Source organism: Lutjanus erythropterus, chromosome 5 (genome assembly GCF_056507025.1).
Source record: "Lutjanus erythropterus isolate fLutEry1 chromosome 5, fLutEry1.hap2, whole genome shotgun sequence".
Classification (NCBI taxonomy): domain Eukaryota; kingdom Metazoa; phylum Chordata; class Actinopteri; order Lutjaniformes; family Lutjanidae; genus Lutjanus; species Lutjanus erythropterus.
The window spans coordinates 42,812,420-42,884,508 of NC_139321.1; the positions used below are offsets into that span (position 1 = coordinate 42,812,420).

At 41.0% G+C, this 72,089-nt stretch overlaps 2 protein-coding genes and 1 pseudogene across 3 annotated transcripts; 2 read left to right on the plus strand and 1 right to left on the minus strand.

Moving 5' to 3' along the window:
• Window positions 1–5,729: 5,729 nt before the first annotated feature.
• On the minus strand, window positions 5,730–9,219 carry LOC146327311 (uncharacterized). Its single transcript, XM_084718308.1, has 5 exons — window positions 9,103–9,219; window positions 8,175–8,982; window positions 7,843–8,052; window positions 6,982–7,745; window positions 5,730–6,860 (listed from the first exon to the last, which is right to left on the minus strand). The coding sequence occupies exons 1-5, from the start codon at window positions 9,202–9,204 to the stop codon at window positions 5,730–5,732; spliced, it is 3,015 nt and encodes a 1,004-aa protein (XP_084574434.1). The 5' UTR covers window positions 9,205–9,219.
• Window positions 9,220–25,911: 16,692 nt separating this feature from the next.
• LOC146327312 (uncharacterized) lies at window positions 25,912–34,321 on the plus strand. 2 transcript variants are annotated; one of them, XM_084719832.1, is made up of 11 exons: window positions 25,912–26,170; window positions 26,740–26,786; window positions 27,531–27,633; window positions 27,743–27,880; window positions 28,220–28,377; window positions 28,616–28,752; window positions 29,091–29,184; window positions 29,912–30,244; window positions 30,333–30,519; window positions 30,978–31,102; window positions 31,199–34,321. In XM_084719832.1, the coding sequence occupies exons 3-11, from the start codon at window positions 27,552–27,554 to the stop codon at window positions 31,520–31,522; spliced, it is 1,578 nt and encodes a 525-aa protein (XP_084575958.1). In that variant the 5' UTR covers window positions 25,912–26,170; window positions 26,740–26,786; window positions 27,531–27,551; the 3' UTR covers window positions 31,523–34,321. The 2 variants fall into 2 exon arrangements, with proteins under 2 accessions (XP_084575958.1, XP_084575959.1); XM_084719833.1 differs by lacking the exon at window positions 25,912–26,170 and having other exon boundaries at window positions 26,188–26,786.
• Window positions 34,322–35,828: 1,507 nt separating this feature from the next.
• LOC146327313 (uncharacterized) lies at window positions 35,829–60,170 on the plus strand (annotated as a pseudogene).
• Window positions 60,171–72,089: the final 11,919 nt, after the last annotated feature.

Below are 72,089 nucleotides of genomic sequence, written 5' to 3' on the forward strand. Positions count from 1 at the left end.
TACTTCCCTGCAATGTAAATGTACATTTTCATTTCTACTTCAGGTTACACAAATGTGTATTATCCTTACAGAGGACAGCTGTACCTCACAGTTTGGAATGAAAAGATGAATATAAAAAAGAACACTGCTTTGTGTTGTGAATAGAAGTAGAAATGTTGGTGTACAATCATAACTTGCAGCTGTTAGTGAACAAACACAAACATTTTGACAACTTATTCTGTCCTCATCAGAGCTGACTTGGATAAAGACAGAATAAGCTGCAGAAATTTGAACACTAAAGGCTGCAAGTTTATGATTGTCATACAGCATTTCTTCTTGTATTGTCAAGAATGACAGGGATGACCAAGACTGTTTTGTGTAAATAATTTATATTGCTGATGTCATATTTGTCCGTGGTGTTTTTTTTATTCATCTTTGTACAAAATTGTAAGGTACAGCTGACCCCTGTAAATGATAATATACATTATTGAAAACTGAAGTGGTCATGAAAATATACCAAAACTGCAGGAAAGAACTTCATATAGAAGTACATATTTATATGTACATAATTGCAATAAATACAGCAGGTATATCTAATTATCATCTTTTATTAATTGCACTTACAGTTCAATGTAACATTGGATAATGAATAATGGACTGAATAAATAAACTATATATGTAATATTGGCAGAAAAATATAAAAATATGGAACATACTTTGCAATACAGAAATAGTCTATATAATGTAGAACAAATACAACACACAACACTAACGTCGCTACATGAAGAGCACAGAGCTGTAAATATAACTTTGTGTTGGGATTGGATTGTTAATATCTCTCAGACCAGGAATATAACAAAGTCATTTTCTAAATACATACCTTCATTACTTCTTTCTGGCTCCTTTGGAAAGTTTCAAATTGCTCCTCTTCATCTTCCAGCGAAGCTTCCACTCTAGTAGCCCCCTTGCACCTCTCCCTCACCTGGCCCTGACTGCACCGTAACCTCGGCCTCTCTGCTCCCTCTTTCTCTCCCTCCTACTCGTCCTCTAACCCCAGACTTGTAACCGAGACGTTGACTGTAAACGGGGAATAAACGTGTCCAGCCACAACTATTGTACTATCACACTAAACAACTACAATTACTTTGCCTATGTTGGCGTGTATCAAGTGCAAAGTGGTTTGGCAAAATATGACCACATTGTAAAGCAGATAACAGTTATATTCACTATTTTACATAAAAGTTGTGACCTATAGAGACTAACAATTTTCTAAAAGTATCCCTACACAAACCTCATCACTTGAAAGACTAGTCGATGCAAGTGTTATGCCATTTTGTCAGGTGATGTCCTCCTTATGCTTGACAAGGGAGCAGCTGTGTGGGGGGAAATCTGAAAATGAAAATTAGACACTTCTCATTTAAGCTAGTTACTGTTATATTGATGCTTCTACAGTAAGATAAACGTGTTAATTCTGCTAATGAAGAGTTCACATGGCAGTAGAAGTAAGTTAGTGGGCTAAAAATATTTCATAAGTCATCAGCCATGTCATCATTTAGTTAACGACAGAGCTGTGTGTGTTAGTCCTCATTTCTCTCTCATTGCTCTGTTTCCCTCCATACAAAACACAACGGGATTTTCCAATTGAATTCTGGAATAGTGCAGAAAATAAATACTGTGTCAAATAAAGGTTTATGATACTGGCATGTTTTGTTCAACAAGAATATCATCACAAATGAAAACCATGCACTTTTATGATAATTGGAATGTAAATGCAATCGGCAGAAGTAAAAAGCTAACGTTAATGTTAACAGCTATAAACGATCTACAGCACAGTCACATGAGTCATGTCACTATGGCTAGCATTCAGCATGATGACACTTTGCATTCCTGATAACCTCTGTAGACACATTTAGCCACTTGTTAACAATCACATTAAAGCTTCAAAATCTACGAATGAATGGAAAATCTCTTAATCTTGTGTTAACCACAGACCTTAATTCAGGCATCAACCCAAACACTCATTCAAAAAACCCACTGACTTTGAGAGAAGGCAACTGGAAGTGTTAATATGCTAACTCAGCATAATAGCATATAGCATAATATATAACATAAGTGCATTGAAATATCTAAGAATGACTCAACCTATGTTGAGTACTGTCATTATCCCTAATGTTTCCATTTTACAGCAGTGTTCAAATACAGACAGTTCCAAAATTTTAGTTAAGGTAATGGTGCATTTCATTTGGTCTGAGACACCTCAGATATGTTTTCATCAGCAATTGTGGTTGTTTAACAATGAAAACAACAACTCCCATGATCCAAACGTACCCTTAGCAGCAGAAATTGCATGCTGTGTGTCTAAAGAAAAATGCACTTGCAAGGCCAAAAAACAGAACAATTTAGTTTAAAAATATTTAGGAGTATAAGCACTAGATGAAAATGGTGTTAGTGTCCATTGTTTTGTGTGTACACGTTTATGACATAAAACATTTATGAAGTTTTGATGAGTCTGCATTTCAGTAACTTTTCACAGTGTCTCACAGGTCCAGCCAGGACAGTTCCAGGTTTTACTCACAGAATATGCAAAATCTTTGTCCGACAAAAACCATCCATAACCAAAACATTACAACAACAGTTTAACATGGTATGTTCCCATCAGTCTGCTCAGTTTCAGCCTGTTTGTGCTGTTTGCCAGACACATAACTAGTCGGTGTAGAACACATAAAAGAATAGGAAATTCAGCTACAGGTGTGGGGATATACTCAGGTATGCTGCAGAGCAAGAACGCTGCATCAGCATTTTACTTAAATGCTCAATATCAATGCAGCAAAATAAAGTCAATTAACCTAAGTCTTTTTTCTTTATTATAAGGATTTTATAACATTTCATTATTTTATCAAGTAATCATTCATTTATATCATACAGCTTTATTATATCAAGCATTATATCAAGGAATGTGTTTTTAGCTTTTGCTTTAAATATCAAACAGACAAGATGGTAACAAACACAAGTCCAGCAACAAAGTAGAAAAAAAGAAATGAAAAATTTAAAAAGCAGCAAACTGTGCAAGCAAGGGCCACAATCATTTGAGTTTTATCAGAAACTGAATATTCATTCATTCATTGTCCGTAACTGGTTATCCTTGATGGGTCGTGGGTGGCTGGAGCCTATCCCTGCTGACACTGGGCAAGAGGCGGGGTACACCCTGGACAAGTTGTCTGACAACTGAATATCTACATTAAATAACACTTTATTTCTACTGAATATATAATGTTACATTTTAAATGTTTTACTTTTACTGCTTACTCCCTCTTGTTTAATGTATAACTCAAATTCCTCTTGATACTATGTATTCACATTCAAACAGACCTAATATACAAGATTACACTAATAATCTTTGTTTCATTCAAATCACAGAGTCATATTTATCAGTAACATAATTTCAGTAGAGTTTGGCAGTGTATACAGCAAGACATGGCTCATTTCCAAGGATCATACACATTTACATTTTGTGGTTTTGCTGATGCTAATATAATGCACAAATTACAGTGACTGTGACTGTAAAATCAGCTTTACAGCCGAAATGGGAAAACAATGATGTAGAGTTCATATTGTTGTCTGAGGTCACAGCGCCTTGGCAGACTGTCAAAAAAATTCCAGTTTCCCTACAGTGAGAAAAACCTGTAGCTGAGCAGAAGTAAATTGTTGAGTCAATATTGCAGCACTGCTTCCCATGGACTCTGATTAGATCACTAGCTCCCCTATCAGGCTCAGCAGTGTTTGGGTTTTGGTTGAAATCCTTTATGTTGGCTGCTGACACTGTAAACAGTTTTGTTGTTTAGTGACAGAGTGTAAGTCTGCGTCACTGTTGACATGTAACCAGATTATAACAGACTCAGGAACAGCAGCCATGTGTGTCTTCACATCGACAGTACAGGTAGTTAGATTGATAGGAAATATTATTTTTATTAATTTATTTTTATTTTTTTTCCTTTATTATGAAAGGGCAGCTAAAGAGCAGACAGGAAATGGGGTGAGGAGAGGGGGAATGACACATAGCAAAGGGCCGCAGGCGGGAGTTGAACCAGCAGCTGCTGCAGAAGACCAACAGCCTCAATACATGGGGCAGACGCTCTACCACCTGAGCCAAAGCTGGGGAACAATAGTCTGTAAGCAGGGGGGAAGAAAAGGGAAAAAGGGGAAGAAGGGGGGGGAAAGAAAAATGAGGAGAAAAAGAGGAAAAAAGAGAAAAGGAGAGAAAAAATGAGAGAGAGCCCAAAATACCAAAATTGTTAAAACGTTACATAGTTGCCAATGATGGCTACATAGCGTAATTTTAATTTAATTGCTGAAATGTTACAGTTTTGGTTGGATGAGGGAAGACTGACATAGTTCTGAAGATCCCTGGTTCGAGTCCCACCTAGCAAAAAGGAGCTGAAGTTTAGTGGTTGAGCTTAGCGAGATTACACCTTACAAATAAACACCGTCCGTTACTGTGTTGCTGTATTTAATAATGTTGTTGTTGTTTATTTAGAAATGATTAACATGGTTCTGCAACAAATTCTAAATAAATATGAGATTGTCCATTTCTTATTGAAATTAGTACTACAGATAAGTATAAATTAAGTAATACTACTATACTTGGTCAATATTAAAAAGTTGTTTGGGCTATGAACTTGCTCAAACAACTGGTGTGTGAACAAGTTTTATTTAGGTCAGATTTGCAGAATTTTCAGACAGGTAAAACCAAGTATGTTCTTAGATTGTTCTCTTTTCTATACAGGTAAGTATGAGGGTCATTAACAGGGAAGTATAAAGCAAAAGATAAGGGCATTAGGGTTTTATATCTAGACTTAATTACATTTTATGAAAATTACTGTTTTATGTAATGAATTTCAAGACCTAATGTTTGTCAAAATCTACCTATTTGCCTTTATTCATGGTATCTATGGAAAAGAAATTGTATGGTTTACACGGGTGTTGTCAATACTATTAATGGTGCCATTCCATTTAGTGCAGCAGAGCCATTCCAGTGAGACAACATGCACAACAGCAGCACCCTGACTCTGTTCATTCTGAATAGAACAGAACCTTAATTAGTATCAGTAGCAAAACCTGTGTTTACACTGCTATTATCAAAAATGACTGCTGTGAAAAAAGTGAAATTAACTACTTTATCAACCCACAGACAGCTTTTTTTTTTTTTTACTAGTGAAGGATTAGTTTATATAAAGTGTATGCTGGGACAAACACTTGTGTCATCTTGATTAATCTCAACAAAACCATAAGTCATGTTCAAGTAATGTTTCTGACTCAGAGAAAGGACTGACTGCAAGTTTCAGAGCACAACTATATCAACATTTATTGCTTCACATCAGTTATGAAGGCGATAATAATAACAATAAACACAACAATAATAATAATAATAATGTAACAACAAGAACAGCTGCAGCAACAATAATAATAAAAATGATGAATAATCAACATCAGTTTGGAAGGAAATATAATGCTAATAATAATAATAATTTAACAACTAGAACAGCTGCAACAACAACAATAATAATAAAAATGATGAATAATCCCTCTCAATCATCGCTTATGACCCACTTTAAGTGTGATGTTATCCTCCTACCTGAAAATTCTGAATAAATTAACAATAAAGAATAAAAAAAAAACACCACACATAACACAGTCTGTATACACTATATGAACATTACAACCTATTTACATTTTCCATTTACATTACATATTTACAGTTTTGATTGTTTTATCTGTGCCAACCACAGCTCTTTAGGGACTGTTTCTGTATTGGGGCAGTAGATAATGCCACGATACTGGCTGAGTCCAGTCTCTGCAGTCCTGAACTGTCCACACTTCCTGCAAGTGTTGGACACAACTTTCCTCTTATTAAACCTTGCCTTAGAGGTAGGTCGACCACTAGCAGGTGGTGGGGGAGGTGCAGATGGAGCAAGAGGAGCAGCAGAATTTTGGGGGGCACTGCATGCAGGTGTGGGAACAGCAACTAGTGTGAAAGTGGCTGGGGTTGGAGAAGTGACAGAGGGTGCTTGAGGGAGAAAAAAGAGAGGACCAGAAGCAGGAGGCCGCGGAAAAAGCTGCTTCTGTGCTGCCAGCTTTGGCTGGATAGCTCGTGGGGCAGCAGTGATAGGAGCTTCAGCCCGCCAATTTGACTTTGCCTGTCCTACGGTGCTTGAGGGCAAGGTGTATACATGCTCAGGGCCCGGAATTTGAGGAGGAGCAGCAGGGCGGATATTAGCAGGTGGAAGAGCACCAGAAGACACAGGAAGCCGACCAGGTAAGTTTATTCCTTGCAGGAGCAGTGAGGAATCCTGCCGCTTCACCCGTTTATTATGCCACTGGATGAGGGTCGTTTGATTGACCTCAACCAGCTGCAGTGTAGTGCTCTGCATGATGGCTCCATTACCCAGAATTAGCTGCCGGATGTTGCGGTAATCTTCCAAGATAAGAGTCCATCTTGACATGGTCCCCTTTCCATGCTTTTTGGGGCTCTTGTGTAAATGACAGAGTCGGACAAAAATGGCTTCCACTAGGCGGCAGCAGTCTGGCCACTGGGCAACAGAGGCAGTTGATCCCAGTGCACACCGCTTCACGCTCTCCACACCACTAGTGAACTCTGCCTTTTTTTTGGGAGACCTGAACCTTCCTACAATGAGCCTGTCCTGATGCCTGGCAGCAAACACTACCCGTTGCTGGTCATATGGCAGCAGGCTCTGCCAGAGGCCTACAATGGTGCTGACCTGTTGGTTGTTCAAGGTCATACCAGTTTGGTTTCGCAAACTCACCAGGTACTCTGCTAGGCTGTCCACATGATTCATGCCTGGTATATTGTGCTCATCCACAGCCTGAAAAAGGACAACAGACCAACAGTTACAGTAATATAGTCACTTATATTATGTAAACAATACTATGGGGTCATTATTCTTTCAGTATTTTCTTTTTCAGTTGTTGTTCAAGCCCTCTTACCAGCTGTCCTTCAGCCATCTCAGGAGAAGCACCAGCAGGTTCAATAGAAAGGGCAGCAGGCTGAGTGGAGGCAACACTGGCAGGAGGCTGAGTGGAGGCAACGACGGCGGCAGGCTGAGTGGAGGCAGCGACGGCAGCAGGCTGAGTGGAGGCAGCGACGGCGGCAGGCTGAGTGGAGGCAGCGACGGCAGCAGGCTGAGTGGAGGCAGCGACGGCAGCAGGCTGAGTGGAAGCAGCGACGGCAGGAGGCTGCGTGGAAGCAGCGACGGCAGCAGGCTGAGTGGAGGCAGCGACGGCAGCAGGCTGAGTGGAAGCAGCGACGGCAGGAGGCTGCGTGGAAGCAGCGACGGCAGCAGGCTGAGTGGAGGCAGCGATGGCAGGAGGCTGCGTGGAAGCAGCAGGAGCCACAGGCTGAGAGGTGGCCGCAATAGCAGCAGGCTGAGCAGAGGCAGCAGGGGCTGCAGGTTGAGAGGTAGCAATGATGGCATTGGGCTGAGTGGAGGCAGCAAGGGCCACAGGCTCAGAGGTCACAGACGTGGCTGCAGGCTGGATGGATGAAGCAGCAGTCCGGCCTTGAACAGATTCTGCAGTCATAAGGTTCCCAACTGTTGGATCAAGAGCCCCCTCTTCAAAGCCTTCATCTTCCTGCTCCTCTTCAATGTTGACCTCTTCTAACAGCTTGTCTGTCTCCTCAGCATCTGGATTCATGTCCTGCATGGGCTGCCCTGTCTGCTTAAATAAGTACTCAATGCCAATAAGCTCTCCTGCAAGGGGAAAGAGGAAACAGAGAAGAAATAGCCATATAAATGCTAAGTTTATGAATATGGTAAGCAACACTTTATCACTTGTTGCTGAACTTACCAGTGTACTTGGGTGGGGGATGGAAAGCTGGAACATACTTCCGACCAAACACTTTCCAGCTATTGATGTTGACACTCTGGACAAGGTCTCCAGAGTAGCTGAAGAGAGTAGGTCGCTTGGTCGCTAGAGACTGCACAGCCCGGTCTTGGTTCCACCTATTCAGGCCCTCCAACAGAAACAGCTGGAAATTCAGGCTGTTGGCCTTAGTGCCTGAAATTAAAGTTGTACTGTGTTAAGGGGATATTTGTGCAGTAATTACTATAAACCATATTTATAAGACTATTATAACATTGTAGTCTATTATAATTAATAATTTATATTATAAAATTCACCTGGAATAAACCTGTTCAGGTGTAAGTGAAACGACTCCAGTGATGTTGAGCCTCTGGCACACCTGTAGTTTTTAAGGACCAGGCCCTCCTTGGTGGTGATTGTGCCAGTCTCTGTGTACAGAGCCACACCTGGGACATCCTGGATGCACTTAACATGCCTCTTTTGCACACGCCAGATGTGCTCCATTCGAACTCTGTCCAGGAGTGGAACACCCATCAGGTCCTTCCCCTTTTCCCCCATCAGCTCTTGCAGCAGGTGGTCAATGAGCTTTATGGTGGTCTCCTGACCCCTGGTCTTCCGTCTGCAATGGAGAGCAAGCTCCGCTTTGGTGATGTTTTTGTCCACCATTGCATCGGTAATTCCGGGCACACCCTCCTGCTGCAGGTGCACTCTCTTGGCCCGCCGTAGATGGGCAAGATCCTCTGGATCCCACTCAAAAATACACACTGAGAGACGTGCCATAAAAATGGCGTACAGAGGATGGGCGTCAGTAGTACAGCCAACTGCCAGTCGCCGCATGAAGTGGTAGATGTCCAGCCGGATGTTGAGGTCTGGCCATCCACCAAACCTTTTCTGCAGTTTGGTCTCTCCACCTGTCTCCACACAACAGCCAGTGTCCACATAAAGCAGCTTTGGCGGTGGAATACCTGCCTGGCTGTACCTCTTGATGAGGTCTGCCACCATGATATCCAGGCCAGGTCCTTCCTGTGCAGTAAGAACACTGATAAGAATCTGACCCAGTTCATTTCCAACTGAAGTCATCCACAGTGCCGTCCCCTTTGCTGCCCCTGACAACTTCTTGGTGATCTGTGAATACACAAAACAAAAAAGTGGTTAATTAATATCTTAAAAAACTGCACTTGTAACTACAATAATCTTGCATTATTATTATTGCATTAATGTTATGTAATTTGAAAAATTATTTACCTTCTTGGTTGAGTCCATTTTTAAAACAGACCCAAAAACAGAAGTGATTCTGGCCTTTATGTGGTCTATCCTTGCCATAATGTCCTTGGCATATACTGCCATCAGCCACCTGTTGGTTGGTACAGGCTCTGGGGGTTCCTGGAAGACTACAGGGAGGAGGCTTGGGCGATGCGCGAAGTCTGAACACTCGCCAAAGTATCTTGCCAGGCGCTGAAGCCACTCCTCACTGTGGTTCTCTTTCAGTTGTTTGGCCAGACGGGTAGAGCTGTTCCCCAATGTTCTCTCCCTCATCAGTCGAATGACACGAATGTCACACGCATACCTACATATGCAGAAACCATATAAAAATAAAGGACAACCAAATGAAAAACAGTGGACTGTGACAAAATAACAGCAACAAGGAAAACAAACATATACCCAGTGTGTTCATTCTTAGCAACACACATGCAGTTATTATGCAGTTACATGCAGTTATCAATAATTTAAACTTGTGTAGTGTAGAGTTTGAATAAAATTTCATTGATAGATCAAATGTGCAGACAGCAACTCACTTGTGTGTCAGGATGATGCGGAACTCTGATCGGTGAGGAAGGTCTAGCTGATCCAAAATGGCGTTGCTTGACGACAAACAGGATGCCTTGCATTCTGTGTTGCTGCACCGGAGGGTCTCTGTTATCATTAAGTAGTTCCGGTCGATATCCAGCACCTGACGTGCTCTCTTATGAATACCCCCTCCTGTGAAATGCCCCCCACATTTGGGGCAGAACACCCTGATCTTCCACAGGTGGTAAGGCATCCACACCAGAAGGCGGTGGCAGAAGAATCGCTCTGGAGTGGGGACCTGGTGGAAGATCAGTGATGGGGCAGGAGGATCGTACCACATTTTAAGATCATCCCGTAGTCTCTGGTTTCTCCACAAGGTAGAGGCAATCCAGTGATGATCTTGCACAGGGAGGGTCTTTTTCAGCTTCTCAGGCAGCCACAGCTGACCACATCCAGGTGATGGAACCACAGGCAGAGGAAGAGGCAGAGGCACAAGTGGGGCAGGTGAACTAGATCCATCCTAATTTAAAGTGGAGCAGACATATAAACATACTCACAGCTAGAGATAGAGAGAGGGAAAATACTGTTTCAATATTCAAGTAAATGAACTATTGCAAATGTGAAATGTAGAATTAAAGAAACTTACAGAGCCAGCTGTATCCAAGGGGATTTCAGTGGCAGGACGCTTGCTGGTCCTGACAGAGGGCGTAGAGGAAGGGGGCAGAGAAAAAGGAGAGACAGTCCTTATGAATGATTTAGGACTGGATACACAATGGGCAACAGGGGAACTGGCAGATGCTGCAGAGAGGCTTAATGGAGGTGCAGAGACGCTGGGACTTGATAAATTTGAACTGTCCGAGGAGGTGGTGACAGTGCTGGAAGGGGGCTAGGAGAAAGGAGAGATTACACATACAGCGTCATACAAAATGATACATTCTATGAGAAGCATAACCACACAAATTATTCAAACACATTTTAAAATGTTCAACACAAAGTAATTTATCACATTAGATAAACTTTCAAATATCACAATGGATAAGCAAATAACATCAGAAAAGAAAAATCCTCTTCAAGGTATAATTAAGTGAAGTGAAATAAAACCACTATACGATATAAGACTATAAGATTCACAGAAACTGGAAGAGATATAAACAATAGCAGATCCTAGTTTTTTCTTAAAGTAACGTAAACAACATTAAAAAACTATAACCACATTCATAAGCCAATATATTGTACCTGAGGTTTCCTGGCAAGACTCAGGTTTGGTTTTAGCGCAGCGCTCTGTGACCCACCAAACCTTGGCTTAACAAACTGGGGAATGATAAAATATCACAAATTAAACAACTACTGAGGTGTATAGGTAAAAGCTGTATACATGTTCTTAAAAAGTGGAACTTAATATTTGATTTTTCAGAGAACAGAAGTGCTAACCATTTGAGGGCTTAGTTTGGGTCGAACGTGTGTGTGACTAGTGGAGGAAGAGGGTGCAACATCAGATGGTGCAACTGTAGCAGAGCCCACAGCTGCTGAAGGAGCTGGACCAGCAGCAGCAGGTGTGTGTTCCTGAGGTGTCTGAAAAAAATAACAAACAAACCCACATCCATGAATACAAGGCAATCTTAATAATGTATATTATGCTCAGCTTCTTAAATATGAATATTTCCTGGTTTCTTTTACTCCTCTCTGACAGTAAACTTAACTTAGTTGTGGACAAAATGAGACATTTGAGTACATCATCTTGGACTTTTACAAACACTCATCAACATTTTTCACCCTTTTTTTCACTTAAACAGCTATTCATTGATTAATCAGAAAAATAATCAACCAATTAATCACCTTTAAAAATAATTGCCAGTTGCAGCCTTAATCTTTTGTCTATGTCTATTTAACTAACTCAATTCATTTTACCTTCTTAGTGTGAAATCCACACATGCAGACGTGTGCTCCACCAAACAGAGACCTCTGTCCCCGATGTTGGAGTGGACACTTTTCGATCTGTAATGAACCAAAATTAAAATTCAGCAGAATAGACAGCAGTATTTGTTAATATTGGTATATAGAAAAAACAATACCTTATGATAGAGGTCATGCCATTTCTTTTGCCTGGGGGCTGGTCTGTTCCCAGCATCTGAAGGCCAAACCCCTGTGGTGGCAAACCTCCTCAGCCGGGACAGCCATTCGTCATCCCCCATGGCACGGTGGCGTTTGGGCTGGGATGCCATCTGAAGCAGTATGAGGTGCTCCTCTCCCAAGACACAAAAATTAAATAATAAAATAAAACAAAATGACCATAAAATCTTTTTTCATTTCATTTCTATAATCTAAACCTAATCTAAAATTTGCTTATCAGGAAACACCTTATTACTGAATGCATTATAATGAAGTACAGTAGGGCTGCAGAGATGCCCTGGCCTAAAAGTCCTTGCACAGGCCAAGAAATTGTCAATTTTTTCGACATAATATTGCATTGTAGGGTAAAAGTTTAAATGCTAGCCTATAAATAATATAGATAGGCTTGATAGTTATCTCACTCCTTCAAATAAAAAAAATTAAATCAGCTTTATTGGCCTGACAGATCAGAAACTTATATTACCAAAGCAGTCTAGGAAACTATCAACATCAACAGATGACCAGCTATAAACATATGATAGTATGAAAATATCAAATTCCATATAACACAGGCATTACATGTTACAATTTACATATGTCTCTGGCCCCTTCCTTCTCTCACCTAACTAAGGAAAGTGACTCACGCCATGATCTTGGCAAATAAATAATAAATTAAATGAACGTTTCATAAGTTTAATACCCGAGAGGTTGGGGTAATAAGTTACATTAGAAATGTGAAATATTGTGGGAAGAGGGCCTTTCTAGTTATATCAATTTACAAGTACTGTAGCTAGCTACTAACAGCGTTATTGTAACGGTATAGTTACTGTACTGACAGTTAACAGTAACTCAAGTTGCATTTTCATGTTCTTATCCAGCAAAGTGAACCGCAAAGTAAGATTGCGGGCAAACAGACAAATTAGTTATATCGACATTTGACAAGTTAAATACCGCCGCCGATTTGCCGCCGACAAAAGACCGTTTCTACTGTATACAGTAGCTGTACACAAAGAGCTGACAATGAATCCTCATGTTCATACCTAGCTAGGAAAGTGAAGCATGCCACGATCTTGGGCAGATAAATAATAATCAGAAATGTAGAGCTAAATGACTGGATTTATTTTCCAAATGCCGGGAGAGAGGTGTATCTTAATGAATGAGACGTTCGGGTAATAAGTTACCTCAGAAATGAGAATAAATTGGTAATAAGTTACCTCAGAAATGACAATAAATTACCGTGAAAATGCGGGGAAGAAGGTAATTTGTTATATCTAATTACAGCTAGCTACTGACAGCGTTACTGTAACAGAACTGTTAGCTACTGTACATACATTAGGTTGACAGTAACTGAAGCCTAGCTAGCGAAAGCAAGATTGCGGACAAATAGACGAATGAGTTCAATTAACATTTTACAAATTAAACGCATGATTTGCTTGTGATAAACTACAGCAGAAATGTAAGAAACTTTGAATTTACCTACCACGGCAGTTACAGCGAAGCGGTATTTTGCCTCTGCCAGCTCCGACTTAGCAACAGAGCGCCGAAAAGGGACTCCGATTGGTCGAAGCAGCGGGGGGGGAGAGCGAAGCGTTTGGATTGGTAAGAAATGGAGAGGAGGTGTCTTTTGATTGGCCAAAAATGGACGGGGGTTTTTTTTTGATTGGAAAGAAATGGAGAGGGGGGATTTTTGGATTGGTAAGAAATGGAGAAAATGAAGCGGTCGAACAGGCTTTAGGTGGCCACAGAGCCACCCTGGGAAATATGTTCTTAAGAGGGCAGTAGAGTTGGAACTAAGGGTGTCGTGATATTTAAAAAATTAAATATTTTGTTAATAATACACATGATATTGCAATATAAATCATGTGTCAAACTCAAGGCTTGTGGGTCAATGCGGCTTGGCTTATTTTACGTCGCCTGCTGAAGAACTGAAGAATATATTTGGGTGTTGCAACGGTTCACTTACTTAATGGAAGGGTGGGTACATAATCATATGCCTCTCAAGGTGATAATAACCTCAAAGAAGTTAAATACTTGAAACTCCCAACTAGTCAGTCAAAACTGAAGAAGCCTCTTGGATGAGAGATGAAACATCTTCAATAACTCTACCAAGTCTAGTTGCCTACGACAACATTTTCTATAAATACCATGACCTGGATGACTGAGAATCTTCACAGACATGTTTGTAATTTTTTATTACACAGGTATTATGCTTAGCATTTTGAATCATCTTTGTATACAAAAACTCATGTGTTTACTAGTTCTCTTCATAATTTTGTGACGGGGTGCATTTTTCATTTTGGAAGAAGCAGTAAAATGCCATGTATGAGTATGTGCTTATGTGTATCTGCTGGTGTGTGCTGAGGTTCTTGCAGTATATCTAGTTCCATCTGTGTGGGGTCACATACCTATATATAGGCCTGTCGGTGTGTGTGTATGTCTGGATGACAGCCAGCAGAAGCATGTGGTGCAGCCTCATTCCAAAAAGTCTTAACATAACTTTAAACACTTTGAGATCCATCTCAGGGATTACAGTCATAGTCTAACAGGAGTTTACAGCTCCATCACCATTGCAGCCAATAAACAAATTCCTCTCTGGAAAGTAAGATGCTTCAGAATGAGAGGAGAGGGAGGGGAAGTTAGAAATGAATCCTTGTGACTACTCTTAGCTAACATGTAAGCTGGGCTTTTTTTCTTAAATAAAGAATGGAAAAAACAACATTTTTAACCTGTGTTGTTTTGCTGAGTAGCACTTTGTCTGGGAAAATGACTGTATGGTGCTGAATCTAAGTGTAAGCTGACAGAATATGCTGACATGCTGTCTGTTCCCTGGAATCAGTCTGATAACATTCTTTAAAAGAGTGCAATGAGTTTAAAGTTTGCTTCAAAGTGCACTAGGCACTGAAAGTTAACCTGTCTCATCAAGATAGGACATTACAGGAAGGTTTGCCATCTGTGAATTCAAATTATTCTGCCTATAATGAAATTCTGATGCCTGTTTGTTCACTTTTCTACCTCCAGTGAGTGATGAACACATGAAAACAGGGAGCAGCTCTCCATCTGTGCACAGTTGGATTGATCTAAGTAAATTTTTTTCTTGTCCTTTTTCTCTTGAGTAAAATAAAAAAACAAAACAAAACATATTTTTCAAGTTTCTATACCTACGACCACCTGTTTCAAATCTTATAGAGTATTTTCTTCTCTCTACTCTTCCTGTAAGATGTTTATATTTTTGATGACTCACCCTGCATGTAAACCCATTGATGCAATTTATAATTCAATCAGCTTAAACTCTTCCATTGGACAATGACTGTGTAAGATTTATGAAGATTTATTGGCAGAATAGGGTAGACATTTAATATAACATACATAAGGAGGTTTCAAGAGTTTATAATAACCTGGAAATAAAAATCATTGTATTTTTGTTAGAATGAGCCAGCATATTACACAAGTCAGCTCCGGGCCCCAATGCACAATTATCAAATTGGGCCCTGCCCATTACAATCAAACGCAACATAAAGTAATGTCAGTAGGTAATGAAAGAAGAGGAAGCATGTTGCGTTAACACAACCAGCAACAAGGAAATGCACTGCACAGATGACATTGAAATTAAATCATAACAAGGAAACAATGATTGACAACTCACCATAACAGATGAAAACATGTAGGTGACGGTGGACCATAACACAAATGAAAATATATACCAGGTGACAGTGCACCTGCACACAGTTGAAAATACAGTATAACAAGTGACAGTGCACCATAATACAGATGAAAACATTTTAACAGGTGATGACTGCAGATGAAATGATCTCAATGGTTTCACACAATGACAGGTTATATGCTGGTATTTTGAAATAGTAATAGCAAGTCACATAAAGATCAGGGCCTGTATATGTTAAGTACATTATTGGAAGGTTGTGCATATGGGCCCTGATTAGTCCAAAGTCCTAGTACAGGTGCATTACCTGCAAATATGCTGCTGCTGGAATGAGGTGTTTACAGAGGGAGCAGGTCCTTTTCCAAGGAGGTTGCCTTGTTGCACCACCATCTTTCTACAGAAGTCCAGAACTGACAAACCAAGCACTGGCTCTAGATAGGGACTCCCACTTTTTTCAGGTTTTACAACCACCATTTTTTCTCATACATGCTTGGAAGGGGAGAGTCAGGTGAGCCATATTCAACTGGTTGCAATTTACTATCTCACCATGGTATCAAAAAAAAAAAAAAAAAAGCACAGGACGTGTTGGTGGCTCAGTTGGTGGTGTCTGCCCCCTATATGTTGAGGCTGTGAGTCCTCAGCAGCAGCCGTGGGCTCAACTGTCACCTGTGGCCTTGTCCTGTAACACGTTCTGAATTGCCATGTGATGAATTATGGGCTAAGATTTTGTTGGCAATGTCCAAAACGTGATGTTTCACAGTGTACCATGTGTGTTGCATACAGGTTACAACAATTGTAGCAGGAAATGTGGAAGAAAAAGCCAATATAAATAACAAGGATGTACAGCATTGGATTAATAAAGATACAGTTTAATATAAAAGATACAGTTTAATATCATTACCGATTAACAAAGCACTGACCCTTTTCAATATAAAGGTCTGGTAACAGTTTAATGGTAAGCAAAATGTTATTGACTAGATGTTTAATTTTTGATATTCCATGATGGCTTGCAGGCCACATGAGCCTTTCAGTAGGCTGCATTTTGCCCAAATATTGGTGTATAGTCGATTAATCAATTAGTCAATAGAAAGAGAATTAGTTGCCAAAGAATCAATGTTTTTCCTTGTCTTTTATGACAGCAATTTAAGAGTTTTTGGGTTTTCAACTGTTGTGGTTGGACAAAAAAACAATTTGAAGATATCACTTTGGCCTCTGATAAATGATGAGGATTTTTTTACAGTTTCTGGGCATTTTACAGACAAGCAATTTCACGATTAATCATGACGTTAATCAAAATATTTATTTATTTATTTTTTTATTACAGTTAAACAGGGTGTACATACATGTATTGACATAGAATATCAAAAGGGGTGTACGAAAGCCCCTTTGTGCACGGACCTGCCCAGCGCACTTACTGTCCTGTTACTGTTATCTACCGTTGAGTATATGGAGACTCAATACAGGGACAACACAGTGCTCTCACACAAGGTTCCTACCTGGATATATCATCTAACACTACTTCCCCCTTTCTAAGTAAAGGTTCTCCCCTGGGGAAATGTATGAACAGGCAACAGAGAGTATTTACAAACTGCAACTGCAGGCTCTTCTCTTCATATATGTACCATATATGACCGTGTTCCAACTTCAGTACAGTCAACAACAATGTCAATAACAATAACTAATTGTAGCTTATCAACGCTTGTAAACGCTTATGGTTTTCCCTAACTGTTGCCATTTGCTTAACTGTCAAATAATTTCTTTTGTAAACAGTTTAGCTCTATTAAACATAAATGCTTGAGTAAACAAGGAATCATTTTTCAGTGTATGCTTCTGAAAACACAGTAACATTTCAAAACAACAACAACACAGTCCTTTCCAAAACAACAACAACACAGTCCTTTCCAAAACAGCATTTTCAGCAGTTTACTGTTCTCCTCCTCCTCTCTGTGAGGGATGGGGTGGACTACCCAAATCTCCATCTGAGTGTGGAGATTATTCTGCCCCATTGCTCACTCAGCTCCTAACTCTACGTGCAAACAAAGTCTTTCAGATACGCAGGGGCCGCCCTGACTCTGGTGGGAAAATGTCTCTCACACATTGGAGCCTGCTGACCGCTGTCTCACTGGACCTCAGGTGTGACAGGTGCACTCACTACATCAGGGGTAGTGTTTTCAGGAATAGCCTCAGTTAAGTTAGAAGGTGTTTCCGAGTGCCCCTGGGTGTCTCAACAATGTAGGACCTTGGTGTGCCTGCTGTAGACACTACCGTGCTTCTTTCGAGCAGATCTTCGACCCACACCTGATCTCCTGGTTGCAGATGCAGCATGTCATGTGCTCTGTGTCTGTGATCATAATTTTGTCATTGCTTTTGTCTGTATTTTTGTTACGTTGTTTTCAGATTTTCCATGTCAGCACGTCTTGGGTTGAGCTGGGATGGGATAACAGGAACAGTTGAGATGAGAGCAAGATAAGGTTCACTGGATTTTTTTTTAGAAGGCTCTTGATTGTCCTTACAGCTCTCTCAGCCTCCCTGTTGCTCTGTGGGAAATGGGGACTGGATGTCACATGTCTGAAGCTCCAATCCTGTGCAAAACATCTGAAGGGCTCGGATGCAAACTGTGGTCCATTGTCCAAGTGCACCTCCTCTGGTATCCCATGACGTGCAAAGATAGACTTGAAGTGCTTTATCACTGCTTCTGACGTTGTGGATGTTAGGTTGGCCACTTCAAAACACCTTGAGAAGCAGTCCACAATGACTAGGTAATGTTTGTTTCCTGTCTGAAATAGATCTGCTCCCACAATGGACCACGGCCTTGATGGGAACTCTGCTTTGAATTGTTTTTGTCAGTTCTCTGCTGAGGCCTGGCCACCACACCAACTGCTTAGCCCTTTCCCTTCATTTCGTTATTCCCAGATGTCCCTTGTGCAGCTTGGACAACATGTCTGCTCTGAGTGATGTTGGAATCACTATTCTGCTGCCATAAAGAAGCAGACCATTCTGAATTGTGAGCTCATCTGAGAATGGCAGGTAAGGCTGAAACACTCTGACAATTGAGAATTTATCAGGCCATCCCTCCACACATAACTTTTTCAGCTGCTGGAGAATGGTGTCGTTGTCCTGGATTTCCCTGAGCCTCTTTTCTGTAGCTGGCAGGCTTGTGATGACAGAATCCACATACAGGTTGATTTTCCCTTCTTGCAGTCCCTCTGATCTGCTGCTGACCAGAGCTCTGGATAGCACATCTGCCATTGCGATCTCTTTGCCAGCCACATGTGAGATGGTATAAGAGAACCTCATTAGTCTCATATGCAGGTGTTGAATGCGCGGTGGCAGTTCATCCAAGCTCTTTGAGCCCAGCAGGGGAACAAGAGGCTTGTGGTCAGTCTCAATGTGGAAGCTTTTCCCGATGAGAAACTTAGCAAACCTCTCACAGGCCCATGTTGAGGTGAGTGCCTCCTTCTCGATCTGTGCATAACACTGTTCGGTATTGCCGAGGGCTCTCGAAGCATATGCCACCGGTTTCCATCCTGCCTCTGCATGTCGTTGGAGAAGTACGGCACCCATCCCGTACGAGGACGAATCTGCAGAGACATGTGTGTCAGCATTTGCGTCATACAGAGCCGGCCCTGGGGGTGTCGTCAGGTCTGCTTTGATACTATCGAAGGCCTGTTGCTGTTGCGGCCCCCAGACCCACATATTTGACTTTCGCAATAGGTCTCTGAGGGGGCGTGTTTTTTCTGCCAAGTGAGGCAGGAACCTTCCGAGATGGTTCGTCATCCCCAGAAAGCATCTCACCTCACTGATGTTGCTCGGCTCCTTCATGGCTTTGACAGCACTCACTTTATCAGGGTTTGCACTGACGCCTGATGCCTCAATGACCTGTCCCAGGAACTTGATCTTGGTCTTTGAGAACTCACACTTGTCGTTGAGCATGACTCTCGCCTCCTGCAGATGTGACAAGGCCTTCCTTAGTGAGCACATCGTCCATCTGACACAGAACACCTTCCAGTCCCTCCAGGATGCATGACATGCATTTCTGGAAGTGTTCTGGGGCTGATGAGATTTCAAAACACAGACGGTTGTAACAGTACCGTCCAAACAGGGTGATGAAGGTAGTTAGCAAAAAGACTCCTTGGACAGGGGAATCTGCCAAAATCCAGCATTGGCATCCAACTTTGAAAACACTTTGGCTCCAGCAAGCTGTCCCAAGGTGTGTTTGACTGAGGGGAGTGGATGTTTCTCTCTCATCACTGATTTATTCAGCTCGGTGAGATTGGTGCATATTCTCACTCTGCCCGTGCCTGTGCGCTTGGGCACCACCACCATGGGTGCACACCACTCCGTCGGCTCTTCTACCTTGGAGATGACTCTCTGCTGCTCCATGCGACCCAGCTCCTCTTTCACCTTTGGGAAGAGAGGGATGGAGATGCACCTGGGTGTTGAGATGGAGAAAGGCTGCACCCCAGGATCCAATACAGTGTTGTACTCGCCCTCCATTTTCCCCAGTCCACGGAAAAGTGCAGGGACAGGCTGACGTTCTCCACCCTGGCAACCAGCTGCAGTGCCATGGCAGCCATTCCACCCAGCAGTGGCGTGCTCAGCCCTGTCACAACATAAATGTCCTCTTTGGTACTCCTATTATTCTTACTGAGGGTAGCTGTGAACATGCCTTTTGCCTTCAGACGTGTCCCTCCTGGTCCCAGCAGAACCTTTGTAGGCTTCACCAGACTGCTGAACTGGCCCTGGATGTACAATGTTTCTGGGACTGTGGTGACGTCTGCTCCGGTGTCAGTTTTAAACACTGTGTTATGGTTGTCCATATTGACATCTGTCATCCATGGACTGGCCTTTTCGTCTGCTGACAATGAGCCCAGGAATACGACTTCGTCGTCAGAATCCTCTGTCACAGTAGCGATGTTCACTTCATACAGTTTTTTTGTTCTCCACACTCTCACATAATGCCCCTTTTTTCTGCAATGCCTACACACTGCTTCTCTCGCTGGACATTGCTGCAGGCTATGCCCTTTTGTGTCTCTGCATCTTTTGTATTGTGTTGATTTCTTGCTGCTGCACATTAAACTTTGCTCTCTCGAAGATGATGTTTCTGCAGACCACGAAGTGAGCATCCAACTTTCTTTTAACTGTGTCGTACTCACTCACTTCCTCTGGGCTTAGGTGCAAAGAAACCAATATATCCTCTGCTTCCTCTCCCATTGTGTAGATAAGTGCATTCACTTGATTTTCGTCCGCTTGTGTCTCCAAACCAGACGCGACACGATATCTGTCGAAACGCTTTATCCACTTCGGCCAGTCGTCTGCCTTGAACGTGAACTTCTCTGGTGGGGAGACTTGAAACCTGTTCATGTTGCCGGGCTTGTTAGCTCTTGCTAGCAACGTAGCTACTACTCAGCAGAAAAACCAAATAAACTCACACATAAACTTTGCGCTGTCTGGGCACATACACACTAACTTTCAGCTGTTAGTATTTGTGCTGACACCATGTCTTGTGACTCTTATCTACCATAGAGTATATGGAGACTCAATACAGGGACAATGACAGCTGCTTCCAGGTGGATAGGTGCCTTCTTTATTAGTTGAACCAAGTCAGTGGGTAAGTTGAGCCCTCTGGGGGTAAACTGACCATCTGAGTTTTAAAATGTAAACCTGAGCATATTGTGCAGTACAGTTTTAACAGTTTTGAACATGTAAGAACAAACCACCAGTTAGTTTCAAAACCATTTAACCATTTAATCAAAACAACTATTCAATATCCCAACTGACAAGGTTTCGGGGGAATATGAACTGTTGCTCCCTCCTTGCAGTTCCTACAGCCTTTTGAGGTTGAGGTAGCTTTTCCAGCACATCACTCCATGGGAAAGATGCCTCATCCTTTTCCTTGAATGTCAAGGTGGGTTTCTTACTACCAGTGATCCCTCGGATTCTTCTGAAAAATCTGGCACTCACTTTGTTGCCCGCAAAGCTGTCAACCAAGCCAATGTAATGGTGGCTCCTGCATTTGGATGCAAATTGGTGACAAAGTCACCAACTACCAGATCTGAGACATCTTGTTCACTTCTTTCATCGCTGCAGCTCTCGTGCTCAGAAGTGTCATCAAATGGGATGGCAACATCACTTTCCTCAGAGCTGCTTTCCACTGCTTTCCTTGCTCTTTGATGGTTCTTTCTGTTTTGCTTTTCTGTTTATTTTTTTATTTTTAACTGCTGCTCCAGGTTGGGCCTGTCTGACACCATGGATGGCTCAAACTCTGCATCAGAGCTGGCTGTTTTGCCTGGGTTGGGTCTCATCCAACCATCAAGAGCTCTGTTGTGATAGGTCTTAAATGGACCATACACACTCTTATCCAGAGGCTGCAGGCGATGGGATGTGTGGGGTGGAATTGTGAGCACAACAATACCATTTGTTTTTGCTATGTCCAAAGCCTTCAGTGAAATGTGGGCTTCATGGTTATCCAAGATTAGCAGCAGTGGCAGGTCAGGGGAGCACTTGGTCTGCTGAACCAGATGTTCAAGGCACTCAATGAAGGAGTATTCATTGATCCAGCCTGTTCTGGTGGAGGTACCAGTTGATCCTGGAGGTGCTCCTGTAATGAAGTGGCCTTTGTATCTAACCCTTGGGAAGCTAAACATGGGAGGTGTTACGTTTGGACAAAGGCCTGGACCCCGGATGCAGAGACGGAGACAGAAAAAGTTTTTAAAGTGTTTATTTTCACACACGGGGCAAAAAGGTAACAAAAGGCGAGGGCAGGTGCAGGCATTGGTCGGCTGGCTGGCGTTGCAGGTGGAGCTGGAAAAGCTGAGCAGGAGGCAGCTCTGGAGCACAAGAGGTTGCATTAACGGCAGGAAGGCACACTGGTTGCTGCACGAAAAACACAGATGATTTAGAGTCTCAAAAACCACAAAATAATCCACTGGTGCACGAGAGAAGCACTGTCGCTACGTTACCAACTGAAATGGGATAATCTAGCACAGGAGTGGTGTCTAGACCAGGCTTATATAGTAGGATGAATGAATAGAGGAGAACCAGGTGTGTCTCATTGTGAGAGCCAGCCAATCACCGCCGCCGCTGCACACACACACACTGCCCTGGAGAGAAAAAGGAGGGGGAAGGGGAGACATTGACTGCACAGACCACAGTCACAAGTTCGCCTCTTTCAGCAGATGTGATGGCGCCCACTTGCTTCCTTTCTTTTTCTGCCACTACCTGCTTTGGTGTCTGTACTGTTGTTACACCTGTTTCGTCAACATTATAAATTATGTTTGGAGGGAATTTATGCCTGTAAATCAAAGAAAAGAGCAATGATGATAATCAGAACAGTAAACCTTAAGTAATACAAAAAATATTTGTACACATTTCTTAATATACCATGGTAATTATAGCTGGTAAGTAAATGTGTCAGTTTGTTTTTTATTTACTTAACTGTTGTATGTAGTTGTCAGAAATAGTTATTAATGTTTTCAAATATATGAATTCTGTTACCTGTCCATACTTTATCTAGATTGTCAAAGAACTCCCTAACTGTAGTTTTATTGAAGGCTGTAGCCCTTCCCAAAAATGTCGCTTCAGGCATATGACAGGAGAGATGGTGGTGTGCCATAAAATTCTTGAACCAATCTTCACCTAAAAAAAAGTAATGGTACTGTATTGAACTACACAAAATAAATGAGTCTATGCCAGCCTACTGAGTCATGTTATTTCTTGCACATCCTACTGGCTAAACCTCTCTCTCTCCAGTTGCTGGGTGTAGAAATATTGTTTCTTTCTGCCAATTCCAATGCCTGTTCACGGCATTTCTTTGGAGTAAGGCCATGGAACTGCTCCGCGAGCTTCTTGATATGGTCTGCTAGCTCCTTCTCCACCTCTTGTGAGAAGACTCTGTTTGCTTCTGCTGTTCCACCATCCCCTACTGTTTTTACTTCCTTTGCCTCCCTCTTTTTCATGTACCTCCTCAACGTTGACCTGTCAATATTTCTCTCTTTGCCACTGATCTGATGGACTTTCCACCCTTGGCATCATCAGTTGCTCGCTCCATCTCTTCAAGGTGGTGTTGAGCCCCAGCTTATTTTCCTCTTGTAGGTTCTCAGCATGATACCTTTTCTACAATGGTTAACATATGACAAACACACCAAACCAGTTGAGTATACTCAACTGAAATACAATTTTATACATCAGAGACATAACTGAATTTCAGTGCCTTATGGTGGGGTAACTTGAACCATTGGCTCAATTTACCCCATAGCATTTGGCTCACTTTGCCCCATAGCCACTATTTTAGAAAAAACAGGCTAGCTTAGAAATTCAGGCTAATCTTTATTGAAGTGATTCACATGATTTTATACGTTAGCAAATCACCAACATGTATAATATATAATTTTAGACCTGGGTAAATTTGCTTTGACAAGCAAAAAACAGTTTTTTGTGTAAAAAAAAATACTTATTCCTTCTTCCATGTGCTTCTCTGCATCACAGCAAGATGGAAATGATGGGTGCTTCCTGAATTTATGGTCACATGACAAAACATGTGCATGGTTACCTAGATACAAGGGGTGGGTCAACTTACCCAATGGCTCATCTTACCTCACTCTCTGGCCGGAATCATTGCATCCATACTTGTCCTACCCAAACCAGTGTTTCCAAGGTCCCCATCCTCACAAAGGGGAAAGAAAGAAAAGAGAGAAAAAGAAAAGACAAGAAAAAACAAAAAAATAAAACAAATCTAAAATGAAGTTTCCCATTGTATTTTAAGTTCTTTGTTCCATCAAAAATATATTTTGAAAAACCAAAGGTAAAGTCAAAATGTGGATACACATTTAAATATACATGTGTAGATCCACAGATCACATATAGACACAGATATATTTCTGTACACAAATAGACAATCCTTTATCATTTTTCAAAAACAAGTTTTTAACTCCAGTCTTCACCCTGACTCACACTGTCCCACCAACGTTCAAAAATGAAATTGTTCCTTATTTCTATTTACATCCTTTTCAAGGATCCACTGATTCTTCTAAAATATTGTTAAACATTCAATGTTTGGTTGCTGTCTCTTTGTAGCTGTAAATATAAATGTTTTAGCCATCATAATGATGATGTTATTGTTTCCATATGTTCTATACACAGAAATCCATTCTTCAGTTTTAGTCTAGAATAATGCCACTTCCTTACAGTACCACAAGAGGTGAATATCTGACTCTTCTTCCTCTTCTCAACACAAGCCACAGTGTTGTATGCCCCATTTTTTAAGCATTTGTCTAGTAGGAAAATATTTTTAGATCAGTTTTAGTTGTAACAATAGTGACATCCGAGGTAGTTGTGTAAATACATGTAAAAACTTTTCCCCATGGGATACATTTGTCCAACAAATCCTCCCATTTTGTCTGAATTGCTACAGGGGCAGCAGATTTTTTTTTATATGCATGTAAAACCAATATATTTTCTTTCTCAATTTTCATACTCATCCATGTTGTATCTCTAATATTGGGACATCATGACATTTCTTTTTCTTTTACATAATTTCTTTTTCCAGTTTTGCAGTATGACTGCACACAGTTGATTATATGTGAAGGGGTCACAGACTTCTCCATATGCTACTGCAAGGACACCATAAGACATTTCACCTCCAAAAGATCATTTATAAATAATATTCCTTTTTCAAACATTGATTCAATAAACAAAAGTTTATCCATAATTAATATATTTCTATTGCAGCATAACTTGACTCTCAAATTCATAGGGAAATTCTGGCAGATGATATTATATTGAAACCAGCTAATTATGACTTTGACAAAAAACCCTGGTAAATATGAAAAGGACTTTCTCTTTAAAGGACCAGTGTGTAATAATTACAGGAATATATGTACATAAATGAGATATATATAAGTATGTTATTTATTATTATCAATCAACGTAAAGTCATAATCTATATGTTCCCGTTACTTTAGAAATAGTTACATACTGCCGGGTCGCCTTATGGATTTCACCATCTTGCGCCGTCTATGGCAGCACAGAGCGGACAAACTGCACTAACAGTGACTCTTGGGAAGCCAATGGCGACCTTACGTAGACGCCGCAGCGTAAACACGGAAGTAGACGGGGAGGATAGACGCGGGTGATTGCTGGCAGATCATTTAGTGTTGTGAACCTTGACTGGCACAGTTTTTGAAAAATGGATCATACATACACTGTTCCTGAACGAAAAGCAGCGGAAAGTGAATCCCCGTCATCCAAGAAGCGGAGACGCGAAGAAAGTAAACGCAAGTGTGACAGGAAACGGCAGAAAACACGAATCAACATCGGCATAGCGTTTACACGTTGGAAATCGCTGATGGAGGACAAACATTTTCACAGTGACGCCGAGGTTGCCTGTTTTCTGCTGGACAGGTAATTCATCCTACACACATAATTGTAGTTTGTTGTGAGATAGCTTTGGCTAGCGATATAACATAACCATGGGCATAACTCTGGTTACTCACACACACAGCAAATTCACCAGAGTCAAATTTCTAGTGTTGGGCCAGTTTAGAGTAAAGTGTTGAGGTTTTGGTGTTGGTTCTAGGAGAATGAACTCTGCACTGGTGAGAAAACATAATATTATGGGTGTAACAGTACAGAGTTAACGGTATTCAACACCTATCCGTGTTGTTTTCAACATCCGGGCATTTGGGCAGGTACGCTTTGAGAGGAATTGGGCGGCCGCCATTTTCTTTCACTCGCATGAAGTATGAGAAGGGGAGATTGGTGAGTATCACGCAACTAAAGATTGCCTTGTTATTGTTAATTTGCATTAAAATGTGCTTATGTTGTCATGTAGTTTCACATTCTTGAGACTTTATGAAACGTTGTGGTATTATTAACGAGTGTCCGCCGTCGTAGTTGCACGGTAAGCTGACATGCCCAGACGTGCCCAATGAGGATAACGTCGATGATGCTTTAATTTCTGTTCAGTTTTTGATACGATGGGCTAACGTTAAGCCAGCGAAACTCTTTTTAAAGAGTTTTAAGCTCTGTAAGTCGAGCAAAATTTACTTTTAAATAGTTTGCTCCAAACTGCGTTTCGGCTGACAGAGCCAGGTTGTCTGCCATGTGCACGCTGTCGGTGAACTAATGCTACTGTTAATAACTTAACTAATGTCTCTGCATAAATTGGAATTGTGTTGGTGACGTAACAGTAATTTGTAACGGTAATTTATACCGGCTTGCTGCTTTCAATGGCGTTAAACATATGGCCAGACTAACGTAACCTTATTTACTGGCCGTCCTCTGCACCACCCCTAGTGTTTTAATTTGTTGTATCTCTTGCTTTGTAGCAATCCACACGATTACGAGGGTCCCCATTCAAAATCTCAGATTTCAGGTGAGTGAAGTTGAAGTGAATAGTAGCTAAACGTTTAAGTTGCTACGATGCAAACATAACGTGTAAGGTTAGATATTTTACAATGTGCATGCTAAAGTATTTCTGAAATGTGTTTAAGTTGTAAAGGAGTCCTGTATTCTGCCAACACTGATAATGCTATTCACAGATAATATTTCTCAGCATATAAAGTTACTAAGTTTACAGGGGAAGGCTGGTATTTATTTCAAAATATTGAGAAAAGTTCTTTTTTGTTGAACTTTAGATGTTACTATTTCTGGGAATTGGCTAATATTCTATTTATAGTGCTGTGACTGTCTGACTCTAAGTCAGTAAAATTACTCGGTGACAGTTAATGGCAAGGTATTTCCTGTCCACTGTTTACATTTATTTACTTAATTAGTTAAGATCAAGAATATATGCTGTAATGGGGAAGCTGGCATAAAGATACTGTGTTGTGTTTTTCAGTGTGTTTGTTTGACAGGATACAAAGATACCGCAGTCACCATAAGAAGTGTGAAGAGCAATATATAAAGTTCCAGACCTGTCAGGCAGAAACAGAACATCTGCATACCCACCAGCTTCAGTTACAAAAAGTATATTTTAGTCCATCAGAGAGTAATTGAGCGTAGTGAAAGCTTTTGATTGTTCTTCAGGTTACGATCAAGATTTATCATTTAAATTAGCATTGAAGGGATGTCTAAAATGTCCTTTTGTCGCTCTGTGTCCACCTCTCTTTCTCCACAGGCTCATGTTGTAGATGGCAGAATGATAATTAAGGTGCAGTATCAGAACCGCAAGAAATACATCAAATTACAAACTCCTGATTTTGAAGAATTCATTTCTGAAGGTAATTGTCCGGATTGGTATATGACTAATCAGTAATTCACACCAAGTAATGGCCATTATATTTTATGATTTAAATCATTTCCATGTTGTCTTTTAACCTCATCATTTAGTGAGGGAGAAGTTCTCCGTCCCTGTGGACGAGATTACTGTGGAAGATGATTCCGGCACTGAGGTTGATGAAGCCGTGTTTGCAGAATTAGCCACATTGGAAGGAGTTTGTTTTGTCATCAAGCACAATCACAACAATGGTAAATTTAAGGTGTTATAGTTTTACATGGTATTAATAGCAGTGCTTATTTCAGATGCTTCTATTGCATTTAATTATTTTGCTTCCAATTTTAAGATCAAATGAAATTCAAATTACGTATTAAATACTTGAAGTGATAATTGATTGCTTAAAATACAAGTCAGGTCCTCTAGCACAAAGTCTGACATAGGTGTTTGCCTGTTTGTTGCAGTTCATTCCCTTTCTCTCTGGATTCTTAAGAATAGAATCAGAGTTTCTTGCATGGGTGATTATAAATCTGATCCACAGCAATGCTGCAAATGAGGTGAATTGTGTGTGTTTTTTAATCTTTTGTTATTAGATTCAGGCACATCTCTGTCATCTCCTTCCACACCACTATCTTCACCCAGTGGGAGTGTCCTCTCTGTGTCCATTAGTAGCAGTGATGGTGAAACATCAAGACCATCCAAGCGAAAGAGGGGTGATGAAGAAGCCTTTCAGAGTTCTTCAGCCAGAGATGTAAGTTTCATCATCATAGCTGTCCCCTTTTTGATTTATTTCATGTGCTTGATATAAAAAATCCATTCAAAAAACTAAGTGCAATACCTCGAAAGCTTGATGTTGTATTCATAAAAAATCTGTATTTTCCTTTTAGCTTTGCCATGATTTAATCATTACAGTTCTGCTATAATGGTGTCACAAACTAGTTTGCCTTTCTAGGTTTACATTAAAACTGCTGTTGTTATAATCTGTTTAGCTAATAAAGCAGATTCTGCAGATAAAACCAGGAGGGATGACAGTGCTTGAAGAATATGAAGAAACAGGGACACTGTGTGACACTAGAAGAAGGCAGATGGTTAACATTCTTGCGGCGCACATGGTTGAGACAGAAGGGTAAGTTGATGTTACCAGAGTTAAGTAATTGGCACGTATTTAACTTTTTTCCCTTTAAAATAAATTCACATACTGAATAATTACTAAAATTTAGGTAGGTTGGGGCAAAATTGATAGTATTTTACTAGTGATGTTGAATTGTGAAAAGACTTCATTTTTGCTTGAATGAGGTATAAGAAAAAAAAGCAGCTATGACAGTTAAAAGCTAAACTCTGCTAGATGACTCACATTACTTAAATAATGTGGTAACTGGTCCAGCCCAAGAAAGTACAGATTCTTGGGTATGTAAGCAAACAACCATTTCTATTCTTTGTTTTTTGTTTTTTTGTTCATTGCAGGAGAATTCCTCAGCGAATCACTAAAGAGAAATACGCACTGGGAATTGTGAGCTTATTCCCTGCATTAAAGGATCCCCTCTCCAGGAAAGGATATGTAAGTTCTATATTTATTGTAATTACAAACCTTGATTGATTGATTGACATTGATTTAAGACTGAATGTGTTTGACAGTGTACAGTGCCCCTTTTATTACTAATGCACAAAAATAGCAATTTACCACTTTATTAGGTCCACTTAGATAAAAGTAATGCAACAGAACACAACAGTCCTTCCATTTTTGTTGTTTGTCTTTTGTTTTTGTTTTTGTTGTTTGTTTCTGAAAGGTGTTTATTCAACTTCATGGTCATTTTTGGATGCTGTTATTTAGCATGCTGTTCAACTGTATTGTTACACAGAGGCGTTTGTTATTTGTCTACCGTCACTGATTAAAAATGGGATGGGCCAAATGTTAGGTGCACGTCCCAGTATAACACAATTGCAAACTACAGCATCCAAAATGATTATTAAGTTGATTAAAGACCTCTTTAAAACAGTTTTTAAAAACTGAACACTGGAACCTTCATGAAGGTAAGATTTGTTTTAGCTAGGTGTTGCTCTGCCCTTTCTTTGCAACCATGACCATTTTCTGTGGGCATTCTGAGGGGGTCTGTCGCACAAAAAATGTTATCAGTGCATACTATTATTTATGGCACTGATCACAGGGCACTTTTCAGAGGCACCCTAAAACTGTTCAAAATGCATTCCTAATTTGAACACTGTTACAAATGGGTTCCTCCTATGGCTGATTATGATGTAACTTGGTTTTGTCTGTCCCTGGTTAGAAACATTTTTACGACAGCCAAAGTGGCTCTGGCTTTCTGGCGTGGCGGCTCAAGACAGTTCAGAGAAAGACAAAGGTTGGGTTCAAGGAACCAAAAACACAGACAGGGGGAGGCGGTCCAAGACAGGAGAGGGAGCTGCCTCAGATTGTAGGTCAGTTGGATGAAGAGCGTTGTAAAGAGGTCATATCCTTGATGAACCACACAAGTGACAGAGAAATCATCCTGCAGAAGATGAAGGAGACCTTTGAGTACAGACAACGCCTCATCCACAATCCTGATGAGTCTCACAACATACTCTCAGTGTTTCCAAGGCTGCTGGACATTAAAGGGCTGGTAAGTATTGGCATCCACCATTCATGGCTAGAAGCTTGTGATTGACAGAAATGTAAATTTTACCACACGTTCTTCCATTTCTCTGCAGATACATCAAGATTTCAGCCTCCTCTTTGGACCAGAAACAGCTGCCAAACTACTTGAGAAGTGGCATACATCCTTTAAAGGAAAGGTGATCAGAGAAGCAGAGAGCCTTACAACCACCCTTGTGCTCCAGAGTTTGCTGAAGTCTGCCAAGAATCAGAACAATGATGAATCCTCTGAGGATCGCCCAGGTATTCAATTAAATGCCAAATGAGATTAATGTATTGTTCTATGCACAACTGTTCTATGCAGTACTTCAGTGGATAGTTTGGATTATCTTAAGTGTATTTGTATGAGGTACCTCTCCATCGTCAGTTCATGACCTACAGTAGGTGTTGGTCAGCACCCCCCAGTTTGGAGAAGCAGAACTGAGTACTGGCAGAGGCCAAGCATATACTGCTGACGCGACCCTGTCCATAGCAGTTAATTTCTTAATTTCCTTGCTGGTACTCATCTCTGCTGCTCAAAATTAGGGGCATCCCAGTCGCCATCTATTATAGTTACTACATTGACTATCCATAAGAACCTCATATAGCCCAACTTAAAAAAAACAAAACAAGCTATCCCTTTTTTTAAAAAAAATATGTGACTTGAACTAAACAGTTAATGAAATAAGATGGTCCTTTGGGTCCCTTTTTTCTTCTTACAGAGTGGGACAGTGACATGGCGTCTTTGCTACTGCTCCTGCATATCCTACCACCTCAGCCTAATAAAAAGAAAAAACAGAAGATCAGCGCAGCTCAAGCCATGGACCATCTAGTTGTGTTTTACAAGGTGAGTACAGGGCCGCATTTTTGCATTTAAGTGGAAAATGTGTCACAGAATAAGACAACATTACAAATACAACTTGACAAGTATTTTTTCTCTCAGTCATGCAGAAGCCTTCAAGAACACCTAGAGAACCAGGAGGGACATCGCCAACCATATCTTCTTGCTTCTGGAACCTCCAAGCAGGCCATCAGTGCTTACTACATTGTGATGGACAAGAAGCTCATCCCCTGTCAGGGAGCCACGTCACTGGCAGCCTTTGATGAACTTTTTAAAGTGCACTTCGTTTTCAGTGTAAGTTATGATGATGCTCTCAGCAACATGTACACATTCCTTCAGACAACAGTCTATAGTATTGATGTTGATACCACTAAAGAGAGTCCAAAGGTGAAGGAGTTGAGAGCCAAGTTTATGAACAGGAGCTAAGAGCCAAGTTCTTTAACAAAGTATGTGCAGCATTTGTATGTAATTGCATGATGCACTTGGTGCAAATACTCAGCACTGTGTTTTTTGTTTTGTTTTTTGGCATAGGTTATATTTTGGCAAAAGTGTCATTTTCTCAGTCTGCAGCATTTCTGTTATCAAAGAAAGCCAAATGGCATAAAGCAGGTTCACGAAGAGGAAGCTAAAAGCAAAGTTCTTGAACTATGTATAGGTGTCATATTTGTAGATCCTTGTATGATGCACCTAGTGCATTAATTCAGCACCTTAAGTTTTTTCATGGATTATATCCAGGCAAAAAGTTTGTTGTTATTTGTGCTCAAGAAGGATGTTCACTGCAGTTTAAAAGTTTTGCAGGTTTTAGGAAGCATTTAAATGGTTATCATAGTACTGTTAACATGGGGACAAGCAATGATAATATGCAAACACCACATCAGTCAGACTTGGGTGGACAGAGCTCACAACAGGATACCTCTGACATGGACCTTGATTTGATAAATCAACCTTCAACATCTGAGATGTCAAAAGATCAAGCAAAAGATATGTGTGCTTCAATCATTGCAAAGTTACAGGGCAGTGGTGTTGCCAACAATGTTGTATTATCTGTTGTTGAAAGCATGGAGGAGTATGTCAATGAAGTTCATGCAAATCTTAAAGAACAAGTGTTAAATGCAGTGCCTACTGAAAATCCCAGTAGAAGTGCAGTGGAAGAAGTCTTCAACAATACTTTCAATCCTTTTAGTGACCTAAACACAAATTCTAAATGGACAAAGTATTTCAGTGAGAAATGGGGTGTTGTTGAACCACTAGAAATTCACTTAGGAGTGAGATATGATTCAAAGAGAAACAAAATATCTGGAATGTATGAGCAGGTACCAGTAAATGACACTTTCATTTACGTACCCCTGTTAAAAACATTAGAGTTCATTTTCAAGAATGAAGAAGTGTGTTGTCAGATTAATAAATCTGCTGCTGTTGGTAGCTTATACCAGGATTTCTGTGATGGAAAATACTATAGAAATCACGCATTGTATTCAAAATCAAAAAATGCATTGCAAATTCAAGTTTATTATGATGACTTTGAAACGTCAAATCCACTAGGGTCAAAACAAGGTATTCATAAGCTAGGATGTCTGTATTTTACACTCCGCAATTTGCCACCATGTCTAAACTCCTCCCTGATGAATATCCACCTAATTTCTTTGTTTCATTCACAAGATGCAAAAAAATATGGTATTGACAAAATACTTACTCCACTTGTAGAAGATGTAAAGGTATTGGAGAGCAATGGAATGAAAGTGTCATTTGCTGAACAACCTGTTTTTGGCACCATTGCACAAGTAACAGGCGACAATTTAGGTCTGAACTCAATCCTGGGTTATGTTGAATCTTTCAGTGCACACCATTACTGCAGAATGTGTCTCACTGATAAAGCAACAGCTCAAACAGTATTTAGTGAAAGTGATCCACGTGTGATTTTGCGGACCAAATTAACTAATGAGCAGCATTACAGTTACCTTGTTGAGAATCCAAGGGAAAATTCTTGTTTTGGGCTCAAACGCAATAGTATACTTAATTCATTGTCATACTTCAATGTATCAGATAATTTTGTATTTGATATAATGCATGATATCTTAGAAGGTGTAGCACAGTATGAGATTAAGTTGTTGTTTGAGTATTTGAATCAGAACTTTATTTCTAATGAAAACATACTCCAACGTGTATATTCATTCAACTATGGCTTCATGGATAAAAAAAATCGTCCAACACACATTAACATGTTTTGCAGTGGCAGTGGTATTGGGCTTAATGCCAGTCAAACATTGTGCCTTGTTCGGAATCTCCCACTAATCTTCGGAGATGTTGTTCCAGAAGGTGACACACACTGGCATTTGTTGTTACTGTTGTTGCATATTGTGTACATTGTGTTTTCCCCATGTGTTACAGAGGGAATGACCGTATTTTTAAAACATCTTATTGAAGAGCACCACAGGTTATTTACAGTTTTGTATCCTGAAAACACTTTGATCCCAAAACACCACTTCATGATACATAATCCTGAAAGTATTCGCCAAATTGGTCCTTTAGTACATGTTTGGAGTATGAGGTATGAAGCGAAACACAAATTCTTTAAGTCTAGCATAAAAAACTTCAGAACATAACGAAGTCCCTAGCAAAGAAACACCAAATAGCTGTTGCCTATCATTGGGAATCACTGTCCGCCAAAGGTATTGAGTCTGGGCCTGTCAAATCGAAAGTTCTGACTGATGTTGAAAATGGTGATTTGGTTTCAAAGTATTTTCATGTTGATATGTCAAGCGAAATAAATGTTACAACCTGGGTCAAACATAATGGCATTGAATATCACCCGGGTCTTGTTGTTTGCACAGATGTTGTTGATGAGATGCCAGTGTTTAATAAGATTGTTAGCATCTTTCTTAGAAATGAGATTTATTTTTTGGTATCTGAAATGGAGACCTCATTTGTGGAGCATTTTCATGCTTTTAATGTTGTTGACAGTATTCATAATGTTTCAATTGTTACACCTCATGACTTGAGATATTTCAAGCCCTTTGATGTTCAGATGTCTTACAGTACAGACTTGTTTTTCTATGTTGTGCCAGACAGCTGCATTGTATAGGGTGAGCAACACTTACAAGCTACCCCATGTTTTGGGCAGTATTGTACAAGGTCATTGTACAGGGCGTTAAGAGTGCCTTGCACCTTGTCAAATTTAATGTGAAGCCCCTGTTAAAGAAAAATAAATTATTTTTCATTGCAGTACTTTTTGGAGTGATTATTGTACATGGGTGGTGGATGGTTAGACTAACAGATTGTACATTTTTTAACTCTTAAAAGTGTTAATCCCAGTGGACAATGTACACCTTATCAGTAGTATAGTAAACACTAGTTAAATTTACATTTAACACCACAAAATGTTACTTGAATACTGGTGCAGTGTTAAATAGTTAACTCTGTTGGTGTCACTAATTAGTGAACTGTGAACACTAATCTAGTGTTCTTGTCATCTATTGTGGTGTTAATATTTTACACTTTAAGAGTTTGTTTGGCAACACTGTCATAGTGTTAATAATTTTAACACTTTTGAAAGTGTTAATTTAACACTTAACCAGTGGTTCCCATATAAACCCTGGGTCAGTGTTAATTTCAACTCTGAGGGTGTTAAATTTGCATTTTCAAATTTGCAGTGCAAGTAACCCCCCGTGTTTCTGCCGATAATATGTATTTATTACCATGACTGTAAGTTTACAAGTATTCACCAAACATATGGTCAAGATATCAGGTGGAATTACCAAGATAAAGCCACAGTTTCAGATAATTTTCGCCTATAAAAGTGTATCAGTTGTTTATGTCACATATCAATACAGCTGCATGTTAGTGAGCGGACATGTAGCTGTATTTATCTGCTACGCTTGCAGTTGACTGGTGGTTTATGATATATAGGTATAATTTAATGTTGTATGTGTAGGCTAGCCATTCCTCTCAGCACTGTATGATTTAACAGTAGGCATTACAGGTGTGTGTCTCTCTGTAACCTAGCACTTCAATTCTTGATGTTTTACAGCTATGAAAGTAGTCCTTCAACGTCTACTTCTATGAAGGGAAAACCTTTTCATATCACAGCTCCAGCGTTGTCTACAATTGGTGCTTCTAGTGGGACAGACAGGCAAGTCTTCACTATGAAACTATTGTGGTCCCAACATATTTGAAAACCTAATAAAGTAGCAGATTAATAATTTTTCTTTATAAGTGTGTTGCTGTGCATATGAAACATTCTGTGATTATTGTTTACAGAGATGAGCATTTGGATGTCATTGCAGAAGCAACAGAAATTCAGAGCCTTGAGCAAAGGTAACAGCTAACTTGCCATACCATCTTTGAGCTATTTCATCTTTTTAATATACTCATAATTTGTGTATTCTTCATTTTTTACAGCTTACATGACGTGAGTATTGTTGAGGAGGACATTTAGGAAAATATTTTCAATGATCCCTTGAATAGCGTGTAAGAAATGCTTCCTAGTGATAATTCTAAACATTTTGTGATCTCTTTTTAGAAGATTTTTTTTAAAATATGTCCTTTACTGAATTGATTGGGCAGATGAAGGTGATAGCAAGAATGATGACAGCTCAGATGAAGAGTATTTTCCACCAATTTGTATACAGTATGTTATCAGTCATTCCTTATTCTGCTATTGCTGTGTGGTATGATAGTTTTTTGTTTGTTTAATATTCATAGCAGACATGCCTTCATATTGTGCCTCAATAGGATGGGTGGCACACTGAAAGGAGCATCTATCGATGGACTTCCAGTTATTGGAATTGATGAGACCATACATGACCAGCCTGCACATGAAGACCCTCCTGATGAGCCTCTCTGTGATCAGGCACCTGCTTTCCCAGAACCACTGCATGTCCTGTGTGAGGATGATATCATAGGTGCCAGAGCTGCAATAGTCTATGAAGACTGCCTGAAACAACTGGCCACATTTCTGATCCTGCCAGTGGATAAATGTACAGGTGTTTTGCAGACTGGTATGTTGTGCAACAGCAATGCCCCCTTCGAGGTAAACATCACTACCAAGGGAACAGCAGCAAGTGTTGAATGGGTAAGTCATGACAGTCATGGCGTATCATAACTTTATGATTGTCTAGCAATGACAATTTTGTTGTGGAGACCAATGCTGCACATGCCAAATGCATGTTTGTTTTTTTCACTTTTCTTTGACTTTTAGGTCTGTCCCAATGGACACAGCTTGTGGAGATGGAAGTCCCAGCCTGTAATGAAGTTTGGGATACAAGCAGGAGATTTTCTCTTGTCCACCAACATTTTATTGTCTGGCAACAGTTACGCAAAGGTTGCCCTCTTGTTCAAATTTATGAACACGGGGATGGTGAACAAGAATACCTTCTTCTCCATTCGGGACAGGTACTGTGTTGACACAATAAAGGACTTCTGGGATGAGAGGAGGAGTGAGGCCCTCAGGCGCCTTCAAGGAAAAGATGTTGTCGTCCTAGGTGTGTAGCTTATGCTATACCATGCTAAATAAGTATTGAAGACAATGGGCAATGACAGTGTGATAGTAAGCAGCTGATACTTTTATTTATTTTTTGCTTCTATATTTGTTACTTTTTTCAGCGGATGGAAGAAATGACTCACCAGGCCACTGTGCCCAATACTGCAGCCACACTACCATGGAGAATGATACCAAGGAGATCATTCATGTTGCCACTGTAGACAAGCGGCAGACATCCTGGAACTCTGTCGTCATGGAGAGGGAGGGTTTTATCCAGACTGTGGACAAGCTGACATCTGAGATAAAGCTTGTAGAGATCTGCACTGATGCTCATGCCCAAATTGGAGCTCTTATGAGTAAGTCTTCATCTGATATAATGTATGAATTCATGTGTTGAAAATGTGACTGTAATATTGTAGTAATATTGCATGTTTCTCTACTATACAGACCCAGACAAAGCCAAATACAAGGCACTTGGAATTCATCACAGTCTGGACATGTGGCATGGTGCCAAGAACCTGGCTAAAAAAAATTGCTGCTGTAAGTTCAAAACTGGCTCATATTATGCCTATACATTCATCATAAAATGATGAATTTATAGGCATCTCTGGATGAAGGTTGCTAATCAATCATCAGGTGTAGTCTTTGACATTAAAATCTGTATGCTCTTACCCCTCCATGGAATATGGTTGAATACCTATGTATGACATTAATTCCTATGTATGTCTATGTCTATGTTTCTCTCCTAAAGGCAGCAAAGGTAAAAGGGCAATCAACTCTCCTCATCTGGTTGAAAGATATTGTTAACCATTTTTGGTGGTGTTGTAGGACGGCTGATACAACCGAGCAGTTTCTTGTAAGTATACTGTGTGTGTGTGTGTGTGTGTGTGTGTGTGTGTGTGTGTGTGTGTGTGTGTGTGTGTGTGTGAAAGAGAGAGAGAGGGAGGGAGAGAGAGAAAGAGAAAATGTATAAATATATAAATAAAACAAACAATATATATTGTTTGTTTTTGTAAATTAATGCTACATTTCAGAGAGCTTTTCCACTTTTTACACAGACACTGGATTGGCATCACCTACCATGTCTATAACATTCACACCTGGAAAACGGGAAGATGCCAACATGAACACCTGGAAGAACTGCATGGAAAGGAGTAGATCCAGAGAGACTCCAAGTGCCACAAAGCTTTACAGGACATTGTTCTCAATAAGCGTTGGCAGAGGGATGTTCATAAATATCTGTGCTTCAGGTAAAGTGCAGCTAAATGTTTCACACAGATGCACATTGTTTATACTATACTATACAATGATTATTTTTGAAAAGACTTAAGTTTACATTTATTGTTCAATCAGATCAACTGCTGACCTGGAGGCATTCCAGAATCACATTCTGATGTATGCCAGCAAACGCTACGCTTTCAGTCCCCCGGTTTATGAGGCAAAAGTTCTGCTGGCTGCTTTTGACTACAACTTCCACCGGAACCGACCAACAATGAAAACGGCAGAAGGAAAAGAGATGTAAGTTTAATAATTGAAATACTCCCACTGACTACAGCACATACTGAGAATTTGTTTTATAATTTAAGTTTTGTATACAAGAGCTTATTTATTTTCTTTGTTTGTAAAAAATGAATAACTGATACTTAGGAGTTGAAATATGTGTAACTAAAGTTTCAGAAGGCTGTACAAGAAAAACGCCAGAAGATACAGTGTATATGCCCTGAAATGTGAAAAAACCTACGGATACATCTCTGAGCTGCAACACAGACCACGTAGGTATACAACAAAATTATTTTCTGGATACATACCTCCATTACTTCTATACGGCTCCTTTGGAGAGCTTCAAATCTTTCCTCCTCCTCCAGCGAAGCTTCTGCTCCAGTCGCCCCGCTGGCACCTCTCCCTCGTCTAAGCCCTGGCTGCACCGCGACCTCGGCCTCTCTTACTCCTTCCTCGCACCCCCGTTTCCCGATCAAGACTCTGATTCTGTAAACGGGGAATAAATATGCACCCAGCCAATACTATATCACTATCATACTTAATAACTACAATTACTTCGCCAATGTCAGCTTATATCACCATGCTAAGCAGCTCGCTAAAACACGACCACGATGTGGAGCGTAATCAGGTATATTCGATATCTTATATGAAATGTATATACTACAGAGACTATTGAAATACATTTTATAAAATTATCTATATAAACAAACCTCATCACTTGAAAAACTAGTTGATGTGGGTGTTGAGGAAGCCATTTTGCCCGCTGACGGCCACCGTACTCTTGGAGAGAGAGGGGCGGTGTCAGGATAAATCCTCTTAGTTGCAATATACGGTTTGAACGTTAGATGCCGCTGGAAATCACACACTTCTCCTTTAATGCAACAAATTTAAAGGCAGTGAACTGAGTTAAGGATAGAGTCCTTTTTGAAACAAAGGATACATAGATTTCAATATTTCTGCTGAGAACCACTGTGGATTGAAAATAAATTTAGGTATAAGGGATGCTTTTAATGCAAAATTGAGTGCTCTCAGGTTTAGCAATTTGAGGCCACCACATTTATGATTGTTACAAAGACAAACACCTCTAATCTTATCAGGCTTACCTGATGTGGTACTGTGGTATTGCTAAAGAATTTATCACTGTTACTTTTCCATATAAAGTTAAATGAGCCATGCTCCAAACTTTTAATTTTCTGTCAACAATATGCAGTTTTCTCTCAAAGTTTTCCTAAGTAATGTTTCCTATGTTTCTGTATACCCTGTTGGACCATCTGATTTGTTGGTAGATTACAGCAGAGCTCAAAGCTTGTGGCCTTCAAAACTCCAATTAACAGCACAGTACATTTTCCATAATTAGGTTTAAGTCCAGAAATAGTTGAGAAACTATTTAACTCTTGAAGTAATGCAGTAAGAGTAGAAATATTTGGCTGAGTTTGAAAGTTTACGTCATCTGCATGCATCGAAATTTTTGATTATAAACTATTTATTCTCAAGCTTTCTATTATATCATTGAGTCTTATTTTTTGAGCTAAAATTTTGATTGCCATAATAAATAAGTATGCAGACAGAGAACATTCATGTTTTAAACCTCTATACTGAAAGACTGTTTCAGAGAAAAAGCCGTTATTTATTATTTTACACTCTGGGTTATTATACATTACCTTTATCCAATTTATTAACAAGTCTCCAAAGTTAAAATATTCTAGACATTTATGAATAAAATCCAAACGTAGAAGAATAATAAAGCAGGTCTTTTTAAAGGCCATAACAATCAATTATTACATATATTTCTCTAATATTGTTACCAATTGATCTACCTTGCAAAAAGCTACATTGATCTGGATGAATAATATTTTGCAGTACGTTTTTTAAACTATTTGCAAGACATTTAGCTAATATTATATTATATATTACATTGCAAAGTAATTGGCCTAATCAAGTGCGACTTAATGGCTGGTAAGTTACACTGTGTTAAATTGCTGATTCTGCTTTTGATATTGATTATTGAAATTGAAAGCTAATTTTGGTTTTCAATTTTCGATTTGATATTGAAATTGTGACACCAATTGTATTGGGTATATAATGATGGAGTGGGTAAAGGTAAACAGAACAGCTGGAACAGTCAGAAAATTACATCACCTTACTGTAAAGTAGCCTTTAACACCAGTAATGTTATATCACAATATAATGGTATTCAAACTCTAAGTTGATAAGTCATCTCAAATCTCAAAATATACAATATTCTTATATTACTCAGCTGTACTTGATGCCAACCTCTAGTGGCTGCAGTAATAATGACGAGAGCAAAGGAGGAGGTCAGCTGATGTAGCATAAAGAGTGAAAAAAGTCCATGGAGATCAAAGTGGATTGATGGACTACTATGATAATCAAACAGTGTATATAAGAAAGCTGAGACTCTTGTGTTTGGATCCATGCCAACCATTTCTGGATTTAGTCACAAGCACAAATTAGTCAAAAAATGTTAAAAAATCTGCAGCAGGTCTGCGTGACCCACATTTTAAGACTCAGCCATAACCCCCCACACATCAGTAATATTCAACACAAACTACTGTTACACTGGTAAGCTCCAGTAAATCAAAGTCCACTTTAAATAACTCTGTTTACTTTTTGTTCCGCGCAGGACTTCTCCTAAGCTTGTTTGAGCCAGGCATCTACCCCAACTCCTCTAAATGTAGACTCTCTCACTCTTAATACTTCACTTGCCATGTTTACTATGTCCACTAGGGGGTGCTGCCAAATAATTAATGTACATATCAGTCAAAATAAGCTGCTGGCTTACCAGCATGTGCGCTTCTCTGGTGAGGACGGGCTGGTCTTACCTGCCCGTCCTGATTCACTTCGCCACAAATGTACAGTGTACTTACATTTATGGAAACAAATGGTCTCCTTCAGGAAGAGAAACCAGTGCAGTTTAGCTTTAAAAAAATACATGAAATGCATTTTTAATTTTTAATTTGTTATCTAATTAAGGACTCCAGATAACAAGGGAAGGCTTTTGTGACCTGTATTGTAAATCCACAGTCTGCAAATACTTGATTTAATTTTAAACAGGAAGACTATGACCCAGCAACACAAGGAATAAAGACCCAGTTCAGTAAGTAAGAAATTTTTACAGTCTGGGTTACATTATGATACATTTGGGGAAGGTTTATGAAGAGGGACTTGCTCTGTCTGAGTGATACTGAAGGAATGCTGAACAAATAAGTTTCTGCAAAGTTATAAAGCAGCTTCTCTTGACTTATTTTGTTTCTTTTGACAGTCATTGCTCTTCATATTTTCTGCCTCATTCTTACCTGTCTGTGCCTCACAGAGGTAGTGCTGCTTGTAAAGAACCTTCAGCTGCTTTCTTGGTGTGAAATGTGCAATAAAAATAAAGTTTTATTACTAGTTGGTGCAGTAGGACAGTACAATTGCTGGGCACTTAACAGCTCTGCTGAAGCAGTCTGCGATTCCAAGGGCGACTCAACAATAGATGCTGAGGACGGAAGGAAGTGTCACCTTAACTTAACTGACCTTGATGTTCAATCCCCAAACTCCAGCCTGCTGTTTTTTACTGATAACACAAAGATTTTGTATGATGTATGCCAAAGCAGCCATGCGCAACTACATGTCATGGTGACCACTGGAGGTCCAGTATGTGAGGAAATTATCAGGGTGCTGGTGACGGTTGTTGGTAGAGAACCAAAATAAACAGGTAGGAGGTGACTGGTGGCCACAAACAGCAGCAGGGGTTACCTAAAATGTCATGAATGCAACTACCATGATTGTTTGCTCTCTTCTTGACCTACAGCTTCCTCAACACCTCCTATCTGCACCTCTACAGTACACACATGCATGCCTGTGCCCATACCAGCAGAGAGGTAATGCACTGACACACAGAGTTCTGGGTAATCTCCTGTGATCTTTACACATGACATCTTCTTCTTGGCATCATGGCAACAGCATTTTCCATGTGTGAGGACTCTTATGGACTCAATCTTCTGACTGTTTATCAGCAGTTGCTGTAGGAAGTACTTATCAATAGTCAGTGTATTAGTTACAGCAGCTGCCAGCCATCTGTGGCATAATACACTGGCAGCACAGACAGGCAGTATTACCAGTAATTTACACCAGAATGACCGATTGCGACCATTCTAGTCAATGCTCGTGTTTACACCAGATGTGCTGCAGTGCGTTTTAGCTGCATCCCAGAAGCGGCTTGGCGCTCCACTCCGCAGAGAATACGCAGCAAGTCTATGTTTGACAGATGCCGCGTCAGTTAGCACAGAGCAGGTCGAACGGATAGGAAGTCAGGCACAGAAAAGGCAGAGAGAATCCGGTTAATTTTCAAAAAAAAAAAGACCCTGTGCAGACTCACGATCATAAAGAAAATAAACAGTTTAACTATGTAGCCTGCTTATCCATGGAAGAAGCACAAAGAGCAAAGAAAGAGGACTTAATCAACAAAATCAGAGCAAGTAAACATAATCAGACGGGCAAAATGCTCCACTGCTGAAACGCCTCTGAAATGCTGCTGGTGGAAATTGCAGTCGCTCGTATGATGGAACAAAACCTGTGGCACACACGCAACATGACAAAGCCTCATCTGGTGTAAATTACGGCTTATGATTGAGAAAATGTACCTGCTGTCTGACGGCAGGGTAAAGTAGTGAAAACATTGTATCCCACAAAATCCCACCTCAAATAATCCAAACTATGCTTTTAATGACCTATAGTCATTGTGATGGGCTCTGCTTGTGTTTCCTCAGTTCTCTGCCTTCTTTAAACACAGACCGCCATATTTTTCTAAAATTAACCAAGTAGTTTTGGTGCCTAAACCTATTACCACCTACCTTGAAAGTGTAACTAGACATCGCGTGTGGCGCTTCCTCCTTTTGTTGTAATTGTTGTTGTCAGTTTGAGTCTGAGATTCTTTAAGCTCAAACTGTTTTTCTTTCTTTGTTTGTTTGGGGTATTTTTGTAGTGTACAACTGGGGATGTTTCAATCCTAAGAATTAGCTGCAGAGTGATTGTTCCTTGTGTTCATGCTGGCTAAAATGTTCCACTATGACACATCTGCAACAGGCAGTCTGTGTTGTTGTTTATCGACCCCCTACACTGGATGCTGCTTTTCTCTCTGCGTTTGCTGAATTTTTATCTGGAGTTGTTGTAAACTATGACACAATTGTAATTTCTGGTGATTTTAATCCCCATATTGATCTCTCATCAGATGTCACAGCAACTGAATTTCTTGGTATCATCAGTGATGGGAATAACGGCGTTAAAAATAAACGCTGTCACTTTTTTCAGTAACGAGTAATCTAACTAATTACTTTTTCTATCGTTACAACGCTGTTACCGTTACCAACACGCCGTTACTGTGCGTTACTGAAGCTACTCACTGAAGCTGTCATCCGACTTGGCTCACACAGACACAGGAGCTGCAAATGTGTGTGTTTTTTTCCCTTTGGTGAGGGGGGAGGGGAGGGCGAGAAAACCGCCTAAGTAATGATGATTGGCTAAGGTAGAGTAAGATTTCATGTTAAGCCAACTAGAGACATCAGGTGGGCGGGTGTTTACACACAAACCCAGCACACAGCAGCACACACACAAACTATCTGAGATGGCGAGTCCGGAGTCACAGGGAAAGACGGCGTTTTCGAGGTGGAAACACAGGCACTACTTTAACCTCATCGAGGTAAAAGGTAAAAATGTACATGTTGAGTGTACATTATGTCCCAGAGCAAAGAGTTTGTCCACGTCCGGTGTAAGCAACTCCAATTTAATGAAGCACCTCTCGATGGCACACGCTTCTACTAGTGGCCAAAAACACTGTTGACACTGGTAATGATGATAGCAGGCCAGGTGCTGTTAACGTGAGCTCCGCTAACAAAGAAGGACATGGAGCCATGCCGTCCAATAAATATTAAAACCTCTGTGCAGGTACCTGTCTTTGCTGTTCTACTCTATGCACCTGGCTTGTGAAACCTGTTCTCAAAAAAAACCCAAATTCTTTGACATTTTTAAACTTAAAAAAAAAAAAGTAACACAATAGTTACTTTCCCTGGCAACTAGTTACTTTTATAGTGGAGTAACTCAGTTACTAACTCAGTTACTTTTTTGGTAGAAGTAACTAGTAACTATAACTAATTACTTTTTCAAAGTAACATGCCCAACACTGGGTATCAATTAATTTAATTTAATTTTGTGCAGTTTGTCTCCAGCCCAACCCATAATCGTGGCCACACACTGGATTTAGTTTTTACACTCGGTCTGACCATTCCCTCTTTAGCTGTGGAGGACATGGGGATCTCAGACCACTTGTGCATCAGATTTTCCTCTTTGTTTCATGGTAGCCCCAAACCTCAATTACAAGCTTCCTACTCCTGCTCAATGAACCCTTCAACAGCTAGCGGATTCTCTAAAGCTTTTACAGCGTCTTTTCTGTCTCGCTTCTCTGAGGCTCACTCTTTCTCTCTGGACACAGAAGAGTTAATCACCCAGTTTAACTCCACCTGTGCAGCAATCCTGGACTCTGTTGCCCCACTCAGTATCAGGAAACCTAAAAACAAATGTCAACCATGGCTCAACACTCGCTCTCTTAGGAAACTGCAGGAAAGCTGAGAGAAAATGGAAAAAAGACAGGCTTCAAGTCTCGTATGACATGATGAGGCGCTCTCTTGTCAACTATCAAAAATGTGTTAAAGCAGCTATGGAAAAATATTTTGCTGACATAATTTCCAGACACTCCCACTCTCCCAAAGTTTTTTTTTTTGATACAATTATACAGTCCTTAACCCTGCTGCTACTGCCTCCCCTGTGCTAACCACAGTTACTTGTGATGAATATCTACGTATTTTCACTAGTAAAATTGATAATCGTTCTGCCATTTCAGCTCCTGTCTACGACCCCTCCGTCCCCTCTTTGTGCTCTGCTATCCTCAGCAAGTTTGAACCCGTGCCTCTTGGTCATATTAAAGACATTATCTTGCACACCAAGTCCACCACCTGTCCCCTAGACATTATTCCCATAAGCCTGTTGAAGGAAGTAATTGACACTGTTAGCCCCATGATTTCTCTCATTTTAAACAGTAATCTAGCCAACAGTTCTGTTCCCTCTTTTAAATATGTAGTAGTACATCCTATTATTAAAAAGCCTAACCTCAATGTAACTGCTTTCGACACGGCTGACCATGTTATTCTCCTCAGCCATCTCGAGAACCAAGTCAGTATCCAGGGTAGCGCTCTCCAGTGGTTTGACTTCTACTTGACAGACAGGTCCTTTTCTGTGAAGATTGGAAACCAGTTTTCCCTGTCTGCTTCCATTACTTGTGGTGTTCCCCAAGGTCCCATATTTGGTCCCATATTATTCGCCCTCTACCTTCTCCAATTGGGTTCCATATTTCAAAAATACAATATCTCATACCATTGCTACGCAGATGATACACAGCTATACATCCCGTTATAACCTGGTAACAATAATAATAACACAGTTAGGTCCCTTCTTGATTGTCTCCAAGACATCAAATGGATGGATAAAAATAGCCTTCAGTTAAATGACAGTAAGACAGAAGTGGTCCTACTTGGTCCCCCCAACTCCACCAAGGGAATAGCTGACCACTTGGGGCCCCTTGTTCCCAACCTCCATCCTCATGCCAGGAATCTTGGCTTTATTTTCGACTCAATGTAAAAATTTGACAAACATAAATTCTGTTTTGAAGGGCTGTTTTTTCCAGCTCCGAAATATTGCCAAAATCAAGCCATTTCTCTCCTTCAGTAATGTATGATAGTCAAAAATGCCTTTATTTCTTCTTGATTGGATTTCTGTAACTCCCTCTTTTTAGGAATCAGTCAGTCTTCTTTGGCTTGCCTACAGCTGGTGCAGATCGCCACCACCAGATTGCTGACTGGTACCAAGAAATGTGACAGCATTACACCGGTTAGCATCCCTTCACTGGCTTCCAGTAAAAAATACAGAATAGAATTTAAGGTTCTCCCATTTGTTTTTAGAGCTCTGCACAGCTTGGCACACCAGTACTTGTCTGAGCTCCTCTGTCCCCTTTCCAACCCCAGATTACTCAGATTCTCGGACCAGCTGCTTTTAGCTGTCCCACGATCAATACTGAAGGGGAAAGGTGATCAGGCTTTCGCTGTAGCTGACCCTAAGCTCTGGAACAGCCTACCCTTTTCAATAAAGTGTTCCCCCTCTGTTGATATTTTCAAAGCAAAACTTAAGACTCACATGTTTTTTCAGGCTTTTGTGTGTCTTTAGAGTTGTACTCTCACTTTTATTCATTCATTTATTTATTTATTTATTTATTTATTTATTTATTTATATTCTGTTTGTGTTCTGTTCCTTTATTTATCTATTTGTGTTTCGGGTGGTATTTTTATGTTATCTCTGCTGCTCTTGCTGTTTTTACCATGTTGTTCATTTCTTACATTCATTATTCTATTGTAAAGCACTTTGGTCAACCTCGGCTGTTTTAAATGCGCTTTATAAATAAACCTGACTTAACGTTGCTACACAGGCCAACTGCCAACTTAAGCTAAAAAAAAAACAGCCATCAACATAAGCTACACAGACCAACTGCTAGCGATAGCTACGCGGACCAACCAGCAGCTTAAGCTACACAGACCAACTGCTAACATTAGTCATGCAGACCAACTGCCAGTGTTAGCTACACAGAAGAACCACTAACATTAGCTACACAGACCAACTTCTAACGTTAGCTACACCCACCAACCACCAGCTTAAGCTATACATACCGCCTTAGCCACGCAGACTAACGGCCAAAACACACTAACACACTGCCTTGACGCTTGCATTCCAAACTTGTTTAAATTTTGGAGCATCAAATGAGGACCAGGGCTTTTTTCTGCAGCTGCAGTTAGTGTTTGGGGAGAGTTAAATGGAATTTAAAAAAGGCATAGACATGAGGAGCAAGTGCTGATAGAGCTTTGGTTCCACCTGAAACCTGGTTTAAAAAAAAAGAAAAAAAAAAAAAAAACGACCTGCAGCAGCGAGGGAGGGAGAGAGTGTGTGAATATGGACAGATGTGCTGACTTGATATAAAAACTTTTTATGATCATTTAACATATTATTACCGCACACTTCTGTGGTATATGATTTTTTGTGGCAAGTCTGATTTGTGTACTTTTAAATACTTAATTACTCCCTGCCGATTACTCATAACTGTAAACGAGGAGAGACAAGAGAGAGGAGAGAGGGAGGGGGAGCGTGTGTGAAGTGCCAGCTGCCATAAAACTTTTTTGGTGATAAATCCTGATGTTACTGAACAGTTCCATGACTAAAATACCTGTCTCAGTAACAAACAGACAGACGCTTGTCTCCTCCATGAAATGTCACTTTGCTGCATTATTGTAAGTCATGATGAAGTGTCCAGACAGTCTCTCCCTCTTCATCTTCTTGGTGTGTGTTGATGAGCAGTTTGCTGTGGTCTAAAACATCCTCACTGATGTTAACTGAGTGACACTGATGTAAATTATCCTGCTTTCTTAATACAAAAACATGAATATTGTGCACTATTTAGTCATTATATAGATGGATCTGAAAAATAGGTGAAAGTTTTTGCCCTCAGAGGATGATATTTTAAAGAAATAAACTATTACTAATCATAATACTAAAGAATTAAAAAGATGCATATACAGTATCTCACAAAAGTGAGTACACCCCTCACATTTCTGCAAATATTTAATTATATCTTTTCATGGGACAACACTGAAGAAATGACACTTTGATACAATGTAAAGTAGTCAGTGTACAGCAGAGGTAGCCAATAAGGTGCCTGCGAGCACCTGGTCCCGCAGGGTATGTTCTAAAAATAGCATGAGTCACCATAGAGCTCAGTCTAAAAATTGTCTAAATTATTTTTTTCTTATCAATAACACTTGCATAAATATAGAAAATGGCAAGTTTGCATTTAACATTTACAAAAATATATTATTATGTATTAACATACATTGTCTGGGGTCAAAGTTTAACATGACGTAATTATCTTGTGCTTCCATAGCGAGCGGCCAGGCACAGCCAGTATGATGAGCTAAGTAGGTCAGCGATTAAGATGGAAAAGCGAAAATAAAACATACTATTTTAACGAGGAGTGGGAGGAAGAGTTTCTTCACAACAGTGAAAGAAAAGACTGTATGTCTCATCTACGGGGCGAAGGCAAAGCGGCACAATGTTGAGAGACACTTCATTACATGCCACAAGAGCTTCAGTGCTAGCTACCCACCTGGCAGCACATTACAGGCAGAAAAAACCTGTGAGTTAAAGGCAGCTTTGGGCAAACAGCAGTCATTTTTCACAAAGCCAGGGAAAAAGTCAAAAAAAGCAACTGAAGCCTTGTTTAGAGCTGCGCATTTTTTGACAAAGAACAAGAAACCCTTTTCAGATGGAGATGTACTGAAAGGAGCAATGATGGTGATTGCAGACACTGTGCTCAAAGACGAGAAGAATGGTCCCTAAGCCATCTCTGCTCTCTCCGACGTCCAACTGGGGGCAAGTACAATCGCCAGAAGAGTGTCAGCTAGGTGCGGGAACTTGACGGAGCAACTGAACCGGGATCTGAGTACGTGCAGGTGGTTTAGCATCCAGTGCGACGAGTCAGTCGACACCAGCAGTACAGCGCAGCTGATAGTGTTTGTCCGAATAGTGTTTCATGATTTCTCCACGAAAGAGGAACTCCTGATGCTACTGCCACTGAAGACAAAAACAAGGGGTGCTGACATCACAACGCAGTAAAGGACTATTTCGTGGAGAAAAGGGTACTATTGGAAAAGCTGGTGACTGTGACAACAGATGGTGCTCCCGCCATGACAGGCCGACATATGGGCTTCATTGCGCACTGTAAAGGTGATCCCGATTTCCCCAAAGTTTGTACAAAAATGTGACAAATGTGGTTATTTGTACAAAACTCTCAAAAATTCTATGAAAAAAATATCAGAAATGTCATAACTGACTTTCAAATGTTGGAACAGATTGTTCAAATGAACAGGAAATAAATGAAGTGGCATGTTTAAATATATATATATATATCTGTGTTTCCTATGATGGTAAATCATTATTAATAGTTAATGATTGTGAGGAATAGTAGGCTATTAAATGAATAATATTTATTTAAAGGTAAACTGCAAATTTATGTTGTTGGGTAACAAGTAGCCCTTCATATTACTCAGAACCTTTGAGGTAGCACCAAAAAGGTTGGTGACCCCTGGTGTACAGCTTGTATAACAGTGTAAATTTACTGTCCCCTCAAAATAACTCAACACACAGCCATTAATGTCTAAACTGCTGGCAACAAAAGTGAGTACACCCCTTGGTCAAAATGTCCAAATTGGGCCCAGTTAGCCATTTTCTCTCCCCGGTGTCATGTGACTCGTTAATGTTACAAGGTCTCAGGTGTGAATGGGGAGCAGGTTTGTTAAATTTGGTGTTATTGCGCTCACACTCTCTCATGCTGGTCACTGGAAGTTGAACATGGCACTTCATGGCAAAGAACTCTCTGAGGATCTGAAAAAAAGAATTGTTGCTCTACATAAAGATGGCCTAGGCTATAAGAAGATTGCCAACACCCTGAAACTGAGCTGCAGCACGGTGGCCAAGACCAGCAGTTTAACAGGACAGGTTCTACTCAGAACAGGCCTCGCCATGGTCGAACAAAGAAGTTGAGTGCATGTGCTCAGCGTCATATTCAGAGGTTGTCTTTGGAAAATAGACGTACGAGTGCTGCCAGCACTGCTGCAGAGGATTGAAGGGGTAGGGGATCAGCCTGTCAGTGCTCAGACTATACACTGCTCACTGCATCATATTGGTCTGCATGGCTGATGTCCCAGAAGGAAGCCTCTTCTAAAGATGATGCACAAGAAAGCCCGCAAACAATTTGCTAAAGACAAGCAGACTGAGGACATGGATTACTTGAATCATGTCCTGTGGTCTGATGAGACCAAGATAAACTTATTTGGTTAAGATGGTGTCAAGCGTGTGTGGTGGCAACCAGGTGAGAAGTACAAAGACAAGTGTGGCTTGCCTACAGTCAAGCATGGTGGTGGTAGCGTCACATGCACGCGACTTCAATTTACACCAGCAGCGTTATCAGAAGTGTTTCAGCAGCGGAGCGTTTTGCCTGTCTGATTATGTTTATTTGCTCTGATTTTGTTGATTAAGTCCTTTTTCCTTTCCTTCCTCTTTCCTATTTGTGCTTCTACCATGGATAAGCAGGCTACATAGTTAAATTGTTTATTTTCTCTCTGTCTTTATGATTGCGAGTGCACGGGGTCTTATATTTTGAAAATCAACCGGATTCTCCCGTTTTCCGTGCCTGACTTCCTGCCCATTTGACCAGCTCTGTGTCAATTGACGCACCATCCATCAAAAATAGACTTGCTGCGTATTCTTCACAGCGCCAAGCCACTTCTGGGACACTGCTGAGACACGCCGCTGCGCTTCTGGTGTAAATTACAGCATTGACTAGAATGGGAGCTATTTCTCTGCATGCTGTGGCGCACCGCGACACTGGTGTAAATTCGGGGTCATGGTCTGGGGCTGCATGAATGCTGCCAGCACTGGGGAGATGCAGTTCATTGAGGGAACCATGAATTATTTAGCCTTGCTAAAGAAGCTGAGGGTAAAGGTGATGGACTGGCCAAGCATGTCTCCAGACCTAAACCCTATTGAGCATCTGTGGGGCATCCTCAAATGGAAGGTGGAGGAGCACAAGGTCTCTAACATCCACCAGCTCTGTGATGTCATCATGGAGGAGTGGAAGAGGATTCCAGTGGCAACCTGTGAAGCTCTGGTGAACTCCATGCCTAAGAGGGTTAAGGCAGTGCTGGAAAATAATGGTGGCCACACAAAATATTGACACTTTGGGCCCAATTTGGACATTTTCACCAAGGGATGTACTCATTTATGTTGCCAGCAGTTTAGACATTAATGGCTGTGTGTTGAGTTATTTTGAGGAGACAGTAAATTTACACTGTTATACAAGCTGAACACTGACTACTTTATATTGTCATTTCTTCAGTGTTGTCCCATGAAAAGATATAATTAAATATTTGCAGAAATGTGAGGAGTGTACTCACTTTTGTGAGATACTGTATATAGTGATCTTTTCCTAAAATATTGCTGATTCTATGGTGTTGGAATTTTAAATCTGAAGCCTACAGTACACCATATAAGCTTCATTTGACACGCGTCTATTGATGCGTCAAGTGAACCCTGCAGTGCATTTTGGTCTTAACTGCAAATGTAAACAACACAGAACAGTCGCTAACGTTAGCTGCACAAACCAAGTGTTTACTACACAGAACATCTGCTGATCTCTGCTAAACAGACCAACCCCAACTTAAGTTATACAGAACAACCACTACCGTTAGCTACACAGACTAACCGCCAACTTAAGCTACAGAGACCAACTGCTAACATAAAGGCCCCAACACATGATCAGCTGTAAAAACACTTTGCTGGCTGTCCCATTGTTTTCCTATGGAGATAGCAGTGTCGCACAACCAAGTGGCACCCTCAGCGTGACACACCGCTCAGATCTGCTGCTGACTACTGCGCTCAAAGTTCAAATTATGTAAACTGACCTTGTTTGCTGCTGACCTTTCAAAGTGCAACCAATGAGATAACAGCTGAATGTGACGACACAGGCAGAACAGACTGCAGATGTGTCGAAGTGACACAAGCAGAGGACACGGTGACTGATGGTTGAGTCTTGAAGGGAACCCCAGAACCGCCAGAGTGATCGTTTTAACATCACAATGAAGGGACGACATAAAAAAATCTCACAAGAACTTCACAAATCAAGGGTTCTCTTCCAGACATGATATGAATAAAATAATAAATAAAATAAATAAAAGTGTTTCAGGGGTCCCCAAACTCTGTAACACAACATTAAAAACTCGCACATAAATGCCTGGCAAAATGTGAACAGTCAGGTTGGGTTATAAGATATCTGAATCATATAGTTTATGAACTCAGCTACATCCAGCGCTAAAGTTAGCTCAGCCATTTGTATACCTGGCAGACAGGATGTAGTGGTTGTAATGCTGTCCTTTGCCTCTCTGCGCCCTACCTCGCGGTGAGTCCGGAACAAATTTCTTATTATGTGAATGCCCCTTTAGAGTTAGGGAATTTTCCAGTCTTTTGCTAAAATGCTAAGGCTTTGGAGCCATTGAGAGATCTACACTAACTTTTAACAGACATACTGTCTCTCCTCCAGACAGTAGATGCAGCTGGCTTCTCCTTTCAGATAAACAAGGGAACAACCTGATAGTGTTGCTATGGCGGCTGAGGTCAGAGGGGCATTGTCTTATCTCTCTGAACAGAGAAGATGTAACTGTAATCTGGTTTGGATAACACTGACCCTGAGCTGTGGAGCCAGGGATGTGGAACTGCGGTCTCGGACCTTGTGTATTCATAATTGCTGTGTTTGGATTTACAGACCAATGGGCTAATTCACTGTTTTGGTTCTAACCTTATTTGGGCGTAGGTTCATCGTAACCTTGTCTGTGAATGCTTAAAGACTATATCAGAGGACTGAAACGGACTGAAACAGAAATGCAGGTAACATCAATACTGTGTACTGGTAATTCCTTCATTCTCCTTGATCAAGTATTATTAAACCAGTTTCAGCATAAGACATACTGGACTCCTGTGTACTTCCTTCTTCTGATATATGGATAAAATCCACATAAATTAGCCACGCAGGCCAACTGCCAATGTTAAAAAAGAATTGTCAATTTAAGCTACATAGACCAACTGCTAACAGTAGCCACACAGATCAACTGCCAAATTAAGCTACTCAGACCAACTACTTACATTAGCTACACACACAACCACCAGCTTAAACTACATAGACCAACCACCAACTAGTGTTGCTTTCGTCAACGAAAATTATGACAAAATATTGTTGTCAACGAACCTTTATCACGTGACAAAAACGAGATGAAAATAAATGGTGGTTATGTGACGATAACTATAATAAAATATATAAGCAATATTGTTGACGAATAAAAACTAAACGAAATGTGGTTTACAAAATAAAAACTCTGCTAAAATGTCTCTTCATTTTCGTTGACTGAGATGAGACGAAATAACGTTTTAATGTTTAGTTTCTGTTTCCTAGGCTGTGTGTCGCACTGCGCTGACGCAGGCGACATCACTTCCAATCCCCACTCGCGGCATTATTTAGATGCAGCTGCGGTGGGATCATGGCCAGGCAGAAAACGAAGACATGATATATGGACATACTTTCAGTACAAACAAGTGGAAAACAAAACGGAATGTGTCGTGGAAAAAGATGGGGAGAGATGACAAAATGACAGGGAAAAACACGACAAGTTTATGAAGTAACAATATAATAATAAGATAACATGTTTGATTTGTGAAATGGGTTTGACTAAAAGAAAAATCTGGTTTTGTCTATACCAGGGGTCCCTAACAGGCGGACGGCGGTCCAAGTCTGGACCCACATGCCGTCCTATACGGACCCGGACTATAACCAATAAATTCTTAATAGATATTCAATTTTGACGGGATGCTTCTATTTTAACTGGTGCAACCATTCTAGTCTTTCCAGCGCTGGTTTAGCTGATCAGGAAACGCACAGACCAACCGCAGAGAAGCTGCATGTGGAGGAGACTGTTGTTAATGACGGAGTTTATTACAACAGTCTAAACTAACGTGATGGTTAATGACATCAACACCAACCAGATGCACTTATAAAATTAAACAACTGTATAAGGAGGCCTATACATAAAACAGGAGAGTCTGTGTTTCTCTCTGAGAAACTTTCAGATCTTCTCACAGCAGAGTGAACAGGTGGGGGAGGAGAGGAGGGCAGACTGATCACTAATCAATCACTGATACCGTCATCCTCTTGGACTGATTAAAAAATTAAAATGCCAAAATTGGTGACAAACCAAACCTGGGTGTCCACACAAATAAAGTCTTTGTGTGAAACACTGCAAAGTGTAACATCATGCTGTTTACAGACAGTCTGCTGTCTGTAGTTTGACAGAGAGACAGAGAGGGTCGTGTTTAGAAGGGAACCCTAGACCCGCGAAACATCGCTCGAGTTTGATTATTTTAGTAGAAATAATGAACTCTCGCGAGAGTTGTGCAAATAAAGAGTTACCTTCTAGACATGACCAAAAAAGGTGCGCAGCTCCAAAAATAGAAAATCATGTTGTGGTGTCGATGTTTTTAAGAGAGAGTCACTGAAACACTGATCACTGACCTGCTGTGATGGAAAAAATACTCACATTCTTTACTTAGGTATTTTTACATTGTGGTATTAGTGTTTTTACTTAATTACAATTTTAAAATCTTGCATGTTATTGTTTCCTTTTTTGAAAAATCAACATTTTATTGCTGTTGTTGTACTAATGGTATTCTTATTGGTATTTTTTGATGACTAAATACAGACCTGCAAACTCATAAGAGAAGAAAAAGGTGGCATGTTGGTAAACCAGTCCTCTGTCCTCTGGGGGTCTGGGAGTGTCTGTCCTGCTCCAGAAGAAAAATGTTGTGATTTTAACATGTTAACAAAACGTTCTGGTGACTGTTTCAGTTAAAACAGTTAGTTCCATCTTCTGTTTGTGGTTTCTGCAGACATTACTACCTTTACTTTTACCTTTGTACTTGGAAAAAAGGTAGGAAGTAAAGTAAAAACAGTAAAAATAAATCTACAGTAAAAGTAAAGTTACTTTATTGAGTATTTTGACTTTAGTAATTTATAGTTGTTCATTTAATAGACCTATCTTATCTTCTTTTTTGTATATTACCATTGTTCTTAAATAAAGCAAAAGTAATGTAATAGAAAACTTATTACTCGATTAATCACCAGAATAATTGATAGATTATGCTTTAATTTTACTGGTCCGCCCCACTTGAGATCAAATTGGGCTGTATGTGGCTCCTGAACCAAAATGAGTTTGACACCCCTCAGTGTAGTGTAGTAGTTGTAGACGTTGATACAACTACTACACTACTTAAATATATATAACTCTCATAACACAAGTTAGACATTATGATGTTCCGGACCTTTGCTTTAGGAAATTTTCTCTAACTGGACCACTTTGAATTTTAGTTGAATATGCCTGGTCTATACTATACTAGGAAATTATACTATATTGATTGGGTTAAATAGAATTACATTACTAAAAAGAGAGTAAAATACAATTTTCATTGACTAAAACTAGACTAAAATGTCATCGGTTTTCGTCAACTAAAACTAGACGAAAATAGACGAAAATGTTATTCTGACTAAAATAAGACTAAAATGCTCAGACTTTTAGTCAACTAAAACTTGACTAGACAAAAAAGAGTATGAAGGTGACTAAAACTAATAAAAACTAAAATGACAGTTTGACACAAAAACTAGACTAAAACTAAAATCAAAACAGGCCGCCAAAAACAACACTACCACCAATTTAAGCTACACAGACCAACTGCTAATGTCAGCTACACAGATCAATTGCCAAGTTAAGCTACACAGACTAGCTACTAACATTAGCTACAAGGACCAACCACCATTTTAAGCTACCTAGAACAACCGCTGACCTACATGGACCAACCACTAATGTTTGCAGTAATCCAAAAGTAATGGAAAGTAATCGTGGTACCTTATTCTAATTTTGCGATACATGGATTAGATTAATGATTACATTCTTTATCAGGCAATTAGTAACTGTAATGGAATACATTTTTCCCATAACCCTCAACCCAACCCAGTCCACAAGTGCACTGGCTGCAAACATCCGATGTAGAATTACCCTCTACATGCCCTGCTGGCTGTGTCTATTAGGAGTGTATCTATTACCTTGACTACCCAGACTAGTTGAGCTAGTAATCTAGCTGCATGTCATGTTAGGAACTGGGACTGATTAGCTGTATGGGTGAGTAGTTATTAATTATTCAGCTTGTTGACTGTGTACTTAATAATCTGGAAGTGAAGCTGGTTGGTTTGTGAGTGGTTGCCTTGTTTGTTGGCTGATGTTGTGGTGGGCTGGCATGTTGGGTGTTTCTGTGGTTGGCTAGCAGGCTGGTTGGTATCCTGTTTAAGTACACAGGTGGGTGGGTGCTGGGCTGTCAGCTTGATTTTTGCCAGTTTGCTGGGTGACCGACTGGTTGACTGGACAGCTGGATGATTTGACAGCTGGCCATGGCGTGGAAGTAATCAGAGAGAGAGACTGTTTGAGAGGGAGAGAGAGGGAGAAAGGAATGCCTAAAATGTTCATGCTGGCAGTGATGCAGTTTGACATGTGGAACACTAAGTGTATTAATCCAGTGTACTGCAGCCCTGTCACCATGCATCTCTGCTCCACTCTGCTGACACTGACTCAGCTGTGTGTGTGTGTGTGTGTGTGTGTGTGTGTGTGTGTGTGTGTGTGTGTGTGTGTGAGGGAGCATGTGCAAGTGCATGTGAAAAGTGCTTTTGTACGACTGTGTGCAGTTTTGTGATTGTGTGGGTGTGTATACAGAAATCCCAGTGCAAATTTGCACATGCATGTGTGCATTCTGGAGTATTCTGAATCAGTTCCACCCCAGCTACTGAATTTGTAATGTACACCATGTACCCTACAACCACTGATATTAAACAGATCCATTTTCTCTCTAACTTACTGTCATGCATACACAGACAGACACAGACACACACAAACCATATGCTTTTCATTGTCCCTGTCTGCGTTATGCATTATGCCCATCATGCACACAATCCATCAGATTATTTGTGAAATCAGAGCTAGGCTGCCCCCTGTTGTTTTTGTATTTTTGCATTCATTTTACGATTTAAAGGTAGAATATGCAGGATTTGTTGCTTGAATCTCCAGAAGGGTAGTTGAGTCTCTTTCCCAATCTTTCCAACACTGGATTAGTAAAGCATCATGAACACAGCAAAATAATGAGAAAATAAGAAAATACAGGCAGAGGGAAGCGTCTATGCAGATACAAATACCACCACACACTGCTTGTGAGTCATAAGTGATGAATGAGAGACATTATATATGGTGTTTTTAGTCTATATCATGTGTTTAAGGAAAATTCTTAAACACAACAAACCATTTTCCCTAGATAAGATCCTATACAAATCCAGGGTCGATCATCTCCATCGTCGTATTCAAAAAGGGCTGAAGCTGCCTGTTCCATTGATAATGAATCCAAAAAGTCCTTTAGCCAATTATCTATTTTAAAACAATTTAATTTGTGTGATTTCCAATTCATCATAATGATCTGTTTAACTGACATAAAAGCTAGAGCAATAATGCGATGTGTAAGCTTCGACTGTATACTTTCTATCCTTGTGCCTAAGATGCAGACAGATGATGTGTCAGAGACTCCGTGCAGAGACTTGATCATGAGACATGCATCAGCGTATTGTGCTCAGTGCATGCACTCCTTGAGTGGCTGCAGTTAATTAGGGAGCAAGCCAGTGCAGGAGAAAAAACGGGAGCTCAATACGGTGAAGGAAGCAGGGGAAAGTTTTGGAGGACTGTAAAGTAAGTGCAGATTTTTTTGTCACTTGCATTCCTGTTTAAAGTTATATGGCCCATATTTGAGCTCAGCTGAGCTAATTATGTTCCCAGAGTAATGTAACCTTGTTACATTTTCACCAGTTAGCACAGAAGTTCATGTTTCTAATAGCAAATGACTTCTCCTTAAAGAGTATCTTTGTCAGCACAGGTATTTGGTGATAGGATGCAACAGAGTGATATGTTATTTCCAGTGATATATGTGGCCATGATGTAAACTCTGTTGTTATTAGTTTCTATCTTCCTTACATTTAAATGTGTAACTGTGTATTGAGAATCTTCAATTTGAGGAAACATAGTAATATGCAACACATTTGACTCATTAAGGTATAATTATAGTTTGAGAGTGACTGCAGTTTGTTATATGGTTTCCCATTATTGTCACCCTCTCTCAGAAGCTTAAGGGAGCACATAGTTATTATTGATCTTAATGTGCTAATTTCTGTTTCCTTTATGAATGTAAATAATATTCATTGTGTAATCTGATTATTTTCGTGGTTCTTGTATGTTCTCTCTAGACCACACGTACTCAGTCACCATATCTGCCATTAAACTGGTAAAGGAAATTTCTGTATCTTCTGTGTCTGATCAACACACCATGGCGACGTCTATCACACCTGAACCACCTAGTCTCACCAACAGATGGACCCTGAGGTATTTTCACATTTAAAAAAGAAGACAAACTTAATATCACCTTATCCCAAAATCATGGTGCATGGTGTACTTTACACCCTATGTACCACTTTTGTTTGTAAGATTTTATATCGAGCACATTTAGATATCACGATATCTAATAGATATTTGATAGATTCCCACTGGGCTGTAGTGAGGGGTACACCCAAGTCCCTCTCCCACTGATATTTGATGGAAGCTAGGCTGTCTGAAGAACCAAGGCATAATGTCACATACACTGCTGAAACTACCCTCCTTCCTAAGGCAATCCCTCTCAATTTATTATCAAGCTCTCTACTGAGTGGATGAATTCTTTGAGACGACCTTATCATTTATCTTAACTGTAAATAATATAATAAAAATAATTTCAGTCTCTCTTTAATTATACATCTTTTTCAACTCATTAAAGGGTACCATATCCCCATCCTCCACAATCTGCCCCAATTCATTTATACCACAGTGCTGCCATATATTGTTTGTCAGTGGTCTGCCTCCGGCAATTAGACGGGGGTCGTTCCATATGAGGCATGATGGCAAGGATGCCCCATCAAAGGCTAAACATGAATAGGCCCATGACAAAGGAAATCTAATATTATAAGCCAAATAGTATAGATAAACATCCGGTATTGCTAATCCACCACTTTTCCTTGGTCTCATCAGTCTTTTGTGACTAATTCTTAGTTTCTTATCCCTCCACAAGAAACCTGTAAGTATCTTATTCATTTCTTTAAACCAATGAGAGGGGAATTTAAGTGGTATAGCTGAAATCAGAAATAATAATCTCGGTAAAATATGCATTTTAATCACTTCTGCTCTGCCCCATAATGAAATGGGAAGGATTGTCCATCTCTTAATATCTTCCCTAATTGACTTTAGGAGATGTGGTCCGTTTAAGTTAAAAATCTTATATATCACCCATTGAATATATATATGTATATATATTCAATGGGTGATGGCACTCTATAACAAACCAATTGCATCAGTCAAAACTAATGGTATCATTTCTGAACCTTTTCACCTATCAAGGTCTACTCGACAGAGCTGTCCTGCCTCACCATCCCTCTTTATCCTTGCCCTCGAACCTCTGATACTGGAGGATGTGATTTTAAAGCTAATCTGTACGCAGATGATGTTTTATTAACATTATCCAAACATCCCGGTCAGTCCCACAGGTGATGAAGCTGATTGATGCATTTGGGAGTTTTTCTGGTTATAAGGTGAATTTTAATAAAAGGGCCATTCCCCTAAACCAACTAACCTATCCTTAACATCTTGGTACCGCCCCTTTTCAATGGAAACCACAAGGCATGAAATATATCTTGGGAAGTTTGCAGATGACACAACAGTGGTGGGCCTCATCAGCAACAATGAACATCGTATAGAGGAGGTGGAGCAGCTGGTGTGTTGCTGCAAACAGCAATACCTTATCTCTCAACACTGATAATACAAAAGAGCCGATTGTTGACTTCAGGAAGACATTGTGGCTGACCACTCTCCACTATTCATCAGTGGCTCTGCAATGGAGAGGGTCAGCAGCACCAAGTTCCTTGGCATGACAACTGCAGACAACCTCACCTGGTCTCTCAACATCACCTCCATAACAAGAAAAGCACAACCTCTACCTCCTGCAGAGACTAAAGAGAGAGCCAGCCTGCCACTACCCATCCTCACCATCTTCTACAGAGGCACTGTGGAGAGTGTCCTGATGGGCTGCTGTGTTGTACGGGAACTGCAGAGCATAATGAGGACAGCTGAGAAGATCAGGGATTTCCCTCCCCTCCATTTGTGCACACACAGCCTCCTCTATCGTGAAGGTCCCCTCCCACCTATCACACAGTCTGTTTGCCCCCCTGCCATTGGGTAGAAGGTTCTGCAGCATCAGGGCCAGCTCTGCAAGGTTCTGCAACAGCTTCTTTCCCCAAGCTGTTACACTCTAGAACACCCTGCGCCCACACACCATACAAGTGTCATCCCCCACCCACTTCCCATTTCATGATAACCCTGCACCACCACAATTTATACTAGACAATCATCACCTACGTGCATAATGCTCACTTTATCGAAATATTTGCACCTATTTTTAAATTATTCCTTAGTCACTAATATTCTGTTATACTTCTATTCATATTCATATTTATTCATCTAGTCATACATTCCTTTACACACTGTTTACACAATGATGTTTACACTGCACTTTAAATACCAGATGCTCAGAGCTCTGATGTGACTGTCTAATATTTTATATGTGCTTTTAATATATATCTGTATATGAAGATTTCTATATATGTGTGTCTATACATATATATATGTGTGTGTGTGTGTGTCTGTTAATATAATTAATAATTTATATATGTATGTGTATATGTATAGAGAGAGAGAGAGAGACAGAGAGAGAGATAGAGAGAGATAAATTATATATTATTTATATTTTTTGGGAGGTGGACTTAAATAAATCCTGACAGTATGATTTTCAATAACATAAATACAGAAACTCTTCTTTCTTTTAAACTGATGTGCTCAACATGGAGCACAGTGCTACAAAATAAAGCAGAGTGCTTAATTTTAACAACAAACACCACATATTGTATAAAATACTAATTTGCTGTGTAATTGTAATATTTAACTTTGGATATATCAGTCTTTTGTTGTGCAATGAAGTTTTAATCTGTCAACAAGCAGATATTTAGTGTCTGATAATAATAAAGGTTATATATACAGTATGACTTATCAGAATAACAGTAACAAAGTGCTTTACAAGGCAGATAAAAGAACAGATGTTACATGTGACAGGAGGATCTCTTCTATTTTAACTTCAATTAGCGATAAAGAACACACTGTCACGGTGTTGGATTTTGTTGGTTATTTCCTTTTTTATTTTGGTAGTTTCTGTTCCTCCCTCATGTGTTTTAGGTTTACTTCCTGTCTTTGTCTGTTTTCCCGCCCTTTGTGATCAGTAATTATTTTCACCTGTCGTTGACTGCCCTGACCCGTGCCTTGTTTTCCTCCCCCTCCCTAGTGTATTTAATCCTGTGTCTTGTCCTCTTTACTTTGTTGGTTCATTCACTCGTCTTGTCTCGGTGCTTGTCAGTGTTTCCTTGTGTTTTTGGTTCTCCTGTGTATGGATTTTTGGGTTTTTCTCCTCCCTGGATTTTGGATTCCCCTGCACCGTTCATGTAGCTTTTGTTGGTCTTTTGAACTCTCCCCTCTGCCACCTGTTGTCTGCATTTGGGTCCTCCTAGTTGAACTTGTGACACACACTTTATTTCTCCAGCTATGAACGTGGTCTGCAGACTACAGGTAACCTACAGGTGATCTAACAGGATGTTAGTGTCTCTTCTTCTACTCTCTCTTAAGTCTGTTGAAATCTGTCTGACTTGACTGTAGATTTTCATCACCACCTCCTGCTGCCTGCTGTCTGATCTCGTTTATTTTCCAGGCGAGGAGCAGTTCATCTCGAACAAGCCTATTTTCTCACCTTTCCAGCGTGTTGTCTCTGTCTGTAGCGCATGTTCTCTCTCATCTCCCTCCCTCCTGTTCATGTGCTCACTGTACTGTGTGTTTGTAACCCCTCCCCTCCCCCTTCTACTCAGTGTGGACATACACGCCATCACACATCTTGTCCAATCACGTGCGGCTTTAACAAAAAAAAAAGGGGAGAAAAAACAAATTGGCTCGCAATCAAGAGCCGGTTCTAAGAGCCTACATGAGCACAACAGCCCCCCACCACTCACCCACAGCTGTGAGAAACACCTTTGTATTGATTTGTGTCTGCATGGCTTTTTTCTATTAGATATCTGCACAAATAAGCACCAAATATACAAATAAGAAAAGAACTACACTTATACGTATATCCATTTTTCCATATTCATGTCATTCATATCATGCATACTGAAAATAAATATAGGCTACTTACTCTTCAGCTGGATCAAGTCCATCTTGGTAAGCCCTACTCATCTGTGAGATTGTTTTCTGCAGCTCAGAAGTAAGTCAAACATGGCTGCCTATCGTCTGACTTTACTCCTGATCCACGAAGCAAACACGATGTTTAAAGATGTAAACAGCTACATATCCATGAAATCCATCCGTCCAGGGCACACGTCTATCTATGCCATCTAGCTGCACAAATAAGAATCTGCACATTATTTATTTGATGTACACTCTTCTATTCTTACTTTGGGTACCTCAGTAGTCAAGTGTACAGAGTAGATCCACAGGTCACGACGATATGTGAGTTATTCCAGTGCACAAGGCTTTTGGAGACCTACAGCTTTACAGACCTTTATATGTCACATGACATGCCACATGATGCACATGGCCACTTTGATTGGTTGACAGGTGCACAAAGCATTATGGGGATGGAGCTAACAGAGAAGCACAACAGTAGGACAACAATGACTGTTTTCAGCAAGGAAAATGGATAATCATAAAAGGCGTTCAGTATCATGATGGATTTAGTGCACAAGGACTCCAAAAAGTCACTGAACATCAAGGCTGGATTACAAAGCATCTGAAAGAGCTGCACATTTTTAATACAATTAGTTAACAGAGTACTTGACCTACAGGGGTTAACACATTACACAAATACTGTAAGAATACCATATATTGGGAGCACCAGTGAGCAAAGTATGGCGTAAGACATCTTCTTCAGAGCTCCTGCAGAACCATCTTATTAAAACAGCTATCTATACATAAAGAGCTGCCTGAAAGCTCACTGAGGCCATCATAAAAGCAACTGAAGTCGAATCATGCAAGGACCCTTGAACTGAATGGCAGAAAAGCTCCCAAAATATAAGTACAGAGGTATCACTTTGCAGCCTGCAAGAGTTACAAGGCAGACAGCACAAACTCCAGGTAACTCAGAGAAAGGAGGTATGACAGCTGAAGAAATTAAGGCAGACATCTTGTCTCCCCTGAAAGGAGAGATTTCTAAATTTTATATGGGAGGAAGTCAAGAGTGCATTGGCAGAGGACTACCTCAAAGTGGAGCTCCAAGTGGTGAGGCCTGAAATTGTAAACAACATGACTGCAACCAGAAATTGAACACATGAACGTGGACATTCATGTTATGAAGGATGGCCTATCAACATTGTCAGATGAGATGGTCTCATTACAAGCCATGGTAACAAGCCTTCAGAGTCAGGTGGTAACTTTGAGAGACTGCAGCAAGGACATGAAGGGGAGAATGAGACAAGTCTCTAAAGTTATCAGGGAAGCACTGCAGATGGAACAGGACATAAAGCTTGGCCGCTTGCACTGCACATTAACCCCAGGAAACTGGGAGGTAAGCTGCATTACAATGCAGACACCATGGAAATCCTTAGGAGAGCATAGGACAGAGCCCCCCCGATCTACAGTGGGAATCCAATCACCATATTCCCCGACTACTCATTCAGTGTCGCAAGACAGAGCTGCTTTTATGCATGCCAAGGTCAAGATTATGTCAAGATCACATCTTATCCCATTGCTGCTATGTTTTCTTACCTATGCTTTTATAACTACCCACTAATAGCAACTCTTATAAGTGCCTATTAACATAGTTGCTGAATCTAATTATGTGTGTAATTCAGATGGCTATTTTACCTTGAGGGGCTGTGTTACTTTACATATGTGTATGTATATTTGGTCCTGCAGGAGCCTGAATGGCTGATACTTGATTTGACTTTTTTGTGCATTTTTTTCCTTCTTTCCCCTCTTTGTCTTAGCTTACCCCAAGCAGTCAAATTTAATTAGAGACTGCACTTTTCTGCTTATATTTGTGGCTGGGAACCAGGTCCCACCCTTTTTTTTCTCTTTTTGAGCTGTTAACTGGCTGTATTTGTACTACTAAGTTTGTTTGCTTGGTTCTGATCCCTCTGTGCCCCAGGGATCCTACAACAAACATAGGGGCAACAGGTTACTATCTTTTTTCCTTATCTGAATCCTTATCCACATTATTCCTGGGGGCGCTGCTGTAGATGTGATTATGGGCACAACTTCCAGTGAGATAGTGGAAGTAGCAGTAAGCTAGTTAGTCCCAGTGGCTGATCAACAACAGCGGTTCTTTTGGGAATAATTTAGTGATAAAAGCTTGTATTGTTTAATAAATAAACTGACTTTTTGTAAAATGTCCCTGCGGAGCTCTGGTACATGTTGCACAGTACAGAAGTACAGTCTCTGAAATGAACTCAAGTGCAAAAGTTTAAAGTACTAATTCTCCTCTCCCAGTCATAGATAGTACTCTCACTAGATGCCTCCTCTGTAATGATAATTGATTGAAATGCATTAAAACTAAAGCAAAATCTGGAGAACAGGTATTTGTTTTGAAATGTAGTAGGTAAACAATTAGTTGTCAGAAAAAGAAATACTTGAGTAAAGTACAGATAGCTGAAAACTCTACTTTAGTACAGTAACAAGGTATTTATAGTTGCTATTGTTGTTTGTATAACTTGCTATTAAAACCACTTAAAAGCAATTACTGGAACTGGGATTTTGAAACCCAGACAAATGAAATGTGATTTACGTACAGCTATGTAAAATCTGTTTTTGTGTGAAAATGTGTTTTGTCATGTACCCACAGTTGTATTGCCTAATATGTATGGGGGTGAGCGTTTACGATTGTTGTTTTTAATTAAACTAAACAAAAAGAGGTCTGTTGTATGATTTTTCTTAAGTTTTTACTATCTACATACAGTGCTTTTAGTGTTTGTTTTGTGTACCATTATATTACACTTAAAAGTCCCATATTATGCAAAATGCACTTTGCCTGTCTACAGACTCCCCTGATATGAGAACAGTCCTCTCTCTCCCTCTCTTGCTTGCTCCACCTTTCAGTGAATGTAGGCCAAAACGCTCCGTTCAGATTTGGCTCCACATGTGACGTCAAAAGTGCCTCCTCCAGGCAGATGACTCTCCCCGTACTGTGTGTCTGTGCCGCCCACTGAATCCCCATGAGTCTGCCTCACAGTCGCCATGTTTTCTCCTGCCTAACGGCGCTCGGGTAAACCAATGAAGAGAAGGTTCAGACAAAGAACACCAACTACTCTGTTGTTAGCTGCAGGAAGAGCACACAAGTCTTCATCTATTCTCCATCTATTCTCCATTCTTAATCCCAAAGGATTAATTTTATTTTGAAGTCAAATGTCCCCACAACACTGGGTAAAGTGTTCCTTCTTCTGATGTATGGGTGGATAAAATCCACGACAGTGACCTGCTGCAAAATCAAGCCAAGAAACACAAGTATTCAGACTAAATCAGGCGATGTGATTAGTGTAGGTATGTGGTTGTGTGTAGTTTTACTCAGAATGTATGAACTGAAGTAATCAGAAAATAAGTAGGGGAGAGTGAGGTAAGATGAGCATTTTTTTCAAAAACAAACAAAAAAATAAATAAAACAAAAATAACAAATTTTATAAATACACACATGGAAACATAATGCACAGAAAAAAAAAACCAGACAGGCTTTGACGAGGAGTGACGAGGAAGCACCAGCACCAGCTCACACATCTCTGATAGGCTGATACCTGTAATGACTGAAACAAGTGGAAAAGATGTCCAGTTAACTGCTTAGCCTCACAAACATCAAACTTTGGTCGGAGTTTTGTTCCACATGGAAGTTTTTTTAAGATATATACATATATGTGTATAGATACAGATGTGTAAGTGTGTGTGTGTGTGTGTCTGTATGTGATTCAATAAATGCTTCATGGTATGTGTAAAAAATTGTCTCCTGTAAATTTATTTTTAATATGCACAGTATGTGCTCATTTTGGGACGTGTTTCTCCATTCATAATGTTTTGTGAACACTGTAATGTTATGCCCACTGAAGTAATGTGAAGCAAACTGTAAAAGAATCTGACATATTTATCTTCATAAATACAAATGAAGCTCAGCGTAAGTTCAATCAGGAAGACCTTCTATTACGCTGCCTTCATTCACAACTTTCCTTTACTCTGTCTCTCTCTCCTATTCCCTCTAATCAGCTGTTTGTGGGCGTTCACCTTCGTCTTTACTATCCAATCAGATTTTGCCACGATCACGGTAGCCAGTCAATTTGCTGCTGCCAAACTTTAAATCGCCTCTGTCTTTGCTCCATCAGTTGTCATTCAGTCAGTCGCGTGACCCTCCTCCACCCCTCTCTCCTCCAGTCTTCAGGTCCAGGCAGCAGGAGTCTGGAGCCACTCTCCTCATCTGTCTCTGCTTCGCACCTCATCACCACCACCACCAGTGTCTAGACCCCGGGGGGTTCTTTTCACTACAGCTTCATCACCCCCATTTATATATGTGCATATTGTTTCACCTCAATGGGGTCTGACTGCCAAAGACTTTTCATGTTTCATATCTCATGCACATGTCAATAAACCATTTTCTTTTACTCTTAGTCTCTCCTGATTGAACTGTTATAATATATTGTGAAAATCTTTTCTGTCAGTATTGTGAAATAAACCCTGATGCAGGACCCCAACATAAAGTGGAGGGGTCTTAATTCATCCTGAAGGGGTTTATTTCACAATCCAGAATCTACTCTAAGATCTACTATGAGTACATCCACAAAATTTAGAAAAATGTAAATACTTCAACAAAATATAAGGCCAATGAAACTCAAACCTGAGAGACATTAGACAAGCTGTGGTGGATGAGCAGGAAGCTTTGCCAAAGTTCGGATATATAATATTGGAACTTTGTAACTGTACTGATAAGAGCCAGCTACAGGTGGCGCTGTTGTATTGCCAATTCACTGCTTGTGTTTACAGAGGAATAAAGGCAGCACGCAGGAGAATGTCAGTCTATGTGTATGGTCCAGTCAATACATGGTACCAGGAGTAAATTCGAAAAAATGAGTATAACCATGAATAATATTTGCCCACCAGACCAATGTCAATGAGAAGTGGAGAGCCTTCCACCAGAGTTTCGAGCTGTATTTGTTGGCGATAAGACTGGAGATGATCATCGGAAGACAGCTTTGTTGCTAATGGTAGCTGGCCGTGCCGCGCTGGATGTTAACAACATGTTCGTCTTTACCGAGGAGGAAAAAGACAAGTTCCCTGCGGTAGTGAGCAAGTTTGAGGACTACTGCACGCCAAGAACAAATGAAACGTATGAAAGGTATGTCTTCAGGAACAGACTGCAAAAAGAGACTGAATCCATAGAGCAGTATGTGACAGACCTGTGTCTCAAGAGTCAATCCTGCAACTTTGGCACACTGTGTGTTTCTATGATAAGAAACCAAATAGTCATAGGAGTGCAGGACAAAAGGTTAAGGATGCAATTATCAAAAGAAACAGACCTTACCTTAGAAAAAGCTGTGAATATCTGCCAGGCATCGGAAAGCACCAAAATACAGCTAAAGTCCTTCGATAATGACGGGGAAACAGCCACTGTAGGGACGCTGCTTTAGTACATTGTTTGTCCTAGCTGAGGAGGACAGACAGCCCATTTTAGGTCTAAGAGCAAGTGAAAAGATAAATAGAGTCCATGTCTTTAATAGTGCTCTAGTAATCCCTAAAGGCTCTACTGAAAAGCAGAAAGATAAAGAGGCAGGATCTACAGCAGAAATAGTGAGAGAGTTCAAGGATGTGTTCCAGGGTTTGGCTGCCTACCAAACCAGTACAAAATACAGTTGAAAGAGAATGCAGAACCAGTAATACATGCAGCAAGAAAAGCGCCAGTGGCCCTTAAAGAAAGACTGAGAAAAGAACTGAAATCTCTGATAGACAAAGGGATAGTGAGAAAAGTGGAAGAACCCACAGACAGGGTTAATTCTCTTGTTATCTTAGAAAAAAGAATGGAGATCTAAGACTGTGTATAGATCCCAAGGATTTGAACAAGTGGATCAAAAGAGAGCACTGCCAACAAAGTCAGACATTACAAGTGCAATGGCAGGCGCACGCTTCTTTTCCAAACTGGATGCTTCTTCTGGATTTTACCAAGTAAAGCTGGATGAAGAAAGTGCAAAACTGTACTTTCAACACACCTTTTGGCAGACACTGCTTTCTGTGAATGCCTTTTGGAATTGCTTCAGCTCCTGAAGTTTTTCACAGAACAGTACAGCAACTGTTTGATGGGATGGAAGGTGTCAGAGTATTTCTGGACGATGTGGTTGTATGGGGAACTACAAAAACAGAGCATGATGAAAGACTGAGAAAGGTGATAACACGAGCACAAAAAACAGGACTGAAGTTGAATAAACAAAAGTGTCAATTCAGGGTGAGTGAAATTACCTACTTTGGTGACAGACTGTCCGCTACAGGGATCCAGCCTGAAAAAATAAGGGCAATAACTAAAATGTTACCTCCAACAGACAAAACGGAGCTGCAACGTGCGCTAGACTTGGTGAACTATGTGGGAAGATTCATTCCCAATTTGTCAGCCAACACAAGAGCACTGCACAGTTTGCTGGAGAGCAGAGCAAAATGGCAGTGGGAGCAAGAGCATGCAGTAGAATGGGAAATGCTGAAGAACAGCCTGGTTAAAGAACCTGTGTTGAAATTTTACAACCCAGCTCTCCCAGTGAAAGTGTCCACAGATGCTTCAAAGGATGGACTAGGAGCAGTTTTGCTTCAACAGCATGACTCTTCATGGTTTCCAGTCACCTACGCATCCAGGACAATGACTGTGTTACGTTCTGAGTTTTGGCCAGGACCCCGGATGCAGAGAACAAGATAAGGGAAGGTTTTCAAAAAGATTTATTGTTTCACACAGGGCAAAAAAACAACTAAAGGCGAGGGCAGGTGCTGGACGCGGTCGGCTGGCTGGCGCAGCTGAGCAGGCAGGAGGAGATCCGTGCTGGCGTCGGTTCAGGAACTAGTGAGCTGCACACACGGTCGGGAGGAGCACTGAAGGCTGCACAAAAACACTGAAGATTAGAGCCACGAAAAAACACCATAAATCCACTAGGAAATTTGCTGCGCTACGTTACCGACTGCGACTGAGACTGAATAGTCCGGCACAGGAGTGGTGACTTGGCCGAGCTCAAATAGCAGGGGGAATGTGATGATGAGAGCCAGGTGCGTCTCATTAGGCTGAGCCAGCCAATGACTGCCGCCGCTGCCACACACACTGCCCTGGAAGGAAAACGGGGGAGGGAAGGGGAGACAAAGAAAAAAAAAGGGAAACACAACGCAGGCCAGACCAAAACACCTACAACCATGACATTACCCCCCCCTCAACGGACGCCACCCGGCGGCCTGCCAGGCTTGTCTGGAAAGGCCCTGTAAAAGTCATTAATAAGGTCTGGGTCCAGAATCAATGAACGGGACACCCATGACCGTTCTTCTGGGCCATACCCCTCCCAGTCCACCAAAAACTGGTATCCTCGGCCCCGTCTGCGGACATCCAGCAACCGCCGGACAGTGTAGGCAGGGTGGTCATCAATGAGCCGGGGGGGTGGAGGGGGTTCGGCCGGAGGGCACAGAGCACTGGTGGACACAGGCTTCAGCAGGGAAACGTGAAAAGCCGGGTGAACATTAAGGGCTGCAGGCAACTTGAGTCTCATCACACTGGGATTGATTACCTTCTCAATTTCAAAAGGACCGATGTACCTGGGGGCTAGCTTCCTGCTCTCCGTCTGCAGAGGGATGTCGCGTGAGGACAGCCAGACCTTTTGACCCGGCAGATAGTGGGGGGCAGGAGCGCGACGTCTGTCCGCCAACCGTTGGTTGCGAGCCGCAGTCCGCGTGAGAGCCGCCCTCGCCTCACGCCAGACCCGACGAGCCCGCCGGAGGTGCTCCTGTACGGACGGAACTGCCACTTCGGTCTCCTGGATGGGGAAGAGGGGAGGTTGGAAACCCACAGAGGCCATAAAGGGGGACATACCTGTGGCTGAGCTGACAAGGGAGTTGTGGGCATATTCCACCCAGGGGATATGGGTGGACCACGAGGCGGGATGTCTTGAGGTGACGCACCGAAGAGCTGACTCGAGGTCCTGGTTGGCCCGCTCCGTCTGGCCGTTGGTTTGAGGATGGTACCCAGACGAGAGGCTGGCCGACGCACCCAGAGCCTGGCAGAAGGCCCTCCAGACCTGGGAGGAGAACTGCGGACCCCGGTCCGAAACGATGTCCTGAGGTATTCCATGAAGTCTGAACACATGTTGGACGAGGAGGTTGGCAGTCTCTAGGGCTGAGGGGAGTTTGGGCAGAGGAACAAAATGCACAGCTTTGGAAAAACGATCAATAATGGTAAGAATTACTGTGTTACCCTCTGAAGGTGGGAGTCCAGAGACGAAGTCCACAGCGACATGGGACCAAGGGCGATGAGGGATGGGCAGTGGACGTAGGAGGCCAGCAGGAGTCTGGTGGGAGGATTTGTTGCGGGCACAGACGGAGCAGGCGGAGACATATCCCTTGGTATCTGATGTTATGGTGGGCCACCAAAAACTGCGTCGGAGCAAGGAGAGGGTGCGATGAAACCCTGGATGACAGGCAACCTTGGAAGCATGTCCCCACTGGAGCACAGGAGTCCTGGCAGAGGGTGGAACGAACATCCGGTTGGGAGGGCAGCCCTCAGGAATGGGTTGATCTTGTTGAGCCTCCTGAACCACTTGCTCAATCTCCCACCTGGCCGCCCCCACCACGCAGGAGGAAGGGAGGATGGTCTCTACAGGTGCGTCTTCCACAGGAGGAGTAAACTGTCGGGACAAGGCGTCTGGCTTAACATTCCTGGACCCAGGGCGGTAGGTGAGGGAGAACTGGAACCGGCCCAAGAACAGGGCCCACCGAGCCTGCCGGGAGTTTAGCCGTCGTGCCGATCGTAGATAGGAGAGGTTCTTGTGGTCAGTCCATACCATAAAAGGGTGTGTGGAGCCCTCCAACCAATGCCTCCACTCCTGGAGAGCTAAGACCACAGCGAGAAGCTCCCTGTTGCCCACGTCGTAATTCCTCTCTGCCGGGGTGAGCCGGCGAGAGAAAAAGGCACAGGGGTGCATCTTGTGGTCTACTGGGGAACGTTGGGAGAGGACTGCTCCAACACCAGAGTCAGAGGCGTCGACTTCGACCACGAACGGTAGTGCGGGATCTGGGTGGGAAAGCACAGGTGCAGAGGTAAACAGGCACTTTAACCGGTTGAAGGCAGCGTCAGCCGCCTGAGACCACACAAAGGGGAGCTTGGAGGAGGTTAGCTGCGTGAGTGGGGCCGCTACTTGGCTGTAATTACGAATAAACCTCCTGTAAAAGTTGGCAAAACCCAAAAATCTCTGGAGATGTTTTCTGGTAGCGGGGACAGGCCACTCGGCCACCGCTTGGACCTTGGCAGGGTCCGCCTTCAACTGTCCCTTTTCTACAATGAACCCCAAAAAACTGACGGATGAAACATGAAACTCACATTTTTCAGCCTTCACAAAGAGTCTGTTCTCTAGCAGTCTTTTCAATACCAGTCTTACATGCTGGACATGTTCATCAGAGTCTCTGGAAAAAATCAAAATGTCATCTAAATACACAAACACAAACCTGTTGAGCATGTCTCTTAAAACGTCATTGATCAGTGCTTGAAAAACGGCTGGAGCGTTGGTTAGGCCAAAAGGCATCACGAGGTATTCGAAATGCCCGAGGGGGGTGTTGAATGCCGTCTTCCACTCATCCCCTTCCTTAATTCTGATGAGGTGGTAGGCGTTGCGAAGGTCTAACTTTGAAAAAATGGTTGCCTGGTGCAGAGGACCAAAAGCGGAGTCTATCAGAGGGAGTGGGTACTTATTTTTCACTGTAATGTCGTTTATGCCTCTGAAATCTATGCAAGGGCGCAGGGTTTTATCTTTCTTCTCGACAAAGAAAAACCCTGCTCCCACTGGGGAGGAGGAAGGGCGGATGAGCCCCG

Coding starts and splice junctions, on each gene's coding strand:
- LOC146327312 (XM_084719832.1), top strand. CDS start 27,552: ATGATAATTAAGGTGCAGTATCAGAACCGCAAGAAATACATCAAATTA. Junction 27,881..28,219: donor CAAGCACAATCACAACAATG/GTAAATTTAAGG, acceptor TTTTGTTATTAG/ATTCAGGCACATCTCTGTCA. Junction 29,185..29,911: donor CCCTCTCCAGGAAAGGATAT/GTAAGTTCTATA, acceptor GTCCCTGGTTAG/AAACATTTTTACGACAGCCA.
- LOC146327311 (XM_084718308.1), bottom strand. CDS start 9,204: ATGGCAGTATATGCCAAGGACATTATGGCAAGGATAGACCACATAAAG. Junction 8,053..8,174: donor CCTGAACAGGTTTATTCCAG/GTGAATTTTATA, acceptor CTTTAATTTCAG/GCACTAAGGCCAACAGCCTG. Junction 6,861..6,981: donor AGATGGCTGAAGGACAGCTG/GTAAGAGGGCTT, acceptor GTCCTTTTTCAG/GCTGTGGATGAGCACAATAT.